General features: G+C 50.7%; 5 protein-coding genes across 7 annotated transcripts; 4 read left to right on the forward strand and 1 right to left on the reverse strand.

Moving 5' to 3' along the window:
* The first annotated feature begins 420 nt into the window (after positions 1 to 420).
* Positions 421 to 22,477, forward strand: RAB5C (RAB5C, member RAS oncogene family). The gene is made up of 6 exons (XM_081271420.1): positions 421 to 559; positions 18,150 to 18,403; positions 19,401 to 19,552; positions 19,958 to 20,080; positions 20,945 to 21,038; positions 21,557 to 22,477. Exons 2-6 carry the CDS (start codon positions 18,238 to 18,240, stop codon positions 21,670 to 21,672), a joined length of 651 nt encoding a protein of 216 aa, XP_081127546.1. The 5' UTR covers positions 421 to 559; positions 18,150 to 18,237; the 3' UTR covers positions 21,673 to 22,477.
* HSPB9 (heat shock protein family B (small) member 9) lies at positions 22,344 to 24,358 on the reverse strand. The gene has a single exon (XM_081271422.1). It carries the CDS (start codon positions 23,700 to 23,702, stop codon positions 23,250 to 23,252), a length of 453 nt encoding a protein of 150 aa, XP_081127548.1. The 5' UTR covers positions 23,703 to 24,358; the 3' UTR covers positions 22,344 to 23,249.
* Positions 24,359 to 24,807: 449 nt separating this feature from the next.
* On the forward strand, positions 24,808 to 32,407 carry KAT2A (lysine acetyltransferase 2A). 2 transcript variants are annotated; one of them, XM_081271346.1, is made up of 18 exons: positions 24,808 to 25,217; positions 25,356 to 25,479; positions 25,819 to 25,964; positions 26,078 to 26,167; positions 26,452 to 26,633; positions 26,719 to 26,910; positions 27,805 to 27,911; positions 28,109 to 28,219; positions 28,308 to 28,444; positions 28,530 to 28,738; positions 28,972 to 29,098; positions 30,175 to 30,285; positions 30,677 to 30,820; positions 31,088 to 31,202; positions 31,295 to 31,331; positions 31,413 to 31,476; positions 31,611 to 31,695; positions 31,809 to 32,406. In XM_081271346.1, the coding sequence occupies exons 1-18, from the start codon at positions 24,879 to 24,881 to the stop codon at positions 32,000 to 32,002; spliced, it is 2,514 nt and encodes an 837-aa protein (XP_081127472.1). In that variant the 5' UTR covers positions 24,808 to 24,878; the 3' UTR covers positions 32,003 to 32,406. The 2 variants fall into 2 exon arrangements, with proteins under 2 accessions (XP_081127472.1, XP_081127471.1); XM_081271345.1 differs by having other exon boundaries at positions 24,841 to 25,217; positions 28,305 to 28,444; positions 31,809 to 32,407.
* A 2,695-nt stretch (positions 32,408 to 35,102) lies between these two features.
* On the forward strand, positions 35,103 to 44,449 carry DHX58 (DExH-box helicase 58). Of its 2 annotated transcripts, XM_081271385.1 has the most exons (13): positions 35,103 to 35,195; positions 35,290 to 35,458; positions 35,648 to 35,849; positions 36,173 to 36,363; positions 37,436 to 37,552; positions 38,124 to 38,250; positions 38,376 to 38,567; positions 39,351 to 39,604; positions 40,140 to 40,289; positions 40,950 to 41,111; positions 41,994 to 42,184; positions 43,550 to 43,646; positions 43,936 to 44,449. In XM_081271385.1, the coding sequence occupies exons 2-13, from the start codon at positions 35,291 to 35,293 to the stop codon at positions 44,119 to 44,121; spliced, it is 2,037 nt and encodes a 678-aa protein (XP_081127511.1). In that variant the 5' UTR covers positions 35,103 to 35,195; position 35,290; the 3' UTR covers positions 44,122 to 44,449. The 2 variants fall into 2 exon arrangements, with proteins under 2 accessions (XP_081127511.1, XP_081127512.1); XM_081271386.1 differs by having other exon boundaries at positions 35,123 to 35,458.
* Positions 44,450 to 53,856: 9,407 nt separating this feature from the next.
* Positions 53,857 to 56,407, forward strand: LOC308636184 (histone acetyltransferase KAT2A-like). The gene is made up of 7 exons (XM_081271416.1): positions 53,857 to 54,153; positions 54,545 to 54,688; positions 54,956 to 55,070; positions 55,163 to 55,199; positions 55,281 to 55,344; positions 55,479 to 55,563; positions 55,677 to 56,407. Exons 1-7 carry the CDS (start codon positions 54,061 to 54,063, stop codon positions 55,868 to 55,870), a joined length of 732 nt encoding a protein of 243 aa, XP_081127542.1. The 5' UTR covers positions 53,857 to 54,060; the 3' UTR covers positions 55,871 to 56,407.
* Positions 56,408 to 57,883: the final 1,476 nt, after the last annotated feature.

The following is a 57,883-nucleotide window of genomic DNA, read 5'->3' on the forward strand; positions in this document are numbered from 1 at the left end:
CCAAAATCGGATTCCTAGAGCTGACTTGGCTGCAAAGTAAACAGGGGTTTCTCCGGGTTAGTGAGTACATAGGGTTGGTACACGAGGCCTCTTGTACATTTTCATTCATAGCATGTTTCTCCTTTCCATCTGTACTCTCCCAGTGCTCCACCATCCGCCTTCCCTCTGGGTGCCTGGAACCGGGGGTGACGCGGTTAACAGGCCTGGTCTGACTCCGCCCCGCCGGCAGCGGAATCCACCCTAAGCCTAGGTCCCAGGCAGCCACCAGCTTCTCCCAGCACCGCGAACTACAAGTCCCGCCACCCCTCGCGCTCGCCCTCCCTCCTCTCCCGCGGCCCCCTCCCGCGTCGCCTGTGGGTCGGCCATGAGTGCCTCCCATTGGTCTTCCCGCCCTGTCAGTCACTTGAGAGCATGGAGGGGCGGGGCGGAGGTGGAGATCCGGATCCGGAGCGGCTGAAAGGCGGAAGTGGAGGCCGGAGCCTGGGACACCGCCGGGGGGGAGAGGAGCGGAGTCTGTCCGAGCCCCGGCCCTAAGTAACGCCGCCGCCCCGGAGCCGCGGTGAGTGTGCCTGTCCCAGAACTATTGTCTCACCCGCGTTGAAGCCTCTCCCGGGCACCGCTTCCTCCTGCCCAACCCCAGCTTAAGGGGATACTGACCCCTCCCCCGACCCGTAGCCCCCTCTTAAGGGGCTCTCCAGGCGTCGGGCCCAAAGGGGAGCCCTTCTTTACTTCGCTTACCTGTCCTTCGAGTGGGCCTTAGGGAAATCTTTGCGGTTCTCCTCTGGCCTGTCCAGTTCAGTTATGGGAGAGAGGGACCTTAAGTTCCGCTCCCCCTGCTCCGAAAACTGGAGGGTCCTTGCCAGATATGAAGGAACCTGTCTCCCTTCTCTTTTAGAGGCAGCAGAAAGTGCTGTCTGTCGTCGTTTTCTTTCCCCGCGTCCCCCCAAAGAACAGTTGTCTCAGCCCTGGAAGAATTTTATCTTGATTTCCTTTAGGCGGCGGGGGGGTGGGGTGGGGTGTGGAGGGGTGGTCTGAGTGAGTGAGACCGGACCACACTCACAGAAGTATGTTGCGTTCCCACTGTTCCTTCCTTCATCAAGCCAGAGTGAGCCAACCAGGACCTCAGCAGAGTTTGAATTCTGGGTCACTAATTAGGAATGAACTGTCTTCTGATTTTACTCCCTGGGCCCCCAGCCCTGTCCTCTGGTTATGTTGTTCTCTGGGTATTTCTCTCTTTTCCTGCCTCTGAAGAATTTAGCTGAGCTTTGCTCAATCCTAGTACAGATCACAGATCAGGGTGGATCTGCCCATTCATTATCTTCTCTCTCCCTTCCTCCTACCTCCTTGCTCCAGGCTCAGCCCTGTCTTCCCAGAGCATGTGAGTGGTTTCCAAGCTGCCTCAGAGGGACTGCTCCTCCTGGGACTGCTGTCTGCTAATCTATAGGCAAGAGAATAAGACTAAACATGAGGAGTCTGGAATTGAGGGTCCATCTCTTTGCCATTCTCACCTCCCCCCAACACACATAGACTACTCAGTGCAACAGGTCTGTGCCACACCAAGGTCTCTCTCTAATCCCTTTTGGGCTTGGACTTATTACAGAGGAGTAAGTTGAGATGACAGTGGCAGCTTTAGACTCTTAATGCACCAATTTTTGTAGCCAAAGGACTTCTCATATATGCTAGAAACTGCTGATTCCCCCAACTATGTATTGTATTGCTATATGATCCTGTGTGTGAAATGACTGTGTCTCAAACCAAGCTGTAAGTTTCTTACATGACCAAAGTACAGACCAGAATACCTTAATGAGGGGTAGCCTTACTCTGAAGCCATGCCTGACCCTTGCTATTTACAGTGGAGGAAGGAAAGGAAAGCCAGTCAATCCTTAGGAATCGCTGTAGCTTGTCAGTAGCTGCCTTAACCATCCTTGGCTACTACTTAAAAAGCTAAAGTTTTTTCCTTGACCTTTTTGACTATTTCTGGCTAGTTGCAAATGTCTAATTCTTATAATATTTGGAGCTTGACCTGTGGTGCACTTATTTTTCTTTTTACTAGACAAACCATTTTTTTTTTTTTTAGAGAAAGTGAGAGAGGAGAGAGAGAGAGAGAATTTTTTAATATTTATTTTTTTAGTTCTTGGCAGACACAACATCTTTGTTGGTATGTGGTGCTGAGGATCGAACCCGGGCCGCACGCATGCCGGGCGAGCGCGCTACCGCTTGAGCCACATCCCCAGCCCAACAAACCATTTCTTATTAGGGTCAATAGTTGGGTTACAATCTCTATATCCTTGTGGCCTCACTAGAGACTCCCTCCATCAGCCTAGTTTCTCTGATCTAGTCAGCATGTGCCTCTGAGAGAGAGGGGCAGAGAGACTCTGCTAAACTTACCTCATCAGGAATGGAGCTCTTCAAGAGTCCTCAGACTTTGAAACAGGTTTTAGAAGGAGAAACTCTCCCTTTGAGAGAGACTAGAGCTCTGGGTGGTTATGCAGCCACCTCTGGCATTCAGAACTTGTAGAATCCCAATAGATCTGACACTGTTGTGCAGGAGGAGGCAGGCTCTGGTGGGATAGAAGCCTCTCCCTCCTTTCTGAGGCTGCTTCTCTCTTCCCCTCTTGCCTCTCACATCTAGCTGGCCTTTTTCTGCCTTTGTGTTTGCTTATAGGGGGACTGTAACAACGAATATTTATAAATTATTGTAAAATTACAGAGTTCTTTTCACATACATTGCTCCTGAGTGACCTCGAGATAGGGGTGTGTGTGAGTGTCCTCACCTTAGAGATGATGCTCAAGGAACTTAAGCAGTTTGCCTAGACTGTATAGTTAGAAGTGGTTGGGCCAGGGCTTGGGATCATATCTGACCCCATCTTTGCTAATAGCAGGCCCTCTTCCCATCTGGTCTGCTTGTTAAATGAATGAACACGCAGGGTGAGCAAGCAGGGGCACAAGTGCATACTCTTTACCTTTAGCCTTCCTCATCACTGGCATTCTTCATTTGCTTCCATTTTCCTCCCCTACCTTTATTCCATCCTCCTGTCCTCTTTCTTGAACCTCTTCTGCTCTGCCTCTGGAGGGCATGACTGTTAGGAGTCCCAAGCCAGTACCCTTCAGGGCCCAAGAGTTTCCTGATGTCTGCATGCCATTAATTTCCTGGGAACGTGAGTGAAAGTCATGATGGCTAGAAAATGAAAGTAAAAGTGAATGGACCCCAGGGTCCCACTGGGCAAGACTGAGGACTAGGGAACCAGCAGAGCTGGCCTGAGATTGGTCCTCTGATTTCCCTTTGGTGCTGCCTACTGTTTGCTCCTCTCACTAGAATTTACATGGAAATAGAGTAAGGTCACAAATTTAAATTCATCCCCACCAAATAAATACTTAAAACTTCCTTCCTGTAACTTTTTCCTAGTCAACAGAGGTGGTATGGTGGTGTGAAAGGTGCTAGAGCTTAGGAGTTGGCCAGAACTGAATTCTCATCCTGACTCCCCTGCTTACCAGTTGTGTGACCTTAGGCTTGTTTCTTGACCTCATTGAGCCTGTTTCTTCCAATAAGATGGGAATACTAAATATCTTGCAAAATTAGAAACAAAGGGTAAGGGCTGGGGTTGTGGCTCAGTGGTGGAGCACTTGCCTAGCATGCACAAGGCACTGGGTTCGATCCTCAGCACCACATAAATGTAAAATAAAAATATTGTGTCCACCTAAAGCTAAAAAATAAATATTAAAAAAAAAAAGAAGACAAAGGGTAAATGAGCTAGTCCAGTGCTGGATGTGGAACAGATGCTCCCAAAATAGTAGTTGCCTCTGGCATGTAGCTGGGATTTTGAAGGTGCATAGTAACTCATCCCTAGAATTCTGATTTAATACTAGTACCAAATGTCTGCTATTATGGTTAGGACTTTGCTTGATAGTTTCACATATTGTCTCCTTATGTAGATATTGAATAGAACTAATGTGGGTTGTGTTCCTGTTTTCCAGAAGAGAATGCTAAGGCAATCATTGCACTTTTCTCACTGGGATTCTCAGACCTCCTGAGGTCACCTGCTGTGAATGCCCAAAGGCACTGACTAGATAAGGTTTGCATCTTTTAGAAACTTCAGTCTTAAGTTATAAGCATTTTCATATTAAAGCAGTCCTGGATCTATTCTAGATTGGAATGCAAAATTTGCATAAATTTAAGCTAAAGGGCTGGGGATGTGGCTCAAGCGGTAGCGCGCCTGGCATGGGTGCGGCCCGGGTTCGATCCTCAGCACCACATACCAACAAAGATGTTGTGTCCGCCGAGAACTGAAAAATAAATATTAAAATTCTCTCTCTCTCTCTCTCTCTCTCTTTAAAAAAAAAATTTAAGCTAAAACAGGAAACTTGAAGACAATATTTTGGAAGTAGCAGGTTGCTTGGGTTTGAGTCTCAAATTCCTGAGATTTGTATTTCTCCTCCCCTGGCTCCAGTCAGGGCACTTCTGTTGGAGCTGCTTGAGAAGCAGTGCTTGAGGTAGGATGTCCTCAAATTCAAGTGATAATGCTTCCAAGAACTTTGGCAGAAGAGAATTGGAATATTTTTTGAAGGAGTCCTCTACATTTATAGCCTGGCAGTATAAGAAACTTATTTTCAGAGTAAATAGTCCCATCTCCTGTATGCAGAGACAATAATACAAATTAAAGCTAAACTAAGCTTTGCTACTGTGTGTCAGTCACTCTTCTGGGCCTTAAGCATACGCATTTTATCCTCATAACAACCCCAGGAAGTAGGATGTGTTTTTCATCCCCACCTTACAGTGGAGAACTACTGGGTAAGTAACAGAGGTAGGATTAGAATTGAGTGTATACTTAGATCACTATGTAACACAGCCTCTCCTTGACGAATTTCTGGGCTGAATGTATACTGTTTCCTTTGGTTGGAAAGCCCTTGTCTGTCTCATCTGCCTGGAAGCTGCTTCTCTCCACTTTATTCTCAAAGCTCAGCTTGCCTATGACTTCCTTAGTGAAGTTCTCCCAAGTCCCAAGGAGTTAAGGGCTTTTCTCCTCCATGGACTTTCTTTTTACTACTGTCTCCTGCTTCTGTTACCTCCTTTTATGGTGTGTAACCCTTTAAGGGCACAGATCTACTTTATCTTGGTGTGGCCAGTATCCAGCATGGTACTCTGTATAGTAGACCCCCTATGGAGTCATTAAAAGGAAGGGCAGACATCCAAACCTGCCCTTGAGGCACATGCCTGCCCACTTCCTTCATCACACCCTTCATGATCTCACTTAACTTGGATGTGGTGAACCTGGGATCCAGATTTACATTCATCTGATTCTCAGCTTGAACTCCATCTTTAGTCCGTTCTCCAGAATGTTGTTCACAGATGTTCAGAGAGCAAACAGGTAAAAAAGGATTATCAGGACAGATGATGGGGGTTGGGCATGTCACAAACCAAATTTCCAGAGGGTAGAGCTCTCCAAATTTCCGTTTCCGGTGTGGGTTTAAATAGGAGAGGGTGGGTGTGGCTCTGGGTCTGGTAGCAGCACAGAACATAGTGTACTTCTGCAGTTGTGTGTGGTGAGGCAGCACTGACCCAGGCCATCACTTAGCAAAGCTTGGTGCAAGTGAATTTCACTCTTGTCCACAGGTGCTATTCTGCATGTCTGCACAGAGCTTGATCTTGAGAGGCTGGTCTTAAGCAAGTGGTGGCAGGACTGGGAGTGTAGCTTGGTGGTAGGGTGCTTGACTAGCCTGTGTGAGGCCTTAGATACCATACCTAGCATTGCAAAAAGAAAAGAGTGGTGGCAGCAGTAGGTGGTGAGAGCAGCTTCCCTTGAGTATTCCATGGGTGTGGCCTTTGGACTCCACACTCCTAAACCTGTGGTGTTTGGTGTAATCCTTTGCTCACTTCTAGTTCCCACCAACCCTGCTTTCTGCACATCCCTTTTACCCCTCCCCTTTGTCAAATTAACTCATCTTTAGGAATGTGTGTTTTTGATAACTGCTATCCTTGGATATCATTTTGTCACAAGATAAGCCACCACCCCTTTTTTTGTTTGGTTTGGTTTCCCAGCTGGGGGAACTGAACCTAGGGGCACACAACCACTGAGTCCCCCAAAGTAAAAATATTTTGAGGTAGGATCTTGTAGAGTTGCCCAGACTATCCTGGAACTTGCGATCCTCCTGCCTCAGGCTCCTTAATAACTGGAATCAGGTGTGCACCACCATCCCTTTTAAAAAAAATAAATAAATAAACTTTTTCTTTCAGAATAGTTGTAGAAGTTAGAAAGATAGTGCAGAGTTTTCTCACAAACCCCACATGCAGTTTCCCATTATTAGTATCTTGTATTAGCTCTGTACATTAAAGTCCATGTTTCATCTGGATCTTAGTTTTTATCTGTTGTCCTTTTTCTGTTCTAGGAGCCCACACTGCATTTAGTTGTTATATCTCCTTAAGCTTCCCTAAGCTGATAGTTTCTCAAAAATTCCTTGTTTTTATGACCTTGGTAGTGTTAAGGAGTACTGGTCAGGTATCTTGTAGAATGTCTCATGATTGGGATTTGTTTGATGTTTTCCTTATGATTGGACTGGGGTGGTTAGGAGTGTTTGGGAAAAGACTTTAGACCTAAAGTGCCATTTTCATCACCATCCCATCAAGGGCACATAGTCAATGTGACTTATCATGGTCTAGGTCAGCCTTGATCACTTTGGCTGAGGTGATGTTTGTCAGGTTTCTTCCCTGTGTTCACTGTAAAGTTAGCCCCTTCGCATCCTGCTGTATTTTTTGGAAGGACATCAGTACTTGTAGCCCACGCTTAAGGAGAGGGGAGTTAAGCCCTTCTCCTTATGGGTGGAGTAACTACATGAATTATTAAATTCTTCTACACAAGAACTGTCTATTCTCCTTCATTTATTTTTTCAATTATTTATATATCAGTATTGATTCACAGATACTTATTTTACACTTTGATTTATAATACAATCCTGCTTTCTTTTATTGCTCACATTGTTCCAGCTTTGACCAATAGTTGCACTTCTAGCTGCCTTTAACCTACTCTATCACTGTGAGGTTTTTTGTTTTTGTTTTTTCAGTATTTCCTTACTTTTTGGTATTATAAGATTCTCTTTGTGTATTTCCTGCCCCAGCCCTAGAATCAGCTGACTTTCCAAGGCCATTACCTTTTTAGTGAACAGTTTCTCTAGTTTGCTGATATAGAGTTATGTGAATGGGTTCAAGTTGTTCCTTCTTGTGATGGTTAGTCATAGTCACTGGAGACTCCAGAGTCTGGTGAGGTAGAAAGGTACCTGGGAATACTGTGAGAATCAACTCTAGTCCTGGCAGTTGGTCCCTCCAGCAGGCTGTTGCTCCTCTGATCACATATTTCCTTCTCCTTGTACCCCAGTCTGATGCTGCATCTGATCCAAAAATGGTCAGATTTGGTATTTACTTTGGAGTTTACTATCCAGTTGGGAAGAGAACGTGTGAGGATATATAATCATTCTCTATTTCAAGTGCTAAGCTCTCCAGCCAAACCTTCCTACATTCTAGATCTGAGATTCCATGTGAAATTCCACATATTCTAGACCCTTTTGCTGCCATTCAAAAACAGACCTCCCCTTTGGGAGGGTTTGTGCAGTGTTGTGGCTCCAGGAAGGCTCAGGGCAGGCTGTCACTTTGAGCTGTGATCCTGAATCATTGAATAGCTTAAATCCTTCTGTTGTACTGTCACCCTCTGAAGATGTGTAACTTGAGCCTACTGGAACACTAACTCCAGATCTTAACAGGAGTTGGTTTACAAGCCTCTTGCCTTCTATTCATAGCTCTGTGTGTGTCCCCTTCAGGTGGCTCTGTCAGAAGCGTCCCAGGCATGGAGGAGGGCGTGGGTGGCCTCCCTCACCCTGGCTGTTCTCCTAGTCATCAAATTGCTCTGTGAGCTGCTCAGACTGCTGTGGTGATGAATGACGCCAATTTCCAAACCTCGAGCGTTTTCAGCCTGGTTTTTAAAAGGAACTCTGGTTTCTTCGTCAGCTGCCCTGTTCTTCTCCCCCCTTCCCCCCCTGCAACTGAACTACTTCTTCCTTTTCCTGAAAGAGGCTTTGAGATGGAAGGAAGGGCACTGGGGCTCAAGATGCTTTGTGTGGTGGTCCCCCCCCCTTTTTTTAAAGGGGGTTATGATTTGCCTGGTTGGGGGCTTCAACTCAGTACTGATTTGTCAAGTGATGGTGGTTCCCTCCTCTGTTCTTGTGGCCTTGGGGGTGTATCCAGAGAATTCAAGATTGAGTTGTTGACAGGACACTGGATCTTCTAGAAAACTAGTGAAAGACGTCCTATTCCGCATTCTCTTCAAAGGAGGACCACTGAAGAATGGGGTCCAGGGAAACTGGAGGTGAAAGGAATGTGGAAGGATGTCTGAACATGAGTATGGAGATATCCACTTGCTTCACAGGACTGGGAGGCAGGGTTGCCCCTGGCTGGTGAGCATTACTGAGTGCTGCTGTAGTCCTCTCTGCTAAGAGCCTCTTGTGCACCATCTTCCCGGCAACCCTGGGAGGCCAGGGTGCTGGTCTCTCCATTTTTTAGGTGCTTTCAGTGACACAACACAAGACCAACCTGGTGGCTTCAGCACTTGAGATGAAGTTTGTCTGACGATACTCTTAACCCCTGTGTGTCAGGGCCTGAGAAGTTGTGCAAGAGTAAGTGAGGCATCTCCTCAGCTGACCTGTGGCTCCCTTGGAGGGTCCAAGTTGGCAAATGGACATGTATGTAAGCCCTCAGCTGCCCCCTCTACTCTACCCAGGCCTCCCTGTATCACCTGCTCAGTTCACCATGTTTATGAGCAGCCACAATGTGTCAGGCTTGATGTTATTTTCTGTTAAAACAAGAAAAACCCACAGTCCAGCCTCTGGGGATTTTGTTTTGTGGGTCCTTTTCATGCAATAATACCCTTAGGTTCTTTTGCCTTCTTACTTTCAACCCAAGTTCTCCCAGCTTTGATCACCTACGGGAGTCTTATGAAAATTTGGGGCCATGGAAGCAGAAGTGTGATTCATTCATCAAATCTTGTTTAGACCCATTCAATGCCTGATTTTTTTTTACCTGGCACCATTTCTACATTTTGTTCAGCCAAAATTAAGAAAGAAGAGTATGTCAGAAATAATGTTCTTTGGTGTCCAGGCTTCTTAGAGCAGCCATTGTCCCTCTGATCTCAGAACTTTTTGACCTTGTTAGCTGGGCAGCCTCTGACCACAGTGTGTGTGGTGTCTGAGCAAGAGAAATTTGGCTTGCTGGGATCTGATACCTGATTCTTTTCCCTTGCTTTCCTCTCAAACACTACCTCAGCTCTCTGTGGAGGAGCTCAGGGTGAAAGAAAGAGGGCAGTGATTTAATTAAGCAAGCTTGCTTTTGTTGTTTGTTGTTTGTAAAGACAGGAATGGTTTATGAGAGGTGTCAGTTGTTGGTGTGAGTGGCTGGGGGAACAGGTGCTGCCAGTGACCCTGGCTTTCAGCAAAGGTTCTTGGAGTCCTGCTGGGCCTGGGGTGCCAGCAATAGTGGCAGCTGTCCTGTTGATACTCCTGGCCCTTGCAGAGGCCCTCCCAAGACAGGGGAAGACAAGCTGTGCACTGAGGAGATTCCAATTAGGAATGTCCCAAGTAGTGACCACACAAGCAAAACAGATAAAGTTTGTTGTGAGAATTGTGGATCAGCAGGAATCCCACATCCATCCTGATGGGCATCTAGATGATGCATTGCCCATCCTGGGACAACAGCAAGTGTGTGTTGGAGCCAGGGAAGCGCCTTGGCCCGTTTTCTTAGCATCTCATCTGGCACTGGCAGGGGAAGAGCTAGCTGGCAGAGTACAAGTTACCGTGCAGCTGCAGTCCCATTCTCCCCACCCCCGCCCCGTGCCCTGTGCCTGGACATGTGTGGACATTGAGCTGTGGAAAGTGCCACATTTCAAGTTGAGCTTGTGTTTGGGGCAGAGAATCTACCACAGCCAGACTGTCTAAGGTGTGCAGAGTTGGAGACCTCATTAGGGAGAATTGTCTCAGGAATGTCTCAGAAATCAGTAGGTAGGACAAATGATCCTTGACTGGTACAGCTGTGACGGTCACCTGCCTGTCAGACTGCTTTGCTGTACTGCTATCCAAGCCTCTGGATCCTCTGTTGGTCTACAGTGCCCATGACTGAGGATCATCAAGCTGCCCATGAACCATGGGGCCCTTCCTGGGCAGTATGGGCAGACCACACTGACCAAGCCTCGTCAGCACATGCATGAGAGGGAGCAGGCACTGGAGGTTTCCATCCTCGCCTGAAAGTTACCGCTGACTCTGCCTCTCTGGGCCTCTCCAGGGATCCCAGCTGCTGTGTTCAGCTGAGAAAGCAGCTTGGAGATCAAGAAAGGATTTCTTGGAGTTCTTGCTAGAGCAGGAAGCTGGGGGTTCTGCCTCAGGGGTGGTTTCTACCTAACTCAGCTTAGGATCTGTCTGGAGAGATCCAACATGCCTTTTACACTAGGAAAAGGGCTATGACAGCTGGCTGTACTCCATCCTGGCTAATTCCTGGCAAAGCTCCAGGTTCATTCTAGACATTTGGTGATGTGTTTCCAGGATTTACGCCCCTTGGTACCCCTGCACACTGGCCCCTTTTGCTGGTGTTGGAGGAATTTGGGGTCTGGGCTGGGCCTCTCCGGAACTCCCGGGGGCCTCACTGTGATGTGGAAGTCTAGACACTCAGCCTCAGAAGTCTTATCATTAAAAGGGGAATGAATTGGGGGCGGAGGTTGTAGCTCAGTGGTAAAGTGCTTGCCTCACATGTGTGAGGCACTGGGTTTGAGCCTCAGTACCATATATAAATAAATATAGGTATTGTGTCCATCCACAACTTAAAAAAAAAAATTTAAAAACATAGGGGTGGAATGAACTGGAACTAATCCCACTTAAGGGAGTTGAGTAGGCTGGGGGGAGGTTCAAGAGCCTGTCCTAGTTGTAGGGGACCCAACTCACCTTGAGTGTCCCTTCTTGAGTGTTACTTCCCTTTCCCCAGAAAGAGTCCTTCTGTGGCTTTGTAAAGGCAGCACCCCTTTCTTCTTGCTGCCTCCTCCTCTGAGCCTACTGCTTACTGGTGTGAGGAGTGAGTCCCAGCTCCCATTAGAGTCCTCGCTGGATCTCAACATGGGCGGTTAAACCTCTGGCCTCCGGAACCAAACTTCTGCTACACTCTCCAGGTGAGATGCAGGCCCTATGTGTAGCAGTGCCACAGTCATGCTTATGCAGGAGGGTGCCACTGTCTTTGATTCTACCCCTTTAGCCCCTAAACCTTTTTCTCTTCAGATACTCTTGACTGGTGGAGAAGCAGAAAGCATCACAATGTAACCTCTTTCTCCTCCTTGAAAAAGACAATAAATATTAGCGCTTTTTTGTTTTGTTTTCAGGAAATAATTGTAAAATTCTTCAGCCCACAGTTAAGTCCAAAAATATATATGCAATAATCATATTTTTATGGTAATCCCATTATCTTGTCCATTACTTTTAACATTTGGGTACCTTTGTTCTCTTTGGGTCATCTAATTTAGGCATCATCTTTTTTATTATCTTTAATATTATTCTATATCTTTTCATACTAAAGAGGAAGCAGAAAATATTTTATATGCAGGGAAGCTAGAATAGATTAGTATCAATTCTAAGCTTTAATTTTTATTGTTATATGCAAAATTCTATACCATTAGCATTTTTTAACCTCTTATTAACATGTAGCTTACATATATACAAGTTAAGTTCACTTTTCTTTTTTTCCCAGTACTGGGAATTGAACCTAAGAGCATTCTACCTTTGAAATACATCCCCAGCCCTTTTATTTAATTTTTAATTTTGATACAGGGTCTAGTGTTGATAAGTTGCTGAGGCTGGCCTTGAACTTGCAATCCTCCTGCCTCAGCCTCTTGAGTAGCTGAAATTACAGGTGTGGGCCACTGCAGCTCAGCCAAGAATTTACAGATTTTTTGCATTTGTTTGCATCCTCTAAAGTCAAGATACAGAACCTTTCCATTCATCAGAATGGATTTTTTTGTTTTATTTGTTTTTAGTTTGATAGAAATGCGTGTTTCCCTGCTAGAAGCAGTATTTTACGAAGTATCCATAGAAAGTCAAATTCCCATCTACTAAGATTTAATTCTTAGTAGATGTAGTAATAGACATTGTTAATGTTCTTGGGGGCTTTCTCTGTATTTCTGATAGGGGAGCCTTGCCTGAGTTATGAATCTTGGGCTTGGGCTCTGCCACCAACTGGCTGTGTAACCCTGATTATGTCACCTTGCCTCACTTTCATTTCCTTTTCTGTAATTGGCAAGGATAGGATTAGGTCTTTAAGACCCTTTTGAGCTCCTTCAACCAATGAGTCAAAGCTAGTTAATTAGCCGGTAGTCTAATACTCTTACCACTTGTTGGAACTTTACCCTCAGCCTAATACTATGCTAAACACTATGTGTTGTTTCATTTAACCTTTACAACAACCTAGTGCAATTAGTATTAAATAATATCATTTTGTCGATAAGAAGCCATCCCTTGTGTGACTTGGCCAGGGTCACACAAATGAGCAACAGTGAAGCCAGGACTTGAAACAAATCAGGTGCAGCCTCCCAAGTATCCTGCTGGTTGGGTTTGTGGATACCTAAGGTGGCTTCTGTTGCCTCAGAGTTTTCTTACCTTTGAGTCTGTGACCAGCTAGAAGCCAGGGTCATCCTACTGGGAGGCTCTCCTCTCTTTCTGTGTGCCGGCAGTGGTGGTATTCCTTTGCATGGAAGAGCTGTGGTCTTGAGTCTATAGGTCAGTGATCTTCAGCTAATCTGAGCCTCTGGAGCATTTGCAGAACCTTGGCTCCATTTAGTTTCCTTTTAATATTGCCTTTGAACCTCTCTGCCTCTCCCTCTATATCCTGTGTTTCCTTCTCTTTAAACTAACAAGTTTGCTTCTGCTGTGGCCTTCTCTAGCTCCATGTTACCTGTTAAATATTTTCAGGAATGCTTTTTCCTGGAGGAAAGTATAGCTGAAGTTGCTGACAAGAATGACCTCCAGGGGGCCCTGGGTGGGTCACTGGTTCTCAAGCTACCCCCAGCTAACCTTGAGAGAGTCTCCACCCACCCTCTGGTCAACAGTCTGTTTTCCCTAATCAGTTCACTATCCAGGCAGTGCTGGGTTTCTGAGTTAGAGGAAGTCTCTTAAGCAAACAGGAAGCACAAGAGACACCCATCAGCTGGAATTGCTCACCCTTTTACCAGGAAGGATAAAAAGTATGTAGTGGTAGGGCTGGGGCTCAGTGGTATTGCACTTGCCTGGCATGTGTGAATCATTGGGTTCGATTCTCAGCACCACATATAAATAAATAAAATAAAGGTCTATCAACAACTAAAAAGAGGGCTGGGGTTGTGGCTCAGTGGTAAAACCCTTGCCTAGCAAGTGCAAGGCCCTGGGTTCGATCCTCAGCACCACATAAAGATAAATAAAGTATTGTGTCCAACTACAACTCATAAATATTTTTTAAAAAACAACTAAAAGATATTTTAAAAATAGTGGGTGACTTCATAGATTATGGAAAGGTGAAAATTTATTTTTATCTTTTTAGTACTGGGATTGAACTCAGGGGTTCTCAACCACTGAGCCATATCCTCAGCCCCTTTTTAAATATTTTATTTAGAAACAGGGTCTGGCTAAGTTTCTGAGACTGGCTTTGAATTCCAGATCTTCCTGCCTCAGGCTCCCCAGCTGCTGGGATTACAGGTATGCGCCACTGTGCTTCGCAAAAGGTGATTATTTCTAATGGAGACTGGGGACGGGTGACTTTCCAGCAGTATCTGGTGTCTTGAAGACTTCATTGTTGAGTGAAATCAAGACCCCACCCCAATCTGTTGCCATGTATTGTCCTTGACACTGCTCAGAGTGCCTTTCTATCCTGGATTACATATTTCTTTATCAAAGCTCTCAATACTTAAATCAGCTACTTAAGATCACTTGGGGAACTTATTTTAAAAACATCGAGTTCTTGCCAGGCTTGGTGTAATTCCAGTAACTCGGAGAGCTGAGGCAGGAGGATCTCAAAAAATAAAAAGGTCTGGGGTTGTAGCTCAGTAGTAAAGTGCCCCTCAATTAAGCCCCAAGAATGAATGGATGAGCCAGGTGTGGTGGCACATGCCTATAATCCCAGCCGCTTGGGAAGCTAAGGCAGGAGGATCTTGAGTTCAAAGCCAGCCTCAGCAATTCAGCGAGGCCCTGAATAACTCAGGGAAACCCTATCTCTAAATAAAATACAAAAAAGGCTAGGAATATATGTTCCTCAGTGTTTAAGCACTCCTGGGTTCAATACCTGGTATCCATCTCCCTACCCAAAAAATGGGTGGATAGATGAAAGAAAGAAAGCACTGGGTTCTGGACTCTTTCTGTAGAGTGACCAGTTTAGTTGGCCAGTGTTTTTTTCTGAACACTCTGGTGATTCTGATGAAAAAAGTTTAAAAAGCACTGATCAAAGTACTTCTAGTGTCCAAAGTACAGAAAACTCCAGAGCATGGAAGAACAATGTCCTACTATTTCTTCTTTTCTTTCTCTAGTCACTCTCATCCCCAGAGCGGCCTGTGCATAGAACCAGTGTTTAGGAGTTCATATCCCTTCTGCCCTCTCACATGCACCATTGGAAAAGACACCCTGAATAGGGTACCCCTAATTCCTTGCATCTGTCGCTTTTCTTGTGGAAGATGTGAGAATGGGACTGGTGCCCATTCTCAGTGGCTGCTGAACCAACCAGGATTCTGTTTAGAGGGTAGGGAAATGGGGCACAACAAGGAGAGTCTTGCTGTAGGCCTGACACTCAGTTGCTACCATTATACTTGGAGGAGGGGAGAGATCTTTGGCCCCTTCTGTGTCTTATAGGCAACTTTGACTATGCCTTTAGGTCTTTAGGAGAATTTGACTTTTGACTCTAAGACTGCTTTTACTATGTCATTTTAAAAAACTGCTTTAAAAACTTGAGTTGTAACAATAGGTAATTTTTACCATGAGTTCAAGAGCAAAGATTTCTATTCTCAGGAGGCAGGACAGCTCAGTATGTGAGTATGAATTCCTTCACCTATGCTACCTGGCAGAGAAATGTCTTCAGTTTCCCAATCTTGGGAAAGAAGGGCTAAGGCTTCCTGGGGCCCTGGGTCTGACCTTCACCTGACTTAATCACCCTCATATCTCCAGGTCCCCATTGGCAAAGTCATCTTTCTTAGTGCTTTATTGTCTAAGAAGGTTGGACACCGCTGCTCATGTGATCAGTAAGTGGGGCCAGGAAAACCATGAGGCAGCAGACTGTAAAAAAATGCTGGGTCTGCCAAGTGTGGTGGCATATGCCTGTAATCCCATGGGACCTGGGAGGCTGAGGCAGGAGGATTACCAGTTTGAGGCAAGAATTTACCAAGACCCTCAGCAATTCAGCAAGAGTGTCTCAAAAAAGAATTAAGGACTGGGGATATAGCTTAGTGATAAAGCACCCCTGGGCTCAATCCCCATCAATCCCCAGTACCCGTCCCCAACCACCAAAAAAATTAAAAAGGGCGTGCTCAGGTGTCTCTGGAAGGCAGGATCAGTGTGAGCAGGAAGAACATGTCAACAGTCAGTTTAAGGCAGATGGAGCCTTCTTGGTTCACTGGGGAGGCCTGTGTCTGTTAACCAATAGTCTTAGAGAAAGTATTATAATTGATCATGTCAATGTTATTAGCTGCTGCTGATTCAACAATACATGTACAAGACTCTCGGTAGATGCTTTCATTAACCCTTATCCTTGTCTTGTCACTAATAGCACTAGTGAGACTCAGGTCAAATGACTTCTACAAGGTGGCCCAGAAGTGGCAGGAGACAGTCACATCCTGTAGTGTACAAAGCTAGTGCCTGTATCCATTGCTTAGTGCCAGTTGCTCTAACCCTTGCTGAGCTTCAGTGGCACTTGAGGATAGTGGGCTCTCCAGGGACCAGATGTACAAATAGCTTTGTTATATAGACGAGGTTGAGAACCACTGCGTGAGACTTGCTTTTCTTTCCCTCAGGCTTGTTAAAAAATCACATTCTATCTGGACAGGTTTGGAAATGTGCTACCTCTGTTTTTCTCAGCTTGTAGGTGCTGGTTGCTCCCTAGCTGCTTTAGTTTTTTTTAGAATTAGGGACTTAATTTCCTGTTTCCCTTGCCCCACTCCTTCATACCTGGTCTAGAACCCAGCCACATTACATTGCCCAGATAGGACTATGTGTCATGAGCATGCATGGTAGTAACCAGCTGTTGCTATTGCTGTGTCTGACCTAGGATGTCTCCTCCCACTATTTGGGAGTACTCAGGGACTGCAAAATCACTCTGATTTCCACCAAGCCAAACCTGGCTGGGCCAGCAAAACTACTGTCCCAAAAAGAGTCTCATTCACTCTGCAACCCAAAACCAGAACAGAGTGAAAGTTGCCTTCATTGTTCTTCCACAGAGGGAAGAATGGCGGGTGATAGCAAATGAGTTTGTATGAGTAGCAACCCAAGTTTGCATTTAGGCTCTCTCACTTTTATGCTGTGTGTGACCTTGAGCAGGGCATTTAGTATCTGAGTATCAAGTTATTTATCTCAAAAATAGGAGATCGTTTAAAGCTTAAAGGAGATAATAGTTGTGCAGTTATTCAGTAAATGTTATCTGTCTTTAAAAATGATTTCATTTAGTAAGTGCTTCTTGAGTTCCTAGAACTTCTGTAAGCCTGATGAAGAAGGTTCTCAGGATTCAGAAAGCACAGACCTGCCTGGCTGTTGATTGGGGTGGAATGAGAAAGGATCTTATCTGTGATATATTTAAATGGCATTTCTGGTTACCAATTGAGCCCCCCCCCCCCATACTTCCTTCCTTGTACTTTTGGGGAAGACGTGGCCCCATTTCAAAGCTCTTTACCTTTGGTACTGCTTAGAAAGGAAACTTGTTCCTGGTTAGTGAATCACTCTTCCTGAAGCTCACTTTTTAAATGAGTTGCTGGGAGAACTCCAATGTGGAAACGATTTGAGGCTGAAAAAAAGCCAGCCCTTTGCTATCAGCTGTTTGCACAGGCATAAATCATATGCTTCCCATGGAAATGTCCTGTTCATCCACACCTATCCCTTGACTCTAAGGGAATATGCTCCCCTTCCCAGGGGCAGGTCAGGGCTTTCCCTGACCCTTTCTCTTCTCTCTGGACTCCATTTTGCAGAGGGCATTTAATAAAAACTTTTGCAGGTCCAAACACTGAACCAAACTTAACAGCTACTTAGTGTTCTCATTTATAAAATATTTTCAGTGTGTTTGGGTACAAGTCTTCTAGAGACTTTTGGAGTTAGGTTTCTCATCTTTCTTTGCAGTTCCAAAGTTTATAAAAAGTTTGTGCCTCTGAAGCTGTCATTCAAGAGTGATTGCTCACTGAGTGACTGTCAGGGCTAGAATACCAGCTGCTGACCTGTGGGAGCAGGTTTTGTTGTCCCTTGTTTGCCTTCACCGCCTTCCCCTTGTTCTTTCTGTGTGTCAACCCCTGCCTCTGCCAATAGAGAATGAAATTGAGGTCTCTATTTAAAAGGGAAAGCTGGTAGTTGGCTGCCAGCAGAGCATTGGCTTTGGTATGTTTTGTTTTTGTGTGTGTTTTGTTTCTTAATGTGTGTGAGACTCCTGGCCCATCAAGAATGAGAGGACTGGGGAAACAGGCTCTCAATGAGCAGGGGAAATATTGCTTTGATTCCAGTGCACAGAGGTTCATAGTCCACCTTATACAGAGAGAATGGCTCATTCTGGAGAACATTGGCTGTTTTGATAACAACTTGCACTGTTAGGCCCTGGCCCTGCGTGCCCATCTGGTGGCTGAGCACCTTATGTGACACACTTTCTACCTACACTCCTTGTACCCTCCCTCATCTGCCTCACCATCTACTTGGCTCTGCACAGAGCAGGCTGTGGTCTTATTAACATCCCAAAGAGCTTGTTGACTTGAGTCATCCAGCTGCCATAGGTGGCCTAGTGAGGTGCTGTCCTGACTCTGGGCTGAAGGGCTGGGATTAATGGGAAAGGGAGGCAGTTAGCTGAGTCATCAGGAAGGGCAGAAGAAGGACCTGTAATTTAGGAAGGGCTCCCTAGTCTCAGAACTAACCCCATGCCTCTTATTTTTCCCCTGCAGTTGGAGGCCCCCTCCCCACTAAGTGCCTCCTTGCCTAGCACCGGCCCCCATCCCCACGCTCACTGGTACTACTTCGGCCAGACGGGCCATGGCGGGTCGGGGAGGAGCAGCACGGCCCAACGGACCAGCCGCTGGGAACAAGATTTGTCAGTTTAAGCTGGTTCTGCTAGGGGAGTCTGCAGTGGGCAAATCCAGTCTCGTCCTCCGCTTTGTCAAGGGACAATTCCATGAGTACCAGGAGAGCACAATTGGAGGTGAGTGGACACAGGGAAATGGGATACCTCAGAGAGGCCAAAGAAATGCCTTGGCCTAGATAGGAGAATCTGACTCCACACAGAGACTAAATATGTCTGAGATTGCAGCACCTCTTTCTCATTAGCCCCTAGAATTGAATCTAGTAGCTGGACTCCATGTCATGACTAGTAGGAGTTACCTGGGTTCAGCTTCTTTTTTATTGTGTGGCCTTGGCTGAGCCTTTTCCACTGACCTGGACTCAGGGAAGGAGAAGCTAGCTCTGGATCTATGAGGGTTCTTCTTACTAAAAGGAGCAATGTATCTGCCCTGGCCCCTCCTGCTTTCCAGATGGGAATGGCTGGTGAGTCAGCTGGTAATAGGCTGGCATTGCTGAAGTTGAAGTTTACCCTCTGTGGAGCTCAGTGCATATTGTCGATTCCCCATTGGTCAATATTTAGGTTGCGAGTTAGGGTCTGGACTCAGCCTCTCACCTGAGTGGTCACTGTAAACTCGGAGCCAGGATCAGCCTTGGACTTGAGTCATCCTTTCTCTGCTCTCTTGGGTGGTAGGAGATTTCCAGGCAGCTGGAAACAAAATGAGCCATGTCAGCAGTCTCCCTGCTGCCCCTTCAACATTTGTCTAGAGCTGGAAAGGGGGAAGTGGGGCGGTGCCCAAGGCCCTCAGTAGGTGGGGGAGGGCAGACATTGAAAACAGCTTTCTACACAGAGCTGTCTGGGATCCTGTGCTGTGTCCAGGCTGTCTTTTCTAGCACTGAGTATCCTCCTTTGAAGCATATGCATAAGTGCTTCACGTTCCCCTGTTAGGTTCCCTGTGTTCCCTGAACATCAAGCCACAGGGTACTGAAATGGCTCTGGGTCCAAGCTGGGGGCAGTGGCTATCTGGAGTGTCTGGAAGCGCCCATCTCAACAGTTGGCTTCTGAGTACCAAAGCCTAGAAAATATGTAGGGGTAGCTTCTAACCCATCCTTGCCTGGTGACACTACCTTCTCTCTTACAGCGGCCTTCCTTACACAGACTGTCTGCTTGGACGACACAACAGTCAAGTTTGAGATCTGGGACACAGCTGGACAGGAGCGGTATCACAGCCTGGCCCCCATGTACTACCGGGGGGCCCAGGCTGCCATCGTGGTCTATGACATCACCAACACAGTAAAGATTTTCTCTTCTTCCTTGCCTTCATCTTTTTTTTTCTTTTTAGTATTTTTTTTAGTTGTTGATGGACCTTTATTTATTCATTTATTTATATGCAGTGCTGAAAATCGAACCCAGTGCCTCACATGCTAGGCAAGTGCTCTACCACTGAGCCACAACCCTAGCCCTGCCCTCATCTTGAAACCCCAGGAATTGGCTATAAATGCTCCCATTTCAGGCCTTTTGGCCCTCTGTTCTTGGGTGGGATGTGGGCAGATTTCCTCTGTTAATTAGGGACATCTCATCAGAATCTTTAGGGGTGGCATCTTAGATAACTTGGCTCTGCCAGCTTGAGCTTCACTCATGAGTGGCACTGGGCAGAATGCCTCCTCTGTCTCTGACATTTTGACCCTGTCTCCTCAGGATACATTTGCACGGGCCAAGAACTGGGTGAAGGAGTTACAGAGGCAGGCCAGCCCCAACATCGTCATTGCACTCGCGGGTAACAAGGCAGACCTGGCCAGCAAGAGAGCCGTGGAGTTCCAGGTGGGGAAATGACAGGACTTGGGGATGTGTGAGCCAGCTCCACCAGGCCTCCCTGGGTTGCTCAGGGGCTGTATAAAGGGCCACACAAGAACCAGCACGCAGCTTTCATCTCCTTTCCTCCATGGCTCAACCTTGGGCCTTGGAGGAACTGCCACCTGCCTCTCCCTTGTTCTTTTTCTTTGGTGATGGGTGTGTTTGTGAATGAGTGAAGCTTCTTATTTCATCTTAAGAACTGAGTTTCCTGATAAAGAAATCCTCTTTTCATATAATATGTGTACACAGTAAAATTTATACATTCACTCTCTTTTCTCCTTAGAAACTCAGCCTTTCTTCCCTGAAGTTCCCCAGTTTTTCTTTCCAGAAATGTCCATATGTTTGTGAATCTCTTTCTTTACATAGATGGCAGTATGCTATACATACTGTGTTTTCTAATTTCTCTTTGGGCCAGGTCCTAATTGATGGGCTTCTAGGTAGTTTGTAATAACTTCTGGTTGTTTGTAATGACAAGTAGCATCCTCATACTTTGGTGCTTTTGCCCAAATGTGCAAGTGTATTTGTAAGATAACTTCCAGAAGTATGTCCAAGCCTGGTGATTTTGAAGGGCAAGAATGCAGAATGGACCTAGGGAAGCTAGAGTAAGGCATCTGCTTATACTGGTGAGCTACGATGCTGTGTGGAATAAGAGTGTGGAGCAGAGACCTCAGGGCGAACCTGGAGCAGGGGAGCTTAGTCCTAAAAACCCTGCATTTGTCCAGTCAGTCTCTATTGTATGTAAAGACTGTGAACAGTGAACATTTTATCCGGGGCCCTGGCCCCTGCCAACATTTCCTTTCCATCCTCTTTCTGGCCTCTGTCGGGAATCAGGAAGCACAGGCCTATGCAGATGACAACAGTTTGCTGTTCATGGAGACATCAGCAAAGACTGCAATGAACGTGAATGAAATTTTCATGGCAATAGGTAAGTTGCCTCTTGTCCCCTTCCCACCATCACCAAAGGCATGTTGCTTATGTGCTATTCTCTAGTGGGTCTGTGGGGTCCCTTCAACAGAACTTGCACTTTTTTTTTTTAACGTTCTGATAAACTCATTGTCTTTTCCATCTGACTCCCACACGTAAGAGAACTGAGCACTGTCTGAAGCCCAAGGCAAAGTTTGAACATTTTACTTCCTGACTCTTCACTTGCCACCCATTTCAGAGCCTGCCATTGCTGTCCTTTACCCCTTCTTAGGATTTTTTAGCTCACTTGACTCAGGAGTCATCCTGCCTGGGTTCATTCCTGGCTCCACCACTAATGAGCTCTGTAGTGTTGGTATTTAACTTCTCTTATGCCTCAGTTTTCTGAAACACTCAAAATGTACTTGGTGACAGTCCTCCATTTGTTAGCACTGATTAGTAGGTAAGGACCAGACTGCTCCAGTGCAGTTGGCAGAGAGTATTGGGGTGGCCCTACTGCTACATTTTCTCTCTCTCAAACAGCTAAGAAGCTTCCCAAGAACGAGCCTCAGAATGCAACTGGTGCTCCAGGCGGGACCCGAGGGGTGAACCTCCAGGAGAGCAACCCAGCCAGCCGGAGCCAGTGCTGCAGCAACTGAGCCCCCCTTGCCTGCCACTGCCCCCACCTCCTCCGCCTGAATGACCCGACTGGAATCCACTCTAACCAATCGCACTTAACGACTCGGGCCACCACTGGGGGCAGGGGAGGGGTCCACCATGATTTCTCAGTATAACTTTGATCCTAGGCCGGAGGGAGTTATTCCACCTGCACCTTTCTGTACAAATACTAATTCAATTTTAAGTCTTAAGTCACTTTTTTAATATATATGATCTTCTGCTCTTCCCACTTCCCCCCTTTCTACTATACTCTCCCGTTTGTCCTTTGCTGGTAGTAGCCACATGCTCCTGCCCCCCACCCCCTTGTCTGTGGGGTCGGGGCTTGGAACAGTTACCCCTCTCTTCCCTTCCCTTCCCTCTTGCTGAAGAGCAGCCTTAGCAAGAGCATCCACATCCTTACCTTGTTGGGAGTGGTCTTAGTCTGGGGTGGTGGGCAGGCCCTGGGCTGGGAAGGGGACAGGCAGTGCTGCCCTCAGCTGGTTGTCATCAGGTCGCAGCCTCCTTCCCACCCAACTCCCAGCTGGGAGAGAAAACGCAGCATTACCGCAGCATCATTGTGACAGCCACGCATCCATTGCCCATGACCCCTCCACCCTCGGTCACCTGACCTCTGGCTCTGAGCCCTGTTCTGACCAAATCACGATGATGAGTATTTGGGGGTGGGTGGGTAAGGGGGGGAGTGGGAGGGGATGGAACCAACTTTTTCTGTATTTTGTATTGTATGTTTTCTTCAACATGTAACCAATCAGTATCTTGTCAATATAGTCAGCCGATCGATCGACCTCACACTTGTCTTCCTCGTCTTTCTCTGGCAGAGTTATCAGACCATGTCCTTTCTAGTTCACTAAATTTAAAATGAACCACTGAATCTTGCTAGCAAAACAAAAGCTTCCCCCCTAACATGAGGGGATGCTGGTGGTCATGGTAACCAAGAGAAAGAGGTTCTTGCTGTTAGCTCTGATGGGTAGCGGGTGGAATAGGACTGACTTGGGGCTGACCATGTTTGAAGTTAAGGGTCCTGCATTTGCCTCTAAACCATCCCCTGGCCTATTCCCCACCAGCTTACATTGGGGGATATGTAGCTTGGGTTGAAAAAAAAAAAATCTTTGGACTCTGAAGAAACAACCTCTGTGGTGTTTTTTTGTTTTTGTTTTGTTGTTGGTGGTGGCTTATACCAAGCCTGTGAGGGATGGATCCTTTCAGGACTGGACAAGAGGCCAAGTCTGCAGCCCCTTGCTTTCTTAACCACTTTTGTCCTTCACTGCAACCCCTACCTACACGAAGTCCAATCCTGATCTCAGGGCTTTCTGCTAGTTCTGAAGTCAGGTCACATTTGGGCCCTGCCAGCCCTCTGATTGGCAGCTAAGGCCACACTGCCCCCTCCTACTTCTCCAAGGGCCAGAGATCTGATTCTTGGTGGACCACTACCTGGAGGTGCCTTTCCTCCATCCTTCTGTGTATAGCTCCAACCCCCTACCTCTGACCTCATTCATCCCCAGAAAAGACAGCAGACAACTTAAGTTTGCTGCACACCACGGTTGTTGTTTACTAGGCCAAGCTAGGTTGAACCCTTCTTAGAGCCACGGCTTCTGAAACTTGATGATCCTGTTAGGGCTTCAGGAGGATGCCGCGATTGGGTTTGGCCTTGGACCCACAGTTGGCCAGAAGGGGTCAGGCAGCAGGTCATGGCGGTGGGATCTAGGCCCGGAGGTAGTTGCATTTGCCGGTGCACCTTCTGTTCCATGCGGTAACCTCCCCTAACCGGGTCGGTACTCTCTATCTGCCGCTGGCCGGTGACCATCAGGTTTCGGCCGTCCACCTGCACCACCAGCTCCTCAGGGGTGAAGCCATGAGCATTCATCTTCATTTGGAAACTTTTAGCATGGTCACTGCCCTGCACAGCGACCCGATCATCCCTGAGCAGTCGCACCGGCAGTGTGGCCACCGGGTTACTTTCAGCGAGGGCCACGCTGGGGCTCTGGTTGGAGAAACTGTTACCGACCTGCTGCATCCGAGTGAGCAACTGCTGTTGAAGGGCGCGAGGCTCTCTGTGCAAAGCTCAGAGCTTGGGTAGGTGCGCAAGCGCGCAAGAGGAAGTGCCTCACGAGGTCCCACCTCCACCCTAGTTCTTCGGTTCTCTTCGCAGCTGCTTAAGTCTATAGTTTGGGGTCTGCCATGCCTGTCCTACCTCCAAGTGTCAGCATGTCAACCGAGGCTGCTTTTACCTCAAACCCTCTCCCTCCCTATCTGCCTCAGAGGGCTGAGGCTGTAACAGAACTGGATCTTGGGAACCAACTGCATACATCAGACTGAGGCTCAGGGCTAGAAGAGGGCTGTTTTGTCTTCTAAGAACCAGGCCTGGGCGAGGAGGATTGTTCCCTGAGCACAGTCATCAGATGGGACTTTCTCCCCTTCTCTGTTTTTCCCTGACTATGCACAATTCGGTGCTGACACATGGGGAGGGATGTGGACATCACTCTAGCTCTGGGACCATAAAGCTCCCTCCTGGGGAGGCTTCAGCTTTCTTGGCCCTCAATCCTCAGCCTCATCCCCCACCTAGTAACTTTCTTCATGACTATTGTGGTCACTGCTGTGCCTCTGATGCTCCGTGTTTTGATAATAAATTCTTTTGAACAAAAAAGTGTTCAAAAGGGTTCAACTGTCACAAAGCTAACACCCGTATCACCACCACATAGCATGAGATGTTGAACTGTTGTTACATTTAATCTCCCCGGTAGTTGCAATTCTGTCTGGAGCTAGATGGAGCAGATCTTTTGACGGGAGCTGGGTGGTGGTGCTGGAGGTGACCGTGGTGGTAGTGGGTGGCCCGACCTGGCCCAAACCTGTGGGCTTGGGAGGGGCAGAATCCACAAGTCACCCAAACAGGTGCCTGTGTTCTGGAATGCTCCTTGTCCCCAAGAAGAGAGCAATCGTGACTACCCATATAGCTTCAAGAAAAATTACAAGTGAGGAGCGGCCAAAATGGGGTGTTCGCTGGGGCCTCACGTGGTTGTCCTGGACCAAAAGACAAGACAGAAAAGTCTGGAAAGCAGAGGCAGTGGGGAGCGGCGGAGCAAAACTACAACTCCCAACGTGCGCCGGTGCAGCGACGCCTGCGCACAGCGTGCGGGTTGCCCATGCGGCCCTAGGGCTGGGAGCGCTGCGCCGCTCCGCTGCTGGGGAGGCCATGGCGGAACCTTCCCAGGCCCCGACCCCGGCCACGGCCGCACAGCCCCGGGCCCTTCATTCCCCAGCCCCTGCCCCAACTCCGACTCCTGCGCCCAGCCCCGCTTCAGTCCCGACTCCGGCTCCCACTCCGGCACCAGCCCCCGCTCCAGCTGCAGCCCCAGCTGGGAGCACAGGGACTGGGGGGCCCGGGGTGGGAAGTGGAGGAACTGGGAGCGGGGGGGATCCGGCTCGACCTGGCCTGAGCCAGCAGCAGCGCGCCAGCCAGAGGAAGGCGCAAGTCCGGGGTCTGCCGCGTGCCAAGAAGCTTGAGAAGCTAGGGGTCTTCTCGGCTTGCAAGGTGGGGGCGGGGCCTACTGCGAATGGGCGGGGCTTGGGGCATCCCTGGGCTCCGGTGGAAATGGGGGTAAAGCTCTGGATACCGAGCGGCCCCAGCTCCACGGGTAAAGCGTCATACATCTGAACCTTCTGCCTCCAGGCCAATGAAACCTGTAAGTGTAATGGCTGGAAAAACCCCAAGCCCCCCACCGCACCCCGCATGGACCTGCAGCAGCCAGCTGCCAACCTGAGCGAGCTTTGCCGCAGCTGTGAGCACCCCTTAGGTAAGGCAGGCATCGCCCTTGGAGCTGGGGTGGAGGGCAAGTTCTGGATCCTGTTTGGACAGGTGACTTAAAAGCTACAAAGCCTCTTAGAAAAACCAGAGATCCCACCTCAAGAGAGATTAGGTTAGAGGTGTGTATGCTCCAAGAAAGGAGAAAAGAAATCTACCAGACAAGAAGAGGCAGGGACCATCCAAATACTAATATAAGGGCATTCGGTTTCAATGTTGGTCACACTGGGTAGAGGGAATAGGGTGTATCATGGCTGGTTGGGAAAAAGTGCAGGAAACCCAGTTGATTTCTGTACATTTTTCCCAACTCCATCACCTGTCCATTTTGAAGCTGACCATGTATCCCACTTGGAGAATGTGTCAGAGGATGAGATTAATCGACTGCTGGGGATGGTGGTGGATGTGGAGAATCTGTTCATGTCTGTTCACAAGGAGGAAGACACAGACACCAAGCAGGTTTATTTCTACCTCTTCAAGGTGAGCTTTCAGGGAATGAAGGTGTGAATCAAGGAGGTGACCCATTTGTGTGGGGGAGGGTCCACAGCTTTGAGCTCTGCTGTCCTCTACTCCTCTTTTTCTCTCCCCTCCAGCTCCTGCGGAAATGCATTCTACAGATGACCCGGCCTGTTGTGGAGGGGTCCTTGGGCAGCCCTCCTTTTGAGAAGCCTAACATTGAACAGGTGGGACGGGGAAGGTGGTAAGAGGAGAATTTGGGGCAGCTTGGAGGAGTGGGGAACCTCTGATGCCCTCTGTCTTCCTCAAGCCAAGAACAGGGGAGAGGTTCATAGAGGAGTATGTCCTGTGCTAACCTCAGCATGGGCATGGGGATGGGGAGGGGCATAGTGTCTCTTCACAGAGAGTCCCAGAGTGAGAGGAGCCTTGTCCCTACCCTCCTGGAGCGTCTTTATTTGGGTGAAAAGCCCCTGCTGGCTGATCATGCCTCCTTCCCTACCCTCCTTCTCAGGGTGTGCTGAACTTTGTGCAGTACAAGTTTAGTCACCTGGCTCCCCGAGAGCGGCAGACAATGTTCGAGCTCTCAAAGATGTTCCTGCTCTGCCTTAACTACTGGAAGCTTGAGACACCTGCCCAGTTTCGGCAGAGGTCCCAGTCAGAGGATGTGGCTACCTACAAGGTCAATTACACCAGGTAGGTCCAGCCAGCCACTCATGGGGGAGGCTTGTGAACCAGGTTCAGTGGTTTCCACCCTCACCTGCCAACCCTCTGCCTCCAGATGGCTGTGTTACTGCCATGTTCCCCAGAGCTGCGATAGCCTCCCCCGCTATGAGACTACCCACGTCTTTGGACGAAGCCTTCTACGGTCCATTTTCACTGTTACTCGCCGGCAGCTGCTGGAAAAGTTCCGAGTAGAAAAGGACAAGCTGGTGCCTGAGAAGAGGACCCTCATCCTTACTCACTTTCCCAAGTAAGGCTCAGTCTGGCCTGTTGGGGTTTTGCCCCAAGTTCACATCCTCGCTGTTGTCCCCTTTTTTCCAGGAAGGCTTCCTGGATTGCTCCCTCCTCTCCCTCCATGGGCCTTCTGGGATCTGGGTGTCTACCTGGCAGACTTGCCCATGGCCCAGAAGCAACTTGCTAGTATTTGCCTTTGCACGTACTAGTCTGGGGATGGCAGGTACATGGCCCGAGCTAACGCTACCCCCTCCCACACCCCTTGTAGATGTTACTAATTGTTTCCCATGGGAGCCTGGACACAGCCTCAGAATCCTTACCACCACAGCATTGCAAGAAACCAGAGTTTATGCATGAGGTGAAACCAGTTCCCACCTCTATTCTAGTCATTTCTGTAAACTTACCTCAGTTCCGCCACACCTTCCTCCCTTTTTAACCTGGCTTGTAGCTCTTCTGTTCAAAAAGTCTTTGCTGACTAATCCTGGCCCTCTAGTGCCCCTCCTGCCACCAGGTGGGAACAGGAGGTGGCAAGATGGGGTGGATTCTCAGCTCATTTTGATATTAAGGGGAGTGAGGGGACTCGGGTGACTTGGTGCCCTGCCTGACCACACAGCATGGATGGCATCAGCTCAGACCCTGTCTCCCTGTGCTGCCCATCATGGCAAAACTGGATCTCCGATCCCAGCCCTGGGTGTGTCCTGTCCTCTTACCTTCAATTAGAGGAAGCAGGGGGCTGTTTCTCCCCCTTCCAACTAGGGCTTCCCAGAGGGCGGAGGCTGTCTTCTCTCTCAGGCTCCCAGCCCCCTGAGAGCAGGTTTGTCTGGCTGGCCTCCAGTCCCTCTGGAGCCTGACCCAGACTGCAGCAGAGCTGGAGGACAGAGTTGTGGGACAGTCTATACCCTCTGCACAGATTCCTGTCCATGCTTGAGGAGGAGATCTACGGGGCAAACTCTCCTATCTGGGAGTCAGGCTTCACCATGCCACCTTCAGAAGGGACACAGTTGGTTCCCCGGCCAGGTATGTGGCACAATAGGCTCTGCGGGGTCTCTGCTTGGCTGAAAGAAGCGCCCCTCCCTCCTCCTGTGGGGTAAAAGAACTGGGAATGGCAGCAGTGGGAAAATGTGGGCAGGCTTGGCTGGGTCCGAGAGGGCTTGGATTCTTTTGAGGGACCTGCCAACACTTACTCCCTGTCCCTGATATTTTCTCTCTCTCAGCTACAGTCAGTGCAGCAGTTGTTCCCAGCACCCCCATCTTCAGCCCCACCATGGGCGGGGGCAGCAACAGCTCCCTGAGTCTGGATTCCGCAGGGGCCGAGCCCATGCCAGGTGCGTACTTGACCCCTGGCCTCTGACCTTTTCTCACCTTTCCTTCAGCCTTTCTGTCTCTGGGTGACCTTGCCAGCCTCCTCAGCAGGTGAGAAGAGGAAGCTTCCAGAGAACCTGACACTTGAGGATGCCAAGCGACTCCGTGTGATGGGCGATATCCCCATGGAGCTGGTCAACGAGGTCATGCTGACCATCACTGACCCTGCCGCCATGCTGGGGCCTGAGGTGAGCAGCCCAGCCTATTGTCCAGTGGGAGAAGGGAGCCCTCACCCCACCTGAGGCCCTTGCTCACCTCCCCTGCTCTATCTAGACAAGCCTGCTGTCAGCCAATGCAGCCCGGGATGAGACAGCCCGCCTGGAGGAGCGCCGCGGCATCATCGAGTTCCATGTCATCGGCAACTCGCTGACACCAAAGGCCAATCGGAGGGTGTTGCTTTGGCTTGTGGGGCTGCAGAATGTCTTCTCCCACCAGTTGCCACGCATGCCCAAGGAGTATATCGCCCGCCTCGTCTTTGACCCGTGCGTCCCTGGGTGGCCCCTACCCCCCCGGGGCACCACACACGAGAGCCTCTACTCCTTGGTTTCCCACTCCTCAAAATTGGGGGGCACCTTCCCAATTCTGAGGCCCAGCCTTTGAAAATTATTGCTCCCAAGTTCCTATCCCTGACCACAGTTCAGTCCTCTGGGGCTGTGGGGAGCTAAGGAGCACTAGGGGACAGGTAGGGACTGTGACATGCCCCCTTTCTTCTTAGGAAGCACAAGACTCTGGCTTTGATCAAAGATGGGCGGGTCATCGGTGGAATCTGCTTCCGAATGTTTCCCACCCAGGGCTTCACAGAGATTGTCTTCTGTGCTGTCACTTCAAATGAACAGGTCAAGGTGAGGACAGTGCCCCTGATCCCAGCCTCACCCCGCTGCCTGCTTAGGACAGGATAGGTGTGCTGCAGCAGCCTCAGCCCCTTAGTGGCCAGACAGTTCCTCACATACCCACAAGGTGGCAGCGGTACCTTGGTAATTGTACATTGTAAGGCCACACCTGTTGACAAATTGAGCCCAGGGATCAGCAACACTTTTTTTTTTTTTCCCAAAGCTGAAGGTGATCCAGGGATTCAGCCTAAATCCAGGACCACATGCGTGGTAGCCAGACGCTCTACCACTGAGCTCCACTCCTAGCCATCAGTGCTTTTTTTTTTTTTTTTTTTTTTAATATTTTTTAGTTGTTGTTGACACAATACCTTTATTTTATTTATATGTGGTGCTGAGGATCGAGCTCAGGGCCTCGCACATGCCAGGTGGGTGCTCTACCACTGAGCCACAACCCCAGCCCCATCAGTGCTTTTTAAGTGAACCTGTTTTTCTTCATCACGAGAACATTTACTTACTGTGGGGAATTAATAATTTACGGTAGCTCCACAGATAGCCCTGGTTTCTATCTTTTAATTATCACAATAGACCCACTTGTAGGGTCCCTCGTTCTTGTGTTTCATGTGACCTAGATGTTCGTGATCCTGATGTGTGGGAGACATTGTCTTCTCAAGATTCAAATGCTTTGATGAACAGGCCCCTGTGACTTCCCTTCTTCCCTACCATTCTAAGGCCCAGAGACTGAAAATCAGGCTATGTCGGTTTTGGATCCTGGCCCTTCTGCATCTGGCTAATTGACCTCAAATGCATTTCCTGGTATAGCTGTGTTTTGGTCTTGTCTTTTGTAAAATGGAGATGATAATGCCCGTCAGGGGCTGACTGGAGAGTCTGTCTGTGAAGTTAGCACGGGGCCTGGAAATCCAGCGACCTTCTTATCTCCCCACAAATGCCCTATCCTCTGCCATCCACCTTTCCTCCTTCCTGCCTTGGATCCCTGGCTGTCCACCTCCTTCCCAAGATGCCTTTCATCTCTATCACTAGAGGTGGTGGGGAGGCATCTTCAGCACTGGGCCCTCCCCACCTCCCCTCAGGGCTATGGCACTCACCTGATGAACCACCTGAAGGAGTATCACATCAAGCACAGCATCCTCTACTTCCTCACCTACGCTGATGAGTACGCCATTGGCTACTTCAAAAAGCAGGTAAGGCCTTCCCCACGTCTACCCACACTGCCTAGGGCCAGGGGTTACTCTGTCTAGCCCCTTGCTGTGGAGGAAGCCAAGTCCCTTTGTCCCTGTCCTACCTGGCATTTGGAGAAAGGCCTTCCTACCTGTCTTCCTTCCTCCTGCTGCTGCCCTAGGGGGGAACAGGGGCCAATGGGGCATGCCAGAATTGCGAGGCTCTTGGGGGTTGGGAAGGAGCGGCCAAGCTGGAACCTTTCTGGAGCCACACTGAGCCCTCACAGTGCCTTTGGGAGGTTCAGGAACAAGAGAGGAGACCGGGCACACATTGTCCCTCAGGTGCTCTTGGGGGAGGCAGTGAAAGTTGGGGAGTACTTGCTGATAGATTGGGTCTTACCTGTCCACCCTCTAGGGCTTCTCCAAGGACATCAAGGTGCCCAAGAGCCGCTACCTAGGCTACATCAAGGACTATGAGGGAGCAACACTGATGGAGTGTGAGCTGAACCCCCGGATCCCCTACACGGAGCTGTCCCACATCATCAAGAAGCAGAAAGAGGTGGTGTGCATGCACATCCGTGGGACTTTTCATGAGCACACATGGGGTGGGTTGGGCACATGTGTACCTATACCATGTGTAGATACGTGTGAGATGGGGACAGTCCAGGTCTTGGTTCTTGTCCTGCCTCTCAGGGGAAGTTGGGAGGTACTGGATTCGGGGGCAGTACAGCCTGGCTTTTCGTATTGGGGCTCTGACCACAGCCATGGGAATGGTGGTGGGTGTCTAGGGCTGGAGTTGGCCCCTCACACTCTTTTTTTCCCTTAGATCATCAAGAAGTTGATCGAGCGCAAACAGGCCCAGATCCGCAAGGTCTACCCTGGGCTCAGCTGCTTTAAGGAGGGTGTGAGGCAGATCCCTGTGGAGAGTGTCCCCGGCATTCGTGAGTAGGGTCCTGACTCGGGGTGGGAGGGTGTACGGCTTGGGGTATGGACAGGCATTCTTAGGAATGTTCTCTCACGCCCTACTTTGCAGGAGAAACAGGCTGGAAGCCATTGGGGAAGGAGAAGGGGTGAGTCTTTTGTGGAGGGAGTGGGTATTGGGGGGTGCGCAGAAGGACTCAGAGCCTCAGACTTGGCATCTCCCATCCCAGCAAGGAGCTGAAGGACCCTGACCAGCTGTACACAACCCTCAAAAACCTGCTGGCCCAAATCAAGGTAGGAAGACCAGGTTCCCTTCTGGGGTCGCTGCACCAGTGGCTGCAACTTCATGATTCAGTGTATACTGGGTGGCAGTCTCGGGTTGGGCAAGGTAACAGTGGGCAGGTCCCCAGCTCACCTCTTCTCTCTAGTCACACCCCAGTGCCTGGCCCTTCATGGAGCCTGTGAAGAAGTCAGAGGCCCCGGACTACTACGAGGTCATTCGCTTCCCCATTGGTGAGGACCCTCCATTTCTTCCCTTCTACTTCGGCCCCCAGATCAGCCCTGGGGAACAGCCCCAGCCACTGTCCTCAGCCTGTTAAAGGTATGCCCTCTCTGCTGCCATCCAGACCTGAAGACCATGACAGAGCGGCTGCGCAGCCGCTACTACGTGACCCGAAAGCTCTTTGTGGCCGACCTGCAGCGGGTGATCGCCAACTGCCGCGAGTACAACCCCCCCGACAGCGAGTATTGTCGCTGTGCCAGTGCGCTGGAGAAGTTCTTCTACTTCAAGCTTAAGGAAGGAGGACTCATCGACAAGTAGGCCCTGCGTTTGGACTGCAGCTGTGGCCTGCTGTGTCTCCATCGGATTCTCATCTGATCCCTTGGGCTGCCCTGCCCAGCTCCCTGACTCAGCTGAAGACACTCCAGCCGGGGACCCTCCAGTGCCTGATCCTGCAGGCCTTTCTGCCCTCAGGCACTACCCCAAGCCTGCAGCTCCGTCCCAGCCCTGATTGTGTCTGACCCTGGGAGATGGCTCCTGAGGGCCCCACCCCCAGAGAGGGGCTGGTGGCCAGAAGATGAACTCTGCCCAGCTAATGGCCCCCAGACCTGCTCCCCGCAGAGCTGTGGAGGCATGGAGGCCTGGGCCTGGCCCAGTTGGCTGTTTTCCTCAAGGACCAGGACTGCTAATTGTAGCTTCAGAGTGGGCTTCAGAGGTTGGAAGTTCAGACCCTTCTGGAGGGGCTGTGGCTCACCCTGCATTGTTCTGTCAGTCTGTCCCCTGGAAGGGGGGCATGGGGACCATTCATTCCCTGGCGTTAAATCCTTGGAGGGAATAATAAAGCTTTTTTTTTTTTTTTTAAACACCTTTTTTCTCTCTATTTGTGTGATTGTTTCTTTGGTGTATAATATAAAAGTTTCCAGAATTAGCATGTTTGTTGGGAGTTTCCCTGAAAACTCCCCGGGCCTTTCAAACATGGCGGCGGCTAGAATTCCCCGGGCCTTTCAGATAAGAAGCCCCTAATGCAATATGGTGGTGGGCAGATTACCAGTGGGCGGATAACAAGTTGTTTTGAAAATTCACTACTTGGTCCTTCCGTCTTCCGTCCTCTGAACAGTTGTGATCTCCAGGAATCTTATGCAGGGCGGACGTGCATGCACTGTAGGTGATGACCTGACCTTTACTATGATTGGCCCCGGAAGCTTCCTGGTCTAAGATAACTGACTTTTACTTTCTATATAAGCTAGCAGCAGTTCGAAATAAAGCGCTTCATCTTTGTCACTGCTATCTGTGTGTGCGTTTTGATCTCCGATGAGGAGCCTTGGCCTTTCAATGTTGACGTTTGCTCCTCCAATACCCTCTTGCAAACTGTAACCACTCATCCCCAGCCTAGTCCTATGCTCCACCTGCCTGGCTGAAGCCCCTCTTTTCCCCACTCCAGATTGTTCCTGGTCCACATGCCAGGGACAGCAGAGTTCAGAACACATGATACTGCTGGCTGCAAAATGGCAGAGGGCTGGCACACACCTGTAATCCCAGCAATTCAGGAGGCTGAGGCAGGAGGATCACAATAAGTTCAAGACCAACCTCAGCAACTTAGTGAGATCCTGTCTCCAGAAAAAAAGAGAAACCCTGTCTCAATAAAAAGGACAGGGATGTGACTCAGTGGTAAAGCATCCCTGGGTTAAATCCCCAGTATGGAACAAAAGGGGCAGGGCAGAGGGTATGTAGTGGCACCCCCTTTCTCCACAGAAAAGTCTTAACTGGAAATCTTCACCATGGCTGATTTTAGAACTATCAGCAAAAGAGTCTGCAAAAGAATTCAATGTAAATAAACTTTCTATTTTTCGGGTTGTCCTGTTTTACTTGGCCACTGGCCAGGAAGATACCAGTACTCCAGGTGCTGGACACCCTCTTAAAAGTTTTTCCCAAACGTATCCAGTATGGTAGTTTGTAGAAATGTGCAAATAAGGCCTCTGGCCTTGAGCTGGGCTTCACAGAGTTGTCTAAATTTTTTTTTTATTAGATGTTGATGGACCTTTATTTCAATTGTTTATTTTTATATGCGGTGCTGAGAATCGAATCCACTGCCTCACACATGCTAGGCAAGTGCTCTACCACTGAGTAACAAACCCAGTCCTGAGATGTCCACATTTATTTTATTTATTTATTTTTTTTTTTGTGGTGCTGGGGATTGAACCCAGGGCCTTGTGCATGCAAGGCAAGCACTCTACCAACTGAGCTATATCCCCAACCCAGATGTCTACATTTTTAAGATAAGTTACCAATTAGTCTCCATGGTAACAGCTGGCAGAGGAAGAAAAGGGGAGAAGAAGCTCTCCTCTTTTCAGGTGTTGTCATTGATGGGTTAACTTGCCCAAACAGTGAAAGAAAAAGCTGCTTTTATGTGAACTTTTGCAGACTGAACTTCTGAGCCCCTCCCCTTACATGCTGGGTATATAACTAAAACTACCTGGGGTTCAGGGGATTGATTGATTACAGCAAAAGCTGTGCCCTCTGAACCTGGCTGCAGCCAAATAAAACTGTTTCCTACTATCTTCGGTGCCTTGCCTCGTTTGTCCCTACAACACGTTAGTTCACAGGAGTGGGATGGGGATGTGGCTCAGTGGTAGAGCGCTCGCCTAGCATGTGTGAGGCATTGGGTTGGATCCTCAACACCTCATAAAGTAAAATAAAGACATTGTGTCCACCTATAACTAAAAATATACATATAAAAAAGTCACAGGAGTGGGGCTGGTGATGTGGCTCAAGCGGTAGCCTGCTTGCCTGGCATGCGTGTGGCCCGGGTTCGATCCTCAACACCACATACCAACAAAGATGTTGTGTCCGCCGAGAACTAAAAAATAAATATTAAAACTTCTCTCTCTCCAAAAAAAAAAAAAAAAAGTTAAAAAAAAAGTCACAGGAGCAATGAAAAGGCCTTCCTGTTAGTAACATTTTTTTTGGGGGGGGGGTACCAGGGATTGAACACAAAGGCGCTTAATCACTAAGCCACATTCCCAGCCCCCCCCCCTTTTTTTTGGTAGTAGGACACAACACATTTATTTTTGTGTGGTGCTGAGAATCAATCCAAGTGCCTTACACATGCCAGGCAAGTGCTCTACCACTGAGCCACAACCCCAGCACCCCCAACTCTTTTTATTTTAAAACCGTCTGGCTAAATTGCTTAGAACCTCAATAAATTGCTGAGGCTGGCTTTGAACTCGAGATCCTCCTGCCTTAGCCTCCAGAGTTGCTGGGATTATAGGCATGGGCTTCGTTGCTCAGCTGTCAGTAACTTTTCTATCTCTGCCCCAGGTGCACCAAATTCTTTCCCCCGAGGTAGGGATTGGGCTGGGCTTCAAATGGTCTGGCTCCTCCCCTCAGTTTCAGTTTCAGTTTCTCTGATTCTGAAAGGGGCTTTCCAGGGCTGCCCAGAGAACCAGGCTGGGCTGGGATCCCGGGTAGGCTGTGTTACTCTGGCCTCTCCCCTCTTGGCCAGAGCAGCTTCTAGGTGGGTTCTGAGGGTACCTTGCTCCACCTTCCACAAATGGAATAGAGTCCTGTGAGGTTGGGAGCCAGGGAATCTGAGCACCATTCCATTCCAGAATGGAGCTGCGACCTTACCAGTGGGAAGTGATCAAGCCCGCTCTGGAGGGCAAGAACATCATCATATGGCTGCCCACTGGCTCCGGGAAGACCCGGGCAGCTGCTTATGTGGCCAAGAGGCATCTAGAGACTGTGGATGGAGCCAAGGTTGTGGTGCTAGTCAACAGGGTAAGTGATCCACCCTCCCTGCAGTGGGGTCTCAGGCAATTTGTGGTCCTCTCCAGAGCTGCTGTGGCCCCGAAGCTCACCTGTTTTTTTCACCCTCGTCCAGGACCCAGCCATGTCATGAGGGTCACCTTTCCTCTCACCCACTCCCCAGGCTGCTGATCCACCTTTCTCTTTCTCCCCCACACCCAGGTGCATCTGGTAACCCAGCATGCTGAGGAGTTCAGTCGCATGCTAGATGGACGCTGGACCATGACAACCCTGAGTGGGGACATGGGGCCACGAGCTGGCTTTGGCCACATGGCCCGAAGCTATGACCTGGTCATCTGTACAGCTGAGCTGCTACAGATTGCACTGACCAGCCCTGAGGAGGAGGAGCACGTGGAACTCACAGGTAAGACTGTGGGCATGGGAAAGGGCATACACCTGAGCTGTTCTTGAGTCAGATACCGGGAGTTTTTTTAGGGGGGTGTAAGTTCGCATTCGCCAAACCCCACCTATACTAGTGGAAACAGACCTGGCTGCGTTGCAGGATCTTGGGCACGTTCCTTTCCCCAGCTGAGCCTTGGTTTACTAATCTGTAAATTGGGAGGTAAATTGGCTGCATGTTGTGAAGGGAAGGAGTTCTCAGATGGGTGGGGGAGCTTCATGAAACAAAGCTTATTGTAGGAAAGGTTGTGCAAACCTAAGTCCCAGCTTTCCCTCTTGTGCCCTCAGCCTTCTCCTTGATTGTGGTGGATGAGTGTCACCACACACACAAGGATACCATCTACAACAACATCCTCAGCCGGTACCTACAGCATAAGCTGCAGAGGGCACGGCCCCTACCCCAGGTGCTGGGTCTCACAGCCTCCCCAGGCACTGGTGGGGCCTCCAAGCTCAGCGGGGCCATTGACCACATCCTACAGGTCAGCTTGACCCCTGTGGCCCTCCCACCATCATACCCACCAAGGACCTCCTGCCTGCCTGTACCCCATGCCCAGCAGCTCTCCCGGGCTCTCTGTGGTGGGGTCCAGGCCAACTTCCTCACCCAAGGTCCAGCCTCTAATGACTTCTTATGACATTTAGATTAAGCTCACTTAGAAAGTCCCCTGTGCAGATCTAGCCCCTGCCTCTCCAACCTCAGTTCCCATGCTGTCCCCTGCATGCAATCTACAGCTACACTGACTTTTTTTTTTCTTCTGTATCTTGAACATGTTGTATTCGGTCTCATCTCCAGACATCTGCACTTAACCATCCTTTTTTGCCAGGAATGGTGATCTCCTTAAACTGACCCCACCTGATTTCTTCTGATTCACCCAGCAACTTCCCCCACACCTATACCTCACCCCCACCCTGTCCTGGAGTTGACCTCTGGGGCACTCTGCCACTGAATCACAGCCCTTTTCATTTATTTATTTTTTGGTGGTGCTGGGGATCGAACCTAGGACCTTGTGCATGTGAGGCAAGCACTCTACCAACTGAGCTATATCCCCAGCCCTATTTTCTTTTTATTTTGAGACAGAGTCTTGTTAAATTACTGAGGCTGGCCCCAAACTAGTGACTCTTCTGCCTCAGCCTTCCAGGTAGCTAGGATTACAGGTGTGTGCCACCATGCCTGGCCACTGGACACTTTAATGTCCTTCTTCATAGTTTTCCTTGGTCATCCCCATGCTCTCTATCACATCATCCAGCTTTAGTCTCTTCTGAGCTCATTAATACTGACACACTCTTATTTTAGTATTCTTTTGACTGTTTATTAACCATCTCTCCCATCCCAGCCTAAGTTCCTTTCTGTCCCCAGTGCCTAGAATATTAGCAATGCAGAGAGGGCAAGCAAAACATTTGTGGAAGTGAATCACATGTTGAAGAATGAAACTCCCCATGACCCTGCTTCAGGCTCTCCTATCTTCAGCTGGGACCCATCCTGCCTCAAAAGTTCGGCTCACTGCCCCCATAGAACCTTCCCTTTTCCAGTGAAGCCTTCTCTGTTGCCCCCAGCTCTGTGCTAACTTGGATACATGGCGCATCATGTCACCTGAGAAATACCGCTCCCAGCTGCAAGAGCACAGTCCAAAGACATGCAAGCAGTACGACCTCTGCCACAGGCGCAGGCAGGTATGTGGGGGGAGGGGCACCAAGTGGGCATAGGGTCATGTGTGCTGTTAGGGAACCTGGGTTTGAGCATTATTGACTAGACCCTCACTAGCTCTGGGACTTCAGGTCTCTTATGAACCTCCACTTATCCTTTCTGTGCAATGAGGCATATACAGCCCATGGCCACAGAGGTGCGAGCAGCCGACTGTTTGGATTGGCTCAGATGGCACTGGGGCCATCATCAAAGCCCTACGCATGCTGTGGGTTGCTCTGCAAGCTGTGAAGCTGGAACACTTTGTGATGAGGTTGTATCAAGTTCTTTCTTTCATTAGAGACACTGTCTGGGTCTGCTATGATAGGGCTGGACGAGGACTAGGCATCACTGTGCCCAGACCAGGGGACAAGGGTACGTAGTAGGTAAAAGAGCAGGAGCTGGATCCAGAAACCTGGTCCCAGCCCCCAGCCAGGGCTCCACACTCTAGCCCCGCCCCCGACGCTGGAGTGCTCACCCCTCAGATGAAATCCAGGGGGATCCCCTAGTGGGTGCCCATCCAGTGTGTAAGGGGGTCCCTTCACTCACTCCTCTTGCCAGGACCCATTTAGGGATTTGCTAAAGAAACTCATGGATCAAATCCACAACTACCTGGAGATGCCAGAGTTGAGCCGGGACTTTGGAACGCAGATGTATGAGCAGCAGGTGGTGGAGCTGAGCAAGTCTGGTGAGACCCGCAGCTGGAGGGAAGGGCTATGTTACTCAATTGGCCGGCTGGGGGGGTGGGGGGCTTGGGACGGAGCTTAGCCGCAGCCCTGACCCTGCGCCCGCCCTTGCACCGCTTCTCCCCAGCTGCCGAGGCGGGGCTCCAGCAGCGACGCGTGTATGCCCTTCACCTGCGGCGCTACAACGACGCACTGCTCATCCATGACACTGTCCGCGCAGTGGACGCCCTGACCTCTCTGCAGGATTTCTACCACAGGGAACGTGCCACCAAAACCCAGATCCTGCGTGCTGAGCGCTTGCTGCTGGCACTGTTCGATGGTGAGGCATGGAGATTCAAAACTGGACCAGGGGTCAGAGACCTGCCAGGGCCCAGGTGCCAACACGGGCTGGAAAGGTGCTGGGGGCCCTTCTTTTCGAACCAAAATCCAAGGCCATGGATAGGACAGGTCTATTTCCTCATTTATGAGAATTTACATAGTTTTTTTTAATTAATATTTTGAGACATTTTAAGAACCAGTTAGTTGGGAGTGGACCCGAAATTCTGGGGTGTGTGTTTCCTTTAGGCTGAGAAAGCAAACCATAGCATCAGAGTGAAATTTAAGGTTGGAAGCCTCAGCACAGTCTGGAGTCGAGAAACCCAAGGTCAAATCAATCTGGGTAGCAGAGGTCATCTTGAAAACCTCCATGGTGGGGCTCCAGCCACCAACTCTGTAGCTGAGTTTAGGAGGGCTGCTGGCCAGAGATCTGTGAGCAAAGGACTGGTCTCGAGAGTTGGGCCTGACAGCCACCTTTAAGTATGCAATGTGTAGGAACAAGTGTCCTTCCCTGTAGCCCCCCTGTGCTCTGCAGTCCTATCTCTGTGGGCACCCCCTTCCCCAGTCCCCCCTTCCCCAGTTCCTCACTCCCCCCTTCCCCAGTTCCTCACTCCCCCCTTCCCCAGTTCCTCACTCCCCCCTTCCCCATTTTCCTCACTCCCCCCTTCCCCAGTTCCTCAGTCCCTCCTTCCCCAGCTCCCCAACCCTCTCTTCCCCTATCCCCCCTTCCCCAATCCCCTTCTTCCCAGACTTGAGCCCTGTGTCCCTGTTTTGGGGTTTTCTGCAGGTCACAAGGATATGCTGACCCGATTGGCAACTCACGGCCCTAAGAACCCAAAACTAGAGATGCTCGAACAGATTCTGCTGAAGCAGTTCGGGAGCCCTGACAACCCCCGTGGCATCATCTTTACCCGAACCCGCCAGAGTGCTCACTCCCTCCTGCTCTGGCTCCAGCAGCAGCCGGGCCTGCAGTCAGTGGACATCAGGGCTCAGCTGCTGATTGGAGCTGGGAACAGCAGCCAGACCACCCACATGACCCAGGTGGGGGCTGTGGAGAATGATGCTGGGGCTGCAAGGGTTCCCTAGGGGAGAAGTGGGGCAGGGTCTTCAGCACAGAATAACGGGGGCAGGGTGACCATCAGGGAAAGGGATCTCGAATATCTCCAGGCAGAGAGCTGCAGCCAACACTGAGATCCCTGGCACTGAAGGTACCCCCAATGTGGGAGTCCCTGGGGCAGGGAGAGGGGTTTAGGGGCATATGGGGAAACAGGTAGGTGATGTAGTTCCTTAGGGCAGGGGAACGGGAATCTGGGGGTTTCTTGTGGGAAAACAGTGCCTGGAGTTCTGGGGTAGAAGAACAGGGACCTTTAGGGGTTCTTAGGGGAGATAGAGATTGGATGGTTATCTGGAAAGGTAGGCAGGATCCTGGGGCATTGGGATAGAGGTGGGTCTCTAGATTCCTAGGGAAATAGAACAAGATAGTGAAAGGGCTGTACCCGGAGAGGCTGTACCCGGAGAGGCTGCTCTGGCAGGTAGCAGGGCCTAACCCCACTAGTCTTTGTCCTCCTTCCCACAGAGGGACCAGCAAGAAGTGATCCGGAAGTTCCGACTTGGCTCTCTGAACCTTCTGGTAGCCACAAGCGTGGCTGAGGAGGGATTGGACATAGCCCACTGCAATGTGGTTGTGCGTTATGGGCTCCTCACCAATGAAATCTCCATGGTCCAGGTGCTCAAAGCCCTCCCCCTCCACAGCCCTCAGAGGAGCCCCTCATCTTCCTCCCCCTCCTCCCCCTCCTTCCCATCATCTTCCTCTCCCTCCTCCCCATCATCTTCCTCCCCCTCCTCCCCGTCATCTTCCTCCCCCTCCTCCCCGTCATCTTCCTCCCCCTCCTCCTCCTCCTCCTCCTCCCCCTTCTCCTCATCCTCCTCCTCCCCCTCCTCCTCATCCTCCTCCTCCCCCTCCTCACCCTCCTCCTCCTCCTCCCCATTTTCCTTCTCCCCCTCCTCCCCATTTTCCTCCTCCCCCTCCTCCCCCTCCTCCCCCTCCCCCCCCTCCTCCCCCTCCTCCCCCTCCTCCCCCTCCTCCCCCTCCTCCCCCTCCCCCTCTTCCTCCTCTCCTCCTCCTCCCCCTCTTCCTCCTCTCCTCCTCCTCATCTTCCTCCTCCCCATCTTCCTCCTCCCCTCCTCCCCATCTTCCTCCTCCCCTCCTCCCCATCTTCCTCCTCCCCTCCTCCCCATCTTCCTCCTCCCCATCTTCCTCCTCCCCTCCTCCCCATCTTCCTCCTCCCCTCCTCCCCATCTTCCTCCTCCCCTCCTCCCCCATCTTCCTCCTCCCCCCTCCTCATCTTCCTCCTCCCGATTTCTTCCTCATCTTCCTCCTCCCCAGGCAAGGGGCCGTGCCCGGGCTGGTCAGAGCTTGTACTCATTTGTGGCCACAGAGGGCAGTCGGGAACTGCGGAGGGAGCTGACCAATGAGGCGCTGGAGGCTCTGATGGAGCAGGCAGTGGCAGCTGTGCAGAGGATGGACCAGGCCGAGTACCAGGCCAAGGTCTGTGGGCTGTCTGGGGAGGGACAGGCTGTTTCTGAACCATCCAAACCTCCACCTGGCAGGTCTGTGTACCCACTCACGCTCCCCGTGTGTTCCTTTCCCTTGGCAGCTAGCCTTGCTCACCAGGGGGAGGTTTGGATCCTTTAGAAAAAGATAGGGGTCGGGGCAGGGCTGCTTAGGAAGGCAGTGCTTGTCTCCAAAGGGCCATGTCTGAGGCTTTTCATTTACCCTTACCACTAGACACTTTCTATATCTGAGTCCTTCTGGAACCAGGCGGGGTAGGGGAAGAGAAGGCACATGTGCAAGACAAGCCCAGAATCGGGACTGTGTCAGCTCTCCAGAGGCAAAATCACCCTCATCCAGCCTTGTCCAGAGTGGTCCTGCTTTGTGCCTGTTGTCCCAGCATAATTATTAATGATGCCCCCTGACAGATTCAAGAAGCAGCTTTGGCCAGGAGTGGTGGCACGTGCCTGTAATACCAGCTGCTCAGGAGGTTGAGGCAGGAAGATCACGAGTTCAAAGCCAGCCTCAGCAACTTAAGTGCCAAGCAACGCAGTGAGACCCTGTCTCTAAATAAGATACTAAATAGGGCTAGGGATGTGGCTCAGGGTTGAGTGCCCGAGTTCAATCCCTGGTACCCCAAAACCAAAACAAACAAAACAGCTTTGCATGAAATCCTAGAAAGAGGGGACAGAGATTCAGTATGAAACCTACTCTTCCCCCATCTCCATAAAATTTTTCTCAAAGGGTTTCAAAACCTCCTGGGAAGATTAAGGAAAGTTCCTTCTGGGTATAAATTATCTGAGGAGTCCTTTGGCCCCTGGAGCATTCCTGGAGTCAGGTCTTATGGGCTCCAGCCATGCCCTGGTATCCCCTTCCCAGATCCGGGATCTGCAGCAGGCAGCCCTGATCAAACGAGCAGCCCGGGCCGCCCAACAGGAGAGTCAGAGGCGGCAGTTTTCAGCGGAGCATGTGCAACTACTCTGCATCAACTGTATGGTGGCAGTGGGCCATGGGAGTGACCTGCGGAAAGTAGAGGGCACCCACCACGTCAATGTGAACCCCAACTTCTCGTAAGACCTGTGGAAGGGGATGGGAGGGAGGGAGGGAGGGAGGTAGGATGGGGGACTGCCAATCTCTTCTATCCAGACAGTGCCTTGAGGAGTTAAAGAACATTTTAATCAGTACTGAATTGGTACTGATTTTGCATTTTCTTTTTTTAGCATATATGTGTGGTGATGGGGATCAAATCCAGGGGTGCTTTACCCCCATGAGATGCATTCCCAGACCTTTTTATTTTTGTAAAATTTTGAGGCAGGATCTTGCTAAATGGCTTAGGCTAGCCTCAAACATGCAATCCTCCTGCCTCCACCTCCCTTATAGCTAGGATTACAGGCATGCTGTACTGTTCCCTACTTAGTTTTGCGCTTTCACAGTACTCTGGTCAGACAGGTTTATCCTCACCCCATTTTACAAGTGAGAAAATTGAGACCAGAGAAACTGAACAACTCGCCCAGCTTCCGTGGCCACTGTGATCAAGAATTGGAGTTTGGGATGCATGCCCCATGTTGACTGTCCACAAACTGGCCCCCTGGCCCTACCTACTCTGAGGACAACAAGAGAGGCTGGCTTCTCAGGCATGGCAGTGTGTACCGGTTGTCTCAGCTCCTCTGGAGGTTAAGGCAGGAGGAGCACTTAAGCCCAAGAGTTCAAGGCCAGCCTGGGCAATCAAGGTCCAAGCTCAAAAAGAAGGAAAAAAAGGAAGGAGAGGCTCAGTTGTCCCTGAGTCATCCCACATCCTTTGTCTCCTAGGGGGTAACCTTGCCCCAGCCTCCATCCATTCATTAGGTGCCTGCTGTATGCCAGGACACTCTGCCAAGGATCTTCACACAGGTTCCCTCTTTGGAGGAGGTAGCCTTTCAAATGGGTTGGATTTGAATGTGGCAAGATCAGAGGGACAGAGCTGATGGGACACAGGATGGGAATAATTCCAGTTGACCTGAGTGGAAGGGAACATGAGTGATGAGGTTCAAAAAGCATGGACCAGCCCATGGTGGATGGATGTTGAAGGTGGGCCTGGACAGTCCAGGCTTTATCCAGGAGGCAGTGAGGAGTGTTGGATGGATTCTGAGCAAGGGAATGTCAGGGAAGATATTTCCTTGGGGGTCGGTGGGTTCGGGAATAAGGATTGAAGGAAGAGATCCGTCAGACTTTGAAATTTTCCAGGTAGGGGATGCTGAGGCCTGAACATGGGTGGAGGGGAATGGCATGAGGCCACACAGGCAGAGCTAATTGAAGATCAGATTTCCTGGCCCTGGGAATTCTGTGCCTCTGGATAGGCATGTCCAAGACCGAGGCAGAAGCTCAGCCAACTAGAGGGCATGAGGTCTGGGTAGAGTGGGTCCATAAGGGCTATGGCCATTCCCATTCCCCTTCAGGATCTACTATAATGTCTCCCGGGAGCCCGTCGTCATTGACAGAGTCTTTAAGGACTGGAGACCAGGGGGTACCATTAGCTGCAGGAACTGTGGTGAGGTAAGTGCCTGGGCCATGTCCCAGTCCCCAGAGCTCTGAGCCCTTCTGCAAAAGCCCTCATGTGGGAGAAGGCCTAGGGTCTGCCCCCAGGGAACCTTCATTAGGAAGAGGGAGCCAGCCCTGCCCCAGAAGCTCCCAGTCTGAGGAAGGTGGTCTGGAGCCCACATTTTGATGAGGGTGCTAACTCCCAATCTCGAGTGGGAGGCAGGACTAACACAGAATTCTACCTTGAGGAGAGGAGCCCAATCTGAGGCAAGAGACCAGATCCTGCACTCTGTCCCACCCCCAGGTTTGGGGTCTGCAGATGATCTACAAGTCCGTGAATCTACCAGCACTCAGAATCCGCAGCATGCTGCTGGAGACCCCCCGAGGGCGGATCCAGGCCAAAAAATGGTCCCGAGTGCCCTTCCCAGTGGCTGACTTCAACATCCTGCAAGACTGTGCCCAGGGCCTGTCTGATCTTTCCCTGGAATGACTACCTCATCCTGCAATGTCTGACTCAAACTGCAGGGGGCAGTAGAGTCCACAACAGCCATCATCTTTCTCTGGGAAAACCCTTGGTCCAAGCCTCTCCTTCCTGAGTCACCAGCCCTAGGCACTGTGCTGACCAGCTACAAAAGAACCCTTGGGCACCCTTGTTGTCTTCAAATCCAATAAAGAAGCAACTGGAAGGCCACAGCTCAGCCCCAGGCCCATGGACCCACATATACTCGCCCTTTCTGTGTCTCTCTCTGTCTCTCTCTCTCTGTCTCTCTCTCCCCCCCCCTCTTCCTCCCCCCCCCACACTCTCACACATTTGCACTGGATGGAGTTGGGGAAATTGAGGCAGGAGAATTGCCATACTGTACTAGGAATAACTTTTCTTTCCTGCCAAAGCCATTTGTTTTCTTGGGGTTCCTCATAAAGTTAAAAATAAAATGGAAAAATGGGTAGAAATGTGTAGTATTTTATTTTGGTACCATGGATTGAATCCAGGGGTGCTTTACTACTAAGCCACATCCCCAGCCCTTTTTTATGTTTTAGAGTCAGAGTTTTGCTTAGTTGCTTAGGTCCTCACTAAGTTGCTGAGGCTGGCTTTGAACTCATGATCCTCCTGCCTCAGTATCTGAAGCTGCTAAGAATCCAGGTGGGCACCACTGCTCCCAGCCATGTGTGGATTTTAAAATTAACTTGGTTAAGGTATAATAGATAGGAAACAAACTGCATGTATTTAGAATATGCGATTTTCTGTTTTAACATGTTGCTCTACAATCAAGATAGGAACATAGCTGGGCATGGTGGTGCTTGGATGTAATCCTGATGACTTGGGAGACTGAGATAAGAGGATCACAAGTTGGAGGTCAGCCTCAGCAACTGAATGAGAACCTGTCTCAAAAAAATTAAGAGTTTGCCATGTTGCTCAGTGATAAAGCATCCCTGGGTTGGACCCCATTACCAAAAAAAAAAAAAAAAAAAAAAATACTGAACATAGCTATCACCCTCAAAGTGTCCTCATTCCCCATTATAATGCTTCCTCCTACCCCCCCCCCACACACACACTGATCTGCTTGTTGGTAATGTTTAATGTTAAAAAGTCCTTTAATGGGTATCATATAGACTCATTCAGAACAGCATCAATTATCTAAATTTAAGGGCCTGGGGGTATAGGTCAATGGTGGAGCACTTGCCTAGCACATGCAAGGCCCTGAGTTGGATCCCCAGCTTTTGGGTGAAGGGGAGACAAAACAGTCTCAAGTCGAGGCCTATCAAGTAGGTGAGGCCTTCCTCCTCCTCCTCTAACCCCTAACAGATTCAACCCTAATACCCTCCTCCCTCCCTTAACCCTCAGGTCATCTTCCCCCTGACTGGGGAAAGGTAGAGATCCAGGATGTAAGAGGTGGGCTCAGGTAATTATGGGGGTGGGGGCAATTACAAAGACCTAAATTTTTTTGTTCTCATTTTAATAATAAGAAAAAAAAAAAGGCAAGATCTAGGTTGATTCTTCAGGGAAAGGGCTATTTCTGTAGTAAGAGGCCCAGCAGGCAGGAGTCACCTTCAGAGGAAGGGAGGAGACTAGAGCAGAGATGTGACAGCAGGATGATGGTCCTTCCTGCCATCTAACCTGATTCCCTCCTGCTTTTTCCTTGGTCTTGCCTCAGATGAAAAATAATGCACTCTTCCTCTCCTAACATTTTTTTTTTTTTTCTGATCGAGGACTGAAATTTCAGTCCCAGTCTTTTGGGCCTCCATCCACTCCAGAGAGTGTACCTCTCTTTCCCCGGGCCCCTCTTCCTCTCCAGGAGTCCCCCCTTCCTCCCTTCAGTCCCAACTCTGCCTCCTGGGTCCCTTCTGCCCATCCGCTCCCCACTGTGCCTTGAGTTATTATCCCCTGCCAGCAACGTGCCTTTTACAGGTCAATAAAATTAGCGACGGGGGGCAGAGGGAGGGAGGCAGGGGCAGCGAGGTGCTAAGCTCAGTGGCCTTGAATGTGGCTGGACTCACGAAGTCCGGACGCCTGTCATTCCAGGGCTAAACAGTGACAGCTGAGCGACCTGGGCTGGTGTTGGGGGGGCGGGTTGTGTTGCAGAGGCAGAGATGCGTGAGGATAAAGATGATCTGGGCACCTAATTGCCCTCTCAGTGGCCTAAGTCCCCATACAGCTGACCCCTGATGGGGAGCCTACCTTTAGAGGAGGTGTCCCATCTCCCACCCACCCTGTAGGAAAACTTCCTAGAGTTCAGATGGGGCAGACTCAGGCAAGGAGAGTGTCCAGTCTCGCTGCATCATGGAAGGGGTCTTCATAGGGCGTCGCCGGGGCTCCAGGGCCTCTGGAAGACGCTGCCTGAAGCGGGGATTTCATGGGGTCCTCAGGATCCATGTGACCCAGCCCCTCGGTCCTCAGAAGAACCAGAGCTCCTGGCCCTCCCCAGCGGCCCGGACGCGCCCCCTTCCTCCCCACCCGAAAGTGGCTGCCCACCCCACCCCGCGGAGACGGGGGTGGGGCTGGGCCGACCCTCCTCGCCACGCCCCCAACCTGGCCACGCCCCCTCCTGCCGGCCCGAAGCCGCGGCGCTCTGAGCTAGGCGAGAGCAGGTGGCCGCTGCGGGCTGCGTCTCTGCGGCTCAGGTAAGACCGCGACGCGGGCTGGTCCACGCCGAGGACCTCGAGGGCAGCACGGTAGAAAAAGGCAGCTCCTTCCACCTGCCCCGTCCTCTCGTCTCGAACCTGGGGGACCTCAAGGGACAAGTGAGGACATCGCTGTCTGGGCTTAGTGCACGGACACTGAGCATCTATTGGGTGCTAGTGAACCCTGAGGAAGTTTGAGGGTCCCGGCTAGATCTCCTGATGCAGCGGGGGGCTCGGAGGGATTGAGAAAGGACTGAACTCGGCATTGGGCACCCCAGTTTTCTGGAAGAGAGCAGGTTATGGGGAGGGGGTGACTGTAGAGCTCCGGAGTGAGCAACCTTGTTGACCTAGGGTGCCCGGTGCCTCATCCAGGCTCAACCTCTTCCCCTGCGGTAGAGAGTGCGGGGTGACCAGGCAGGGTCTGTTCTGTGGGTAAGTGAGGTAGGAGCCACTGCACAGCTGAGCTGGGGCCTCGGTTTTCTTGTGAGCCCCAGGACACCTGCATCATTTATTTACATCTGCGTACAGATGTGTGTGTGTGAGAGAGAGAGGTGAACCCAGAGAGCCTGGCCTGGGATACGACTAAGTGGCCATCTACCAGAGCCAGGCAGTGGACTCAATCACAGATGGGGACCTTATTGCAAACAGGGTGTGCATCTGCACCCCCACTATTGAGATTTGGGCTTTTGGAAAAGGATCCTGCCTCCCAGGACCTCAAAGAAAGCTTCCTGGAAGAGGAGATCCCAGGCTGACAGCTTGGATGTGACACTTAGAGCTCTGAGCCACAAAGGAGAGGCAAACTTTGGGTCTTGATGAAGGGTTGGGGTGAAGCCGAGAGTCCTGGATTGCAGAACAGAGCAGAGGCAGTGCTGGTATGTGGTTCCAGGTGGGACTCCAGGGACCCTCCAGAGAACATCACAGCCTTTGGACAAAAACAGGTCACAATTGGGAGAAAGGGGCTTCCATGTCTATCTAGATTCCTCTATTTATTGTCTCCTCCCACACAAACCATCATTGTTAGGAAGTTCTTCCTCCTATCTGACCTTCATCCTTTCTGCTTTGGTGTCAATCCCTTGCTACTAAGAGGTAGTGTGCTATAGTGGAAAAAGTAGAGGTTGGAGGGTTCATTAAAGTTGAGTCCTATTGCCTTTACCTACTTTGACCTTGGGCAAGTTACTTAACCTTTGAGTTTGCTTCCTCACCTGTAAAATGGGGATAATAATAGAATCCACCTCATAGGGTGGTTGCAGGGATTAAAGGAGAATACGCATGTAAAATGCTTAGCAAGGTGCCTGGCGCCTGGTGAGGCTCAACAAGTGTCCCCTCATGTGTAGGACAGCAAAGCCGATCTGCAGGGGGTGGGGTGGGGTGGGGTGGACATTTTTTTTAAAGTTTGGCCAGAGGAGAATGATGGCCTTCATCATCACCCCCACTAGCCCCTGCCCCCTGCTGGTGTCTGGATCTCTGGCCATGTCTGGGCTACCCAGGGCCCCTCACCTCCTTGCTTAGTCACTCTGTTTGTGTTGCCTTTTATCTCCAGGGTGGGGAGAGGGCCCTGGCCAGGGCAGGGACCAGTAAGCAGCAGGAGCCCACTTGGGGCCGCGCCTCAGTGGAACAAGCTCTGGCTTGGAGACCCAACTTGAGAAAAAAGTGCCCAGTTGGCACTACCTCCCCACCCTCCCTGCCTCCAAAAATCCGAAAGTTGGGATCAAGCCGCACTAAATTTTTCCAGGAAGATAAATAATACGAGTGACTGAAAGTCCTGCCTGGGGATTGTCCAAGCTGCCCTCCAATGGAAAGACAGCTTCAGTCCCTGGCCAGAGCCCAGAGAAGGCTGGGTCCAGTAGCACCCTTAAACCTGGTGAAGGGAGGAGGTGCCCATGCCCTAGGCTGGACGCTTTCAAGGGCTCCACTCCAGTAAGGAGGCCCCAGGGTCCAGGGGGTGAATGTGTCTCAGGACTCCGCTCTCCAGACCTGCGGCTTGGGAGGGCTCTGCTGGGATGCTCTCGCTGGATCCCAGTCTGAGCCACTGTTCTCTGAATCCGTTCTCCTGAGGGCAGGTCGTGCCCCTAGAGAGTGCACCTGTAGGCCTGAGGGACAGATGAAAGGGTGGCTGATTGCAGGTGTGAATGGCACTAGGACGCAAGGCTGGGTGTCTGGTCCATGCATGGAAGTCCCTGGCTGCACAGAAAGGACCTGGCAGTGGGACCTGGCAGCGGGTAGGGAGTGGCTGGGGCTAGAGGGAGAAAGGAGCTGTCTCTCTTTACACCACAGTGTCATTCTGGAGCATAACTCCTAAGTGGCAGAGAAATCTGAATTTGAACTTGTTCTTCCAGGTTGTTAGGAAGGTACATTGGTTCTCTTGCCCCAGGCCCTGCAAATGTTGTAGGTGGCATGACGGGGTCGGTCTAGGACCACAAGTGCCATTTAGTTAATTCCCTCCCTGCTCTCCCTGACCCCCAATATAGTAGTGCCCCTCTAAAAGTGGGCTTGGGACAAGCTCACCTAGACCAGGAAGGAGTTTGAAGGTGAAATGAAGATTGTCAGTTGTCACCAACAAGCAGTTCCCCCTTGGGCCTCCTGACCTCATTCTCTACCCCAAAATTGGGACAATTTATAAAAATGTCCTGTGATGCTTGGGTGGGAAAGGATGGGGCGGAGCAGTGGCTTGTCTCCAGAGGATGGCGAGGGGACGGCCCTCACTGGCCCCAAGGAGTGAGGAGGGAGCCGAGGAGGGCTGCAGCAGTAGGAGGGATGGACACAGGACAGGGGACACCAGGCTGGACACCACCATCCCTGCTGCCCTCCCAGAGGAACTGCACCCACAGGCAGAGGAGGGCCGTGCGTTTTTAATGTGGGTTCCCGAGAGTTTGGATCTTGGGCTTTGGACAGAGACGAGCGTGGGGGCCAGCTGGCTGGGCAGCAGGGGTCATCCCTGGCGGGAACGAATGGCATGTTGATCCCAACTGGAGTTCAGTGCCCTGTGGCACCTGACATGCCGTCTGTTCAGAAGACAGACTCACGCTGCCTCTTTTGTGGCCGTCTCTGCTCACTCATTGATTCTGATTGGGCTGTTTGGGGACCAACCTGCCACCTTGGCCTCATTAGCTCTGTGAGATGCTCAGTGTTACTAGACGCATACACACTCACCTCGGCCCGCATGCCCACCTACACTGACTCACAGTCACCTACTCAAAACACCACTTCAAGTGCCATCTCCGACTTTCCCTTGTCACACACAGTGTGCAGACCCCCAGGCCCTCCGCACAGTCTGACTCTCCCTTATCAGTGACTTTTCATTCACCTCAGGTGACCCGCTAGCTCCAGTGGCTAAGGGTTGGCTTACTTGAGGGTGGCTGGGGGCCAGACGCCTGCAGTGATTCAGCTGGGGACAGGAGGCGGCGGCACCGCCCTCCTGGGACTCCCCCCAAGTCCCACGAGGCCTGCTCTTCAGCACTTGAGCTCCCCCAATCTCCCAGGAACGCCTGCAGGTCCCGAAGCTCTCTGTCTGTCTGTTCTTGCGAGCCTCTTCCTGCCTCAGTCTGTGTGTCTGTCCCTGCCCCTTGTCCATCCTTCTGTCCTGGCTCCTCTACCTGTCCTCTCCTGTCTCTTCTCTCCTCTTCCTGTCTTTTTCTGTGTGTGTCTCTTATTCTCTCTCCCCCTTGCTTTTTCTCTTTCTCACATGTTTTCCGTCTTTCTGTCTCTCTGTCAGTCTCTCTCACACACACTTTCTCACATTCAGTCTCTAGTTCTTTCCATCTTTAACTCCCCATCTCGGCCTCTGAGCCTGCATCTGCATTTGGTGGAGCGCCTTGCTGGCTTGAGGAGTCCCAGGGGAACCGGATAGCCAGGTGTCTCTGGGTTGCAGAAGAAGGTGGCTGCTGTCACTTCCTGGCCCTTCCACCTCCGGCAACAGGCAGGAGGGGATTGCCCTGCAGGGGCAGATGTTGGCTCCTCTGCTGAGAACTTGGGGACTCTGGCTTCAGACAATGAAATGTTCTTCAGAGACAAGGCTCACGGTCATAGGCCTGGGAGCAGAGCTGAGCGTTCAGAGTGACCAGCAGAGAATTCCTTGTCTGTCTAGTTGACCTGATTGACCTTGTGCTGATGGAAGGATGTTGGGACTGGGAGTCTCCCTCAGAAGAGGCGTTGACCAAAGTGGGGCTGAATCAACACTTTTTTCTTTTTCCTCGAAACAGCCAAACTCCACCCACCCACCCCAGGCCCCAGCTTCCTGCTCCAAACCACCAGTGAGCTCCCACCCTGTTCCAACATTTCCGCCAAGTGCCCTGGGCCAGGGGGGCCTGTTTAAACAGCCTCCTGCCCTCTCCCAGCCTCCCTTTCTCCGCTGGCCTCTCCAGTCACTGCGTGCTTCTCGCACAGGACCTGCTGTGTTGGCTGGTTTGTTTATTTGACTAACGTTTCCTTGGGTGGGGTGAGGCCTGACTCCACGGACCCTTCTCCCTACTCCAGAGGCCCAGGCAAGAGGCCAGGCCCAGCTGCAGCCTGCGCCCACTGTCCATGTCGCCCTCCCTCGGACCCCCAGTTCATTTCCCCACACCCTGATCTCAGCTCTGCCCATCCCTACCTCAGATGCCAGCCCACTCCCTCCCCTGCCCCAAGCTGAACACTTCGGCCTCAGAAGGAAGGCTGGTGGGTCCTCTGGGAGGGGACACCAGGAGAAGGTGCTGGAACAGTTGGAATCGGAACCCTTGGGTTTTCTAGGGGTTCCCAGAGAGGGACGTGTGGGGTGTGGCCTTCAGAATGCGAGAGAAGGCTGCCCACCTGCCTGCGCTCCCTCATTGGCCCAAAGGGAACAGTGATGACCAGAACCCTCCAGGGGGCTTAGACCCATGTCCCCAGTCATCTCCCTGGAAACCCCGGCCCTCCCCATCCCTTGGATGCCTATGGAATTTGGCCCATAGACAGAATTGCTTTGTCCCATCCTAGGGGCGCCTACAAAGGTGACAGTCCTCTTTGCAGATGACAACCAAAGCTCAGAGGACGAAGCAGTATGCCTAGACTGGATCTTCCATCAGAACCTGGCCTTGACCCCCACAACTCCAGACCCCCCAAAGCCACAGCTCCTCCCCGGCAAGGCCTGGAACTACCCCGTGGGAACAGGGGAGCCACAGACTACAGCCACCTGCAGCTCTCCTGAGCCTCCCCTCCCCCACCGCACCTCCCGCCTCACACACCTGCCATGGGTCTCCTGGTCCCTGTGTCTGGGCTGGGAAGGGAGTGCAGAGGCAGGTAGCATTCCTGTGACCTCATTCTGCGACTTGCTGTCCTAGTTACCAGCTTCCTGAGGGGAGAGAAACTTATAGAGATGACTTTAACCATCTGGGTGCTAATTTGGAATGCGACCGTCCCTAGGTTGAGGCTAGGGACAGCTATTCCGGGTCTGCAAGATGAGGTGTGGGGGTAGAGAGGCCAGAGGGGGGATCAGGAAGTTTCCCCAAATAGCCTGGCCAGCAGCCAAATGTGGGAGCCAGGCCCCAGGGGGAGTGGCCCAGCTGGGGGGCAGCTGGCCAGTTGGCACATGAACGTGGCCCTTGGGATGTTGGGCACAGGGCTCACATGAAGCAGCGTTGTTTTGTCTCCTTTTACTCCTCTCCCAATAAAATGGGTGTCCCTAGAACTCGGTGTCACAGCTGAGGCCATGTGTCTCCACCCTGTTTTTCTTCTCTTCCAGGGTCCCAGAAACCCCAACCCACTCCCTTGTTCCTCACCCCAGGAACATTGACTAATTCAACAAATGTTTATTGAGCACCTACTAGGTATCACTTGCTAACTTCTGCCCTGGGGATTGAATGAGGAATAAGACAGGGTGAATAAGAGAAAAGAAGAATCCAGGTGTGATAGTGCATACCTGTAATGCCAGCTGGTGGGGAGGCTGAGGCAGGAGGATCACCAGTTCAAAGCCAGCCTCAGCAAAAGTGAGGGGCTAAGCAACTCAGTGAGACCCTGTCTCTAAATAAAATACAAAATAGGGCTGAGGATGTGGGTCAGTAATTAAGTGCCCCTGGGTTCAATCCCTGGTGGTACCAAAAGAAAGAGAGAGAGAGAGAAAGCAGGGAAGAAAATCTACTTTAGCACTGAAGGAAGGCCTCTCATAGAGGGGATATTTCAGCACCAGCCAAGAGAAGCAGGAGAAAGGACCCGGTAGGAAAATGGCCCACAAGGCAGAAAGAACTGGCCTTTGAGAGCTTGCTGGCTCCAGGGACAGAAAGAGCCCCAGTGTGGCTGGGGTATCCTCAGCAAGGTGGGGAGTCATACGAAAATAGATTGGAGAAACACAGAATATTTTGACCTGGACATTTTGACCCCAAGAATGTTTTGAATGCAAACATTTAAAACCAAAACATGCTAACACTGAAGATGTTGGGGTGGGGGGAAGGTGTTTTCCACTTTGAACTCTATTCATCCAACTTCATTCCTTGATCTGATTTTTCCTTTTTCCCCCTATGATACAGTTAAATGGATGTCTATGTTTTTCATTCCATTTTAATTTCACCAAAACTATTTTTTTATAAGCATCAATTCCTTATATATTTTGCTGCCAGAATTAGATTCATCCATCAGTTTGGGAGTTACAGGCTCTGTTTTTTTTTTTTTTTTTTAAAGAGAGAGAGAGAGAGAGAGAGAGAGAGAGAGAGAGAGAGAGAGAGAGAAAGAGAGAGAGAATTTTTAATATTTATTTTTTAGTTCTCGGCGGACACAACATCTTTGTTGGTATGTGGTGCTGAGGATCGAACCCGGGCCACACGCATTAATTATCACAATAGACCCACTTGTAGGGTCCCTCGTTCTTGTGTTTCATGTGACCTAGATGTTCGTGATCCTGATGTGTGGGAGACATTGTCTTCTCAAGATTCAAATGCTTTGATGAACAGGCCCCTGTGACTTCCCTTCTTCCCTACCATTCTAAGGCCCAGAGACTGAAAATCAGGCTATGTCGGTTTTGGATCCTGGCCCTTCTGCATCTGGCTAATTGACCTCAAATGCATTTCCTGGTATAGCTGTGTTTTGGTCTTGTCTTTTGTAAAATGGAGATGATAATGCCCGTCAGGGGCTGACTGGAGAGTCTGTCTGTGAAGTTAGCACGGGGCCTGGAAATCCAGCGACCTTCTTATCTCCCCACAAATGCCCTATCCTCTGCCATCCACCTTTCCTCCTTCCTGCCTTGGATCCCTGGCTGTCCACCTCCTTCCCAAGATGCCTTTCATCTCTATCACTAGAGGTGGTGGGGAGGCATCTTCAGCACTGGGCCCTCCCCACCTCCCCTCAGGGCTATGGCACTCACCTGATGAACCACCTGAAGGAGTATCACATCAAGCACAGCATCCTCTACTTCCTCACCTACGCTGATGAGTACGCCATTGGCTACTTCAAAAAGCAGGTAAGGCCTTCCCCACGTCTACCCACACTGCCTAGGGCCAGGGGTTACTCTGTCTAGCCCCTTGCTGTGGAGGAAGCCAAGTCCCTTTGTCCCTGTCCTACCTGGCATTTGGAGAAAGGCCTTCCTACCTGTCTTCCTTCCTCCTGCTGCTGCCCTAGGGGGGAACAGGGGCCAATGGGGCATGCCAGAATTGCGAGGCTCTTGGGGGTTGGGAAGGAGCGGCCAAGCTGGAACCTTTCTGGAGCCACACTGAGCCCTCACAGTGCCTTTGGGAGGTTCAGGAACAAGAGAGGAGACCGGGCACACATTGTCCCTCAGGTGCTCTTGGGGGAGGCAGTGAAAGTTGGGGAGTACTTGCTGATAGATTGGGTCTTACCTGTCCACCCTCTAGGGCTTCTCCAAGGACATCAAGGTGCCCAAGAGCCGCTACCTAGGCTACATCAAGGACTATGAGGGAGCAACACTGATGGAGTGTGAGCTGAACCCCCGGATCCCCTACACGGAGCTGTCCCACATCATCAAGAAGCAGAAAGAGGTGGTGTGCATGCACATCCGTGGGACTTTTCATGAGCACACATGGGGTGGGTTGGGCACATGTGTACCTATACCATGTGTAGATACGTGTGAGATGGGGACAGTCCAGGTCTTGGTTCTTGTCCTGCCTCTCAGGGGAAGTTGGGAGGTACTGGATTCGGGGGCAGTACAGCCTGGCTTTTCGTATTGGGGCTCTGACCACAGCCATGGGAATGGTGGTGGGTGTCTAGGGCTGGAGTTGGCCCCTCACACTCTTTTTTTCCCTTAGATCATCAAGAAGTTGATCGAGCGCAAACAGGCCCAGATCCGCAAGGTCTACCCTGGGCTCAGCTGCTTTAAGGAGGGTGTGAGGCAGATCCCTGTGGAGAGTGTCCCCGGCATTCGTGAGTAGGGTCCTGACTCGGGGTGGGAGGGTGTACGGCTTGGGGTATGGACAGGCATTCTTAGGAATGTTCTCTCACGCCCTACTTTGCAGGAGAAACAGGCTGGAAGCCATTGGGGAAGGAGAAGGGGTGAGTCTTTTGTGGAGGGAGTGGGTATTGGGGGGTGCGCAGAAGGACTCAGAGCCTCAGACTTGGCATCTCCCATCCCAGCAAGGAGCTGAAGGACCCTGACCAGCTGTACACAACCCTCAAAAACCTGCTGGCCCAAATCAAGGTAGGAAGACCAGGTTCCCTTCTGGGGTCGCTGCACCAGTGGCTGCAACTTCATGATTCAGTGTATACTGGGTGGCAGTCTCGGGTTGGGCAAGGTAACAGTGGGCAGGTCCCCAGCTCACCTCTTCTCTCTAGTCACACCCCAGTGCCTGGCCCTTCATGGAGCCTGTGAAGAAGTCAGAGGCCCCGGACTACTACGAGGTCATTCGCTTCCCCATTGGTGAGGACCCTCCATTTCTTCCCTTCTACTTCGGCCCCCAGATCAGCCCTGGGGAACAGCCCCAGCCACTGTCCTCAGCCTGTTAAAGGTATGCCCTCTCTGCTGCCATCCAGACCTGAAGACCATGACAGAGCGGCTGCGCAGCCGCTACTACGTGACCCGAAAGCTCTTTGTGGCCGACCTGCAGCGGGTGATCGCCAACTGCCGCGAGTACAACCCCCCCGACAGCGAGTATTGTCGCTGTGCCAGTGCGCTGGAGAAGTTCTTCTACTTCAAGCTTAAGGAAGGAGGACTCATCGACAAGTAGGCCCTGCGTTTGGACTGCAGCTGTGGCCTGCTGTGTCTCCATCGGATTCTCATCTGATCCCTTGGGCTGCCCTGCCCAGCTCCCTGACTCAGCTGAAGACACTCCAGCCGGGGACCCTCCAGTGCCTGATCCTGCAGGCCTTTCTGCCCTCAGGCACTACCCCAAGCCTGCAGCTCCGTCCCAGCCCTGATTGTGTCTGACCCTGGGAGATGGCTCCTGAGGGCCCCACCCCCAGAGAGGGGCTGGTGGCCAGAAGATGAACTCTGCCCAGCTAATGGCCCCCAGACCTGCTCCCCGCAGAGCTGTGGAGGCATGGAGGCCTGGGCCTGGCCCAGTTGGCTGTTTTCCTCAAGGACCAGGACTGCTAATTGTAGCTTCAGAGTGGGCTTCAGAGGTTGGAAGTTCAGCCCCCTCTGGAGGGGCTGTGGCTCACCCTGCATTGTTCTGTCAGTCTGTCCCCTGGAAGGGGGGCATGGGGACCATTCATTCCCTGGCGTTAAATCCTTGGAGGGAATAATAAAGCTTTTTTTTTTTTTTTTAAACACCTTTTTTCTCTCTATTTGTGTGATTGTTTCTTTGGTGTATAATATAAAAGTTTCCAGAATTAGCATGTTTGTTGGGAGTTTCCCTGAAAACTCCCCGGGCCTTTCAAACATGGCGGCGGCTAGAATTCCCCGGGCCTTTCAGATAAGAAGCCCCTAATGCAATATGGTGGTGGGCAGATTACCAGTGGGCGGATAACAAGTTGTTTTGAAAATTCACTACTTGGTCCTTCCGTCTTCCGTCCTCTGAACAGTTGTGATCTCCAGGAATCTTATGCAGGGCGGACGTGCATGCACTGTAGGTGATGACCTGACCTTTACTATGATTGGCCCCGGAAGCTTCCTGGTCTAAGATAACTGACTTTTACTTTCTATATAAGCTAGCAGCAGTTCGAAATAAAGCGCTTCATCTTTGTCACTGCTATCTGTGTGTGCGTTTTGATCTCCGATGAGGAGCCTTGGCCTTTCAATGTTGACGTTTGCTCCTCCAATACCCTCTTGCAAACTGTAACCACTCATCCCCAGCCTAGTCCTATGCTCCACCTGCCTGGCTGAAGCCCCTCTTTTCCCCACTCCAGATTGTTCCTGGTCCACATGCCAGGGACAGCAGAGTTCAGAACACATGATACTGCTGGCTGCAAAATGGCAGAGGGCTGGCACACACCTGTAATCCCAGCAATTCAGGAGGCTGAGGCAGGAGGATCACAATAAGTTCAAGACCAACCTCAGCAACTTAGTGAGATCCTGTCTCCAGAAAAAAAGAGAAACCCTGTCTCAATAAAAAGGACAGGGATGTGACTCAGTGGTAAAGCATCCCTGGGTTAAATCCCCAGTATGGAACAAAAGGGGCAGGGCAGAGGGTATGTAGTGGCACCCCCTTTCTCCACAGAAAAGTCTTAACTGGAAATCTTCACCATGGCTGATTTTAGAACTATCAGCAAAAGAGTCTGCAAAAGAATTCAATGTAAATAAACTTTCTATTTTTCGGGTTGTCCTGTTTTACTTGGCCACTGGCCAGGAAGATACCAGCACTCCAGGTGCTGGACACCCTCTTAAAAGTTTTTCCCAAACGTATCCAGTATGGTAGTTTGTAGAAATGTGCAAATAAGGCCTTTGGCCTTGAGCTGGGCTTCACAGAGTTGTCTAAATTTTTTTTTTATTAGATGTTGATGGACCTTTATTTCAATTGTTTATTTTTATATGCGGTGCTGAGAATCGAATCCACTGCCTCACACATGCTAGGCAAGTGCTCTACCACTGAGCCACAAACCCAGTCCTGAGATGTCTACATTTTTTTGTGTGTGTGTGGTGCTGGGGATTGAACCCAGGGCCTTGTGCATGCCAGGCAAGCACTCTACCAACTGAGCTATATCCCCAGCCCAGATGTCTACATTTTTAAGATAAGTTAGCAATTGGGCTCCATGGTAACAGCTGGCAGAGGAAGAAAAGGGGAGAAGAAGCTCTCCTCTTT

The sequence above is a fragment of the Spermophilus citellus genome, assembly GCF_964194105.1.
Source record: "Spermophilus citellus genome assembly, chromosome: 17".
Classification (NCBI taxonomy): Eukaryota; Metazoa; Chordata; class Mammalia; order Rodentia; family Sciuridae; genus Spermophilus; species Spermophilus citellus.

Coding starts and splice junctions, on each gene's coding strand:
- KAT2A (XM_081271345.1), top strand. CDS start 24,879: ATGGCGGAACCTTCCCAGGCCCCGACCCCGGCCACGGCCGCACAGCCC. Junction 28,220..28,304: donor AGGGGCCGAGCCCATGCCAG/GTGCGTACTTGA, acceptor CAGCCTCCTCAG/CAGGTGAGAAGAGGAAGCTT. Junction 30,286..30,676: donor TTGGCTACTTCAAAAAGCAG/GTAAGGCCTTCC, acceptor TCCACCCTCTAG/GGCTTCTCCAAGGACATCAA.
- DHX58 (XM_081271385.1), top strand. CDS start 35,291: ATGGAGCTGCGACCTTACCAGTGGGAAGTGATCAAGCCCGCTCTGGAG. Junction 35,459..35,647: donor TTGTGGTGCTAGTCAACAGG/GTAAGTGATCCA, acceptor CCCCACACCCAG/GTGCATCTGGTAACCCAGCA. Junction 39,605..40,139: donor AGACCACCCACATGACCCAG/GTGGGGGCTGTG, acceptor TCCTTCCCACAG/AGGGACCAGCAAGAAGTGAT.
- HSPB9 (XM_081271422.1), bottom strand. CDS start 23,702: ATGCAGCAGGTCGGTAACAGTTTCTCCAACCAGAGCCCCAGCGTGGCC.
- LOC308636184 (XM_081271416.1), top strand. CDS start 54,061: ATGAACCACCTGAAGGAGTATCACATCAAGCACAGCATCCTCTACTTC. Junction 55,200..55,280: donor CCATTGGGGAAGGAGAAGGG/GTGAGTCTTTTG, acceptor CTCCCATCCCAG/CAAGGAGCTGAAGGACCCTG. Junction 55,564..55,676: donor GGTCATTCGCTTCCCCATTG/GTGAGGACCCTC, acceptor GCTGCCATCCAG/ACCTGAAGACCATGACAGAG.
- RAB5C (XM_081271420.1), top strand. CDS start 18,238: ATGGCGGGTCGGGGAGGAGCAGCACGGCCCAACGGACCAGCCGCTGGG. Junction 19,553..19,957: donor TCTATGACATCACCAACACA/GTAAAGATTTTC, acceptor CTGTCTCCTCAG/GATACATTTGCACGGGCCAA. Junction 20,081..20,944: donor AGAGAGCCGTGGAGTTCCAG/GTGGGGAAATGA, acceptor GTCGGGAATCAG/GAAGCACAGGCCTATGCAGA.